Raw genomic sequence first — 72,089 nt, 5'->3', positions numbered from 1 at the left:
TACAATGCAGAATATAAATTTAATTACCAATACAACTGAATCTTAGGGCTGTCAGTTTGACTTAATCTTGTTATAGTACAAGCATGTCTTGCACAACAAGACATGCTTTTTAGGAATGTGTTAATAAACCGACTAAACGAATTATAATAGCATAGTGTAGGTTAAAGGTTAACATGGTTATGCAGTAGCCCTTCATCACATCATGGTTTGTAAAAGAAATTAGTTGTGCAAATTTAAGAAGTTGTATGTTGTTCCAAAATCTAAATGCTTAAACCTAATGCATTGACAATTGACTGAGTACTCTAATATTATTTATTTTTAATATAAAGTATATTTTTAAATATATTATTATATTATATAAGTTCTGGTCGAATTATTAACGGATCAGACCATATCAAATTCATATCCGATATTTATCGGATCGGATTTTTCTCGAATCGAATTTATTTTTAGTAATTCATATCCACTCTATTATATTTCAGATCGGACTGGACCGCATTTCCACACCATTGACATCCCTATACTAGATTTACCAGTACTAGGACTAGCTTAGGGTATGTGATGCACGATTTTATTTCATATTTATATAGTTTTATTTTTATTTTATATAATTTTATTAGAATTGAAAATAAATAAATATTAAAATAATAATTATATACTTATAATTATAATTTGATTGTGTATAATTTCAAGTTAGGATTAAATAGTATGGATTATATATGATTGGTGAGATTTGAATCATTATTAAATAAATGTTTGTTATTGATGAGATTCGAACCTGAAAAATTAAATGTATTTTTATAAATAATAATATTTATGTTTATTATAAGCTGGATTCGAAACTGACAACTTATATGTATCTTAATAAATAATAATATAAATATTTGTTGTTGGCGGGATTGGTTTCTGAAAACTTGAATAGTGTACTAATTTGATATTTAGATTTGACGACTCTGATTATTTGATAAAAAAATCTGACATGCATGATGAAATAGGATAACCAAACTACAAATTATACATCATTCTGATTATTATAGTTTAGTAAAGATTTTATCAAAATCGTAATATTCAAAGTTTTATAAACTATTTAATCTTTTAAGTCGAAAAATGATGGATATTATAAAAAAAAAATTATAATAATCAAAATTAATTAGTACTAAACAATATTCATCTATAAAATGCAAATCAAAATTTAATACATAAATTTGTGCTTTATACATAATTTTAAAATGATAAATTTAACTCGGTGTCAATATATTAGCTCTATTTAAAAAAACAAAGAGTGTCTAATGATCAAAAGATTATCAATGCCACCGAATGTTACTGTTCAACTTTTATTTTCCTTCCCACATTATTGTGAATAGTTTTTTAAAAAAATTATTAACTAAAAATTTAGAACACATAATAAGACTGTTAGCTGTAAAAGATGTTTTTACGTGAGATATTTAATCCCGAGCTTTGTCGTTTAGGCTTTGCTCCCAAATTTTTATAATGGGAAAAAAATAGGGAATTTATTAAAAATACCAAAAAGTAGGTATCTATTTGCAAAAATACCCCCTGTCTTAGTTATTGCAAAATTACCGTTATTTTAAAAAGTTGAGAATTTAATTTGCAACTGTACCTTGCAATAAACCCATCCCACTTCTTTTACACCCACCTTTGTATCTCTGTTGTTTCTTCTCCATTTTCTTCATCTCTTTCTTCTTTTTCTCTTCAATTTTTTACCTCTCTCCGTTTTTGTTACTCGCTCCGTTGGATTTGTAAGTCTCTCTCTTTCTCTCTCCTGTTTCTCCCTCTCTCTCTCTCTTTCTCCCTCTCTCTGTTTCTCCCTTTCTTTGTAACATATATTTTACCTCTTTTTTTTGTTTTAGATCCGGTTTTAGTTGTTGTTTAAGCTTCATATGTTTGGTTGCTTTTGATTATGTTTTTTTAGTTGCATGTTTATATGATCTTTCTCTGATTTTGTGATTTTGTTGTTTTATTTGTTGTTATTTTTGACATAACATACTATATGTTGTGTTTAACTCTATGAATCATTGTTCATTGTGTTTTTAAAGTTTATAATTAGGTTTTTTTAGCTTCCTTTGTAGCCATGGTTAAAACTAGGTTGTCTCTTGTTGCCTCTGAAGCATCTCCTTCGCAATCGAGGTCAAAATTTAAATTGAGAGCAGAAAAAAAGAAAGGGGAAAAAAGGGTTTCAACCCCTGTTAAGAAGAAAAAAATGTAAAATCCTTGTTGTAAAAAGTCTTATTCCACCACCTAAGGTACATTTTATTATTATTTTGTGATTGTTATGTTTTCTTTCTATGTGTATGTATTTTATTTATTAATTTTTTTGCAACTTTTTGTGTTATTTTCCAATTTTTTGTTTAATTTGTAGGGTATGCAGTATGAGTTAAATGTTGAGTATAAGGGCGCGAAACTTGTTACTGCTAACAAATACGATCCCATGACTGAGTTGCGTACTATTCTTTCTGATGATCAACTTGTTGATTTTAGTGGTTCCTGCTTTGGGTATTTCTTGAATTTGCCTAACTTTAGACTTCAGAATCAGCTTATTCACCATTTGTTAGTTAGGCAATTGGTTCAACCAAACAGTGATGAGATTTGGATAGGTGTAGCCGGTGTTACGTTGAAGTTTGGGATTTCAGAATTTTCTACTGTTACTGGGCTTAGGTGCTTTGGGAATTCGGATAAAAAGAGTTGTGTTAAGGTGAATAACAATTTTATAAGTAGTTTCTTTGATGGCGTGAATCCAATTTTTAAAAGTTATGTTAAGGAATCGTTTTTTGCTAAAAAATGGACGTGTAATGGAGATGCTGTAAAAATGGCTAAGTTGTATTTGTTGCATCATTTTCTTTTTGACTTCTACGACAAATTCCCAAATTCCTAAAGGTGATTTAGATTTACTGGATGCTAATAAGTTTGATGAGTTTCCTTGGGGAAAGGAGGTTTTTATTATGACTTTAGAGTCCCTTAAAAATGCTCCAAATACAAATTCGAAAGACAGTTACTATAGGCTATGTGGTTTCCCATATGCTTTTCATCTATGGTTTTATTAGTGTTGTCCTTATCTCAACGGAAAGTATTATACTAGTAGTGGTGCTAGCATTCCACGTTGCCTTAATTGGGGTAATGATTACTTGGGGAATTTTAAAGAATGTTCCAGACTATTGTCACTTGGATCAGATGAGGTATATATATGTCTTTATATACTTACCTTTCTCCTTTATTTATTATTTTTTGCGATATAATTAATTTTTTCTTCATTCACAATTGCAACTTAGACATTTGTCTCCAAGTTGAAGAGAGACTGAAGAGTTGCATTTGCATAATTTAGTTGTGCAAACTGATGTTCATGTTAGCTTGAATGCAACTGCTGCTAACATTTCTGATGACGATTTTATACAACCTGTTGCAAGACCCGTGAATCATGTTTCTTCTTCATCAGACAAATCCGTGAAGAAAATGCAAAAGCAGCTAAAAAGACTTGAGGCTAGTCATAAGAAATTGTATTCTGAAGTTGATCAAGTTAAAGTTATTGTTGCTGAACAACGCTCGTACTTTGATTCTCAAATTTTAAAGCCCCGTGCTCTTTTATTGAGTAAGGTATGTAGACATTTTTTATTTGCATATTTAGTTACATTTTACTGTTCAATTATTGTAATATAGGTGCATATTTAATTTAATATGTGACTATATATATATATATATATATAGATTTGTAATTTACAGGTTTGGGTAGATGATGATGACTGTGATCAAGATTCTATTGATGATGATAATGATCCTTTTATATCAGAAGTTAATATCCGGAATGAGGTTGTTATTTGTTAGTTTTAAGTTGTTATTGTAGATTAATTGTAACTTATAGTTTGCTTATTTTAAATTTATTTTTTATTGTATTTTCTCTTTTTCCTACAGGTTCCTATTGATAATGATGCTGGTGCTAAAGATACTCCCGCTGAAAAAATTGATATCCCTGTAGATGGAGTTAATGCTCAGAATGAGGTTGACACTTTATTTATTAATTTTTATTTTATTTTTATTTTATTTTTTTGTTATTTGTAGATTGGAATAAATTTTAATTTGCATTTGAAATTTAAAAATTAGGTTTCAGATAATGAAGTTGTTCGAGCAAGTAGTGGAAGAATTGATGGTTTTTTTATTAGAAATGTGATAAGGTCGAACATATAACGAATGACAGAAATAAAATTTCACGTGACGATAAAAATGCTGACATTTCCATTGGTGTTGGGGTTGAAGGTGGTGTTGATGAAATGTCTCCCAATACGTTGAATGAAATTTAATTGGAGATGACAAAGTTTGATAATAGGTTCTCAGAAGCAAAAGTTAATCCGGGTGCTCCTATTAGCTATGTAGATGGAGTTAATGTTGCAGGGGAAGTTGCAAATGATGTGGAGGCTGTTGATAAAAATGGAAGCAAATTTGAACAAGTTGCGAAAAATGTTGATTTTATTGTTGTATAGTTGTCATTAGTTGCAGATGAAGTTAAATAAGATGTTGTTTCAGTTATTTCACATGTGCCACGAGCTGAAGTTGAAGCTGTAACATTATGTAATATTCTGTCGCGTTCAAAATTGTCAGTAGTAGAACATGACAATGTTGATGATAAAATTCTTGTAGTTAGAAGAGAGGCTTTGGATAATGCCATATGTGATGAGGGGATGGATGATTTGGCAAGTTGTTTCAATAAATCTAGTCACGATGATATGAAAGATGCAGGAGTGGTAAATTTATATATTTTCAAAGTTTTTCTTAGAATGTTTTAATTTTGGCTTGGCTTTTTATGTTATTCCGTTTTAATGAACTTTTGTATATTTTGTGATTTATTGTTCTGTTTGTAGGTTGCATCTAAAGTTGTTGTGTTGCGGAATCCTATTTTTTCCACTCCTCTGCCTAAATGACAGATTAGGCTTCCTACCTTTCTGAGATCTCCATTTTTGTAACATTTTGGATCAAGCTCAAAGAAAATGGCTTGTAATTTGAAAGTTGAAAACAAGGTTTCAATTTTTCCATTTGATGAAGATATTAGGAAGCTTCCTGAGTTAGAGTTAAGTGCAGAGTATTATGAGTAGCTGGATACTGGACTGCTTGCGAAGAATAGGTTTGAATTTTATTTACATATTTATTTTTGTATTTTTTTGTTGTGTATTTAGTACTTATATATTTGTTTTTATTTTTTTGAAGTGTAAGTTTTTATCGCAAAAAAGATAATGATATTACTCCTCCTTTTAAGTTGGGAGGGAAGTTTATTGGTGAGAAGATTTGGTTTCACGCCACTGAGTATGGAAGTTTCAATCTTTCAACCTCTGTAAGTTTTATCATTTTTTTAAGTTTATTAATGTTGTATCGTCAATGTGCAGTTTAATGATTATTTTAATTCTGTGTTTTATAGCATGTTGATGTTTTTATGTACTATCTGAGGAAGAAATTCAAGTATAATGCAAATTCTACGAAGATGATGACTACTACAGACACCAAGTATCAGAAAATAATTCTATCACTTTATTCTGATATTCCTGATTGTGACAATATTGATGAGTCAAAAATCCGTTTGAGAAAGGATATTCTAGATGTTATTAATGGATCTTCGTTGCCGTATGGTACTTCTTGGTCATATGTGGAGTCTGTATTGATACCACTATGGTTGCATGAGCATAATCATTGGGTTGTTGCTGTTTTGAACCTCGTCACGCGTGAATTTCGTATGTGCAATACTTTTGAGAAAGATTCAGCTAAAGATTTCTACAAGCAAACTATGCTCCCTTCCTCTAAGTTGCTTCCTCACTTTCTTCTCCTTACTGATTTCTACTCAAGGAGTGACATTGATTTTTCTGCTAATCTGTATTCAGTTAAGGGAAGAACTGATTGTTTGACATCAATGTATACACGTCTTGCTTATCCTCAGTGCACAGAATTGTGAGTTTTTACTGAATACCTAAATTATATTGTATATTTGTTTGAATATTTTTAACTGCTTTGTTTTATTGTTTTCTACATAATTTTTTTTGTATTTTGCAGTGAAAGCGGAATCTATATGATATGTATTGCAGAGTACTTGGCTATGAAAATGGATTTTCCTAAAGATAGTTTTGATATTGAAACTCATCGATCTAGAATTGGTTTTTCATTGTACTCGTATGCCATTGGAAAACAGGTTTATGAATATGACAGTGACACTGAATATATGGCTGATGTTAATGAAGATGCTGAGGATTATGTTCAAAATGTGAAACCGAAGAAAAGAAAGGCGTTAGGGAAGAAAAAGGTGGATAGGCGTGAGAAGAAAACCAAGGAAACAAAAGACTATATTAATATCTTGTAATTTAACATTTAATATTAGTACTCTGTTTATTTTGAGATTGTCGATTCTGAACTGGTGACCAACAAACTTGGCGAAATGTTCGTTTTGTATCGTATTGATCGATTTAATCAATGTTACATTTGAAGTATCAATATTATGTTACATTTCTTGCACTTTAGATTGTGTTTAACTAGTTTTGTTTCTTTAAAATTTGTTGTATAATTTTAGAAAAGTTAATCTTTAAGTAACAAAAAGGTTCATAACAGGTTGCAAGATGTTATAAAACAAAATTTTTGAATTTTATGTTGCTTATGGGGTTGCATATCTGGATTCATAATATGTTTTAAATAGTGTTCTGTAACTTACATTTTGATGTTCCGGTTGCATATTAAGTTTTATAATGGGTTTACAATAATTTTCAAATTGCATATGAAACCCCATATGCATAGTATAATATGTTTGAAATGGACCCAGAACATATGAACTTTTGTATGAACCATAAATTATCAAAATAATGCTTTTAAATCTAACATTATCAAAACAATTATTAAATTTAGGATATAAGGTTTAGATCAGATACATCAAGCCATGTTGGTAACATTTGATCAAGGTTTTTATCGATGTGAAGAAATTGTTTGATGCACAAGCTAGTAACAATATTTCTGTTATCAATCTTGAACGCATCAATGGCCGCAACAACCCGTAATTTTATTTTTATTTTTAGTTGATTTCATTGTTGTTTTTGTGATATTCAAATTGGCCCCGCAGGGGTACTCATTTTTATCCTCACTTGCAACTTATTTTGCAACTAAATGTAATTTCCAGCACATTTTTTCAAATTTGCATTTGTGGTTGCATATATGGTTGCTAGAAGTTGCATATATATGGTTGAAGTAGCTCTTTCTAGTTGTTTTATAGATGATTTTAGTGTCATATATGTAGTTGAACCAAATTTTAATTGTTTTAACCATTAAGGGTTCATTAATCCCCTAAATGGGTTTTAGAAATATACGATGACCTTTAATAAACTTTGTAACAGTTTAGGGTTTAGATTTTAGAGTTTAGGGCCTTTAGGCCCTAAACTCTAGAGCCTAAACCCTAATTAAAGCTAGGGTTTAGGGCTGCTAGGCCCTAAACCCTAGGAACCGGTAGTTTTATCCGAATATTTGACCAAAAAATTAAGTTTTTAACCATTTAGGGTTCATTAATCCCCTAATTGGGTTTTAGAAAGATACGATGACCTTTAATAAACTTCGTAACGGTTTAGGGTTTAGGTTTTAGAAAGATACTCATAAAGATCCATGTTTGCTTGTTTTAAAACAACAATTGCATGAGAGCATGGCATATTATCCATTTGGAATCTGAAAAAGTAAATAAAAGAAAAATCAACATCTATATTATAATTTCATGCTTCAAAAAAAAAACTTTGAGTTTGCACCTACCTGTTACAGCTGCAAGTTCTTTTACTAAGGTCAACCACATACTTTTTCTCCTTATTATGCACTTCAAAGAATATTTCATTTGTTGGATGCACCTAGTAAGTTATTTAAAGGAAATGTTAAATGTACTAATTTATTTAACTAAAAAGCATAGGTTCATATAGTTTACCGTTAAATCCATAGAGTAGTTGTAATTTATTTTCAACAGTTCTTCATACTTCCTAGTCAAATGTGTTGTTGTTGAAGTTGCTTCATGGCGATTTTTCCAACTCCATTGTTGTATTAAACCTCGCAAACTTTCCAACATTGTGCAGATTGGTAGCTCTCTTATTGAAGTGATCACGAAATTTAGAGATTCTGCAACATTTGATGTCATGTTTGAATATCTATTATTTGTGGAGTAGACCTTTGCCCATTTTTTATAGCCAATTTCTTGCAAATAGAGTTGCACTCTTTTGTCGACTTTCTCAAGTTCTTCCATGTGATAGTTGAATTTTTTGACACTATAGGCATTAGCAGCAGATAGGAATTCTTCCTTTCTCCTCTTCAAATTTTTCTTGAATTTTGTTTTAATGTTCCCTAGTAGATGAAAGATGCAAAAGACATTTGGTACTTCAGGGTACACCTTACTGGCTCCTTTAATAATACTTTCATGTCTGTCCGACACGAATAACATGTCTTCCCTTCCTCCGTAAGCTTTTCTGAATTTGGTGAAGAACCATTCTCATGACAAATCATTCTCCGAATCCACCACTGCAAAAGCAAGTGGTACTATTCTGCCTCCTGCGTCTTGAGTTGCAGCCACCAATAAAGTTCCTCCATATGCTGATTTAAGAAAGGTGCCATCAACCACGACAACTGGTAAGCAATAATTCTAACCTTTTATTGATGTGTGCAACGCAATGAACACATACATGAAACAACTATTTGTTGTCAATTGTAGTTCAATTATTGATCCAACATTTATGTTATGCAACATGAACAAATAAGTATATAATTCAGCATATGAAGCAATTGCATTTCCTCTCATATTTTTCAGAGCTTTTTCCTTTGATCTCCATGCTTTGTTGTAATTGACGTTTATATTATGATCATTCCTCATATCACGTATAATATCTGCAACTGTGTAAGTTGTTTTGATATTTATAAACTTTGATTTTATTGTATCTGTAATAATTGATGTGATTGCTTGTCGCTGTCCTTTAAACCTCACATCAAGAGCACAACTGTGGTTGTTGACAAATCTCCGAATTATGAACTGATTTGTGTTTCCATTCCTTGAAGCACACAATATCCATTTGCAATTGTTGTCAATACATTCAACTAAAAATACTCTTTTGAAAGACTTTTTCACTTTGAACTGGAAATTATTATTGATTGCGTAGTGGTTGAGGACTAGGTTGAAGGTTTCCTTATATTTATAAATCTGAAACTCTGATATTTGGGGATGGTGTTTGTCTGTGATCACCTCATCCTTCCTTTCATGTATAATCTCTTGATCAACTTCTGTTTCGATTGGTATGTCTACCATTTGTTCTGAAATTATCTTCGCATAATCCACATAATCCGTAACAGTATTCATATTTAATCCAACTGTGATATCTTTTGCCTTGTTTGATGATTCAGCTTCTGTAATTTGAAACCCAACTTGTCCAATTTCAACTGTCGTTTCACTATGATTATTGAATGTAGATGAAACTTGAACATCTGATGATTCAGTTGTGATACACAAAGGGTATTTGCTGAAGTCAATTTCTCTTTTCTTTAGCTCTTTATAAAATAGCAGATGTGTATCATCAAAAATTGAAAATGGAGGATATCCATCTTTAGCTTGATAATGAATTAATATTGAAGTTGCTTCTCAATTTCAACTTCAACTGATTGTATACCATTCCGACTAAGTTAGCATAATCAGCACCTGTTGGGAGAAGCAATCCAAAGACCTTAAAGCCTATGTAACTTATATTTTCTTCCCAATGTCCACCATGTTGCACAATAATAGGTATATTTTCCATTCCTACAAACAAAATATAAATGTGCACATTTAGATTGCAAACAGAAAGTACCAATTATAAAAATAGAGTAAATTTAACAAGGCCATGTTATGCAACTGCATTCGCTAACGATTACTCAAAATTGTGCAACCTACCAAGTTAATATACGATTTTTTTGCAACTTTTTATGCAACCTGAAAGTAACCAAATAAAATAAGCTTTTTTTGACTCCTTTTTAAAGCACATCATACGCAACTGCTTTCGCTCGTGATTACTCAAAATTCCGCAACCTACCAAACTAATATACAATTCTTTTACAACAGTTTACGCAACATCAACGTAACCAAATAAAATAAGCTTTTGTTGACTCCTTTTTAAAGCACATCATACGCAACTGCTTTCGCTCGTGATTACTCAAAATTTCAAAACCTACCAAACTAATATACGATTCTTTTGCAACAGTTTACGCAACGTCAACGTAACCAAATAAAATAAGCTTTTGTTGACTCCTTTTTAAAGCACATCATACGTAACTGTTATCGCTCCTGGTTTCACAAAATTCCAAAACCTATCAAACTAATATACGATTCAATTGCAATAGTTTACGCAACATCAATGTAACCAAATAAAATCAGCTTTTGTTGACTCCTTTTTCAAGCACAGGATACGCAACTGCTTTCGCTCATGATTACTCAAAATTCTGCAACCTACTAAGCTACTCTACCATTCATTTGCAACAGTTTACGCAATCTCAACGTAACAAAATACAATCAGCTTTTGTTGACTTCTTTTTCAAGCACACACTACGCAACTCTTTTCGCTTATTATTACTCATAATTCTGCAACCTACGAAGCTAGTATACCATTTATTTGCTACATTTTACGCAACCTCAACGTAATCAAATAGAACCAGTTATTGTTGATTTTTTTTTCAAGCACATTCTGCGCAACTGCTTTTGCTTTTTTTACTACAAATTTTGCAACCTATCAATCTAAAATACCATTATTTTGCAACAGTTTACGCAACCTCAACGTTATACAATAGAATCAGTTATTATTTACAGCTTTTTCAAGCATAAACTAAGCAACTATTTTGTTTAATTTTTTACTCAAACTAACACTGTAATATAGTTTTCATTTGCCACAATATATGCAACCTCTACTTTTCCAAATTGAATTAGTTCTAAGTGATTGTTTTCAAATCATATCAATTTGAATTCAGATTGGAGAATATCATTATGTTCATATACATATATATAATTTCAGTAACCTGCAATTCAACTAATTAAGCAACATACTTTAAAATTCGTAATCAAACTTTAATAAGACAAATCTAATAGATCTAGTGAATTATATGTAATTACCTGACACTTGACCTGAACCAAATTTGTAGCAGTATTTTAATCTTCGTGATTTGGATTGAAGAACAGATTAATCACGAATTATCAATTGATGTGTGAGTATTGAGTTTTGCGATGAAAGGAATTGAAGTTATGTAATCGATTTCGTTGATTTCGTTTGTTGCCGTTGCCGTTGCAGTTGTTTTTGTTTTCTGTGTTTCAGTTGTTGCAATTAATACCTAACTAAAATCGGTTTTGTAACAGTTAAACATAATTACAAGTTATGAAGGTATATTTGCAATTAATATGTCCGAGATAGGTATAAATGCAATTAGTTTTAAAAACTACAATCAATTTTGCAAAAAATTTCTTTTTTTGGTATATTTATGCAAAAACCCCAAAAAAATAAGTGACAGAAGTTAAAATACTTTAATCCTATTTTTGGGATGAAAGTTTCGAGGTGAGAGTGTGTAAAATTTACATTCACTTTTGTTCTTTTTAAAAATCCGTAAATATAATTATAAATGAAAGTAAAATTATTTTATTTGTTTTTCACTCACTTTTCGTCATTTTTAAAACTCGAGAACTCATTACTAACCGTTACGGTTGTTCATAAAACTCCCAGGTACCCGGGACCGGGGACAGGGGTCCTTTCAGTAATTATGAAAACGTGACTTCTTCTTCTTCTTCCGTCCCGGCCTCATCATTTGCGCTCTCTATTATTGCAAGCATCATCATAATTCACAGCTTATCAATTTGATAAAACAAAAGGGTCTATAAGCTGTCTAGAAGCAGCTAGCCAGTCCAAAGTTTACTACTTGATCGCAGGCCACTGCACTTTGAAGTAAAATCATTACTAATTGTGGTTTCAAATTAATTTTTGATAATGATCTCAATGGAACAAATTCAAATATTTGATATTAGTTTGTTAAACTTACAGAAAAAGATGTGAGCTGTTCTGTGAGGGGGACTCCTGATTCAATGACATACTTTATTAAAAAAAAATTAAGAATCAAATGGTGAAATAAGTGCTGTGCATTAAAATTAGGGAAATTATTAATAGTAATATCTTAGTATTGGCTTTTCTAAGTGATATCATCAAATATTTTCGGCTTCCAAGTGGTAGCAGTGTATATATAACTTCATCTATGTAATATTATTTTGTCAAATAAATGTTAGTTGGTTGTATTTATTTCGTATTTTTTTAAAAAAGAATTGAAATTCGTATTTTTCCGTATTATTTTGTAAACTACATGCTCTTCTTAAATATTAAAAATTAAAAATAAAATAAAATAAAAAATCAATTTAAAATCCTCTGAAATGATGTTTGAGTTCTTCAACTAATCTGAAAATCAAAATTCTAATTGAAGGGGTTAGCGAATTCCAAATCACAAGTTCTATTCTACACATGTGATTTTTTTATTGTCCGGTTGTGATTTTGTTCTGGTCCGGAAAATGGGTTTTCATTGGTGTTGTTCAATTTTTTCCGATTGTATTGCTAATACAGTAAATTTAAGTTATTAGGTTAGCTTGATATGGAAACAGTAACGGACTTGTTTTAAATTTGATTGAGTTTTGTAATTTTTTTAATAATACCTTTATTAGTTAATAAAATTGTTCGACTTTTTACCGGAATCGAAGCTTAGATCGTTGTTTTGGTTATGGTTTTAAAATTCAAATTATCTATAGGGTGCTGAATGAAAACAAAGTAAAAATCCCGTGAAACGGCTAGGTTTTGACCAATTTAGGTGACCTCGCCAAAAAAAATTCCTGTAACCGGATTTTACTATGCATGGTATTTTCATATTTTTAACGTTTATTTAACTTTTGGTCGACAGAATACTATATTTGGTGGGTATACAAATACACGGTGTTACCATATATCAGTTAAAAATATGTAATGACACCATTCATAAAAGTCAAAATCAGAGGGGTACCATATATCACATGTTCATTATATATTTCTTTTAGATGTGTAACTTTTTTTCTCTCCGACGTTCTACACTAATATAGGCCTCTTGTTATTTAGATTAATCTCAGATTATTCTCACATGGGATGTCCGCCAAAAACTTAGATTAATCAATTATTTTGATTGGTGTAATATTTGTAAATATAGGGATGTATCACTATTATAACAAGGAACAAATCAAAATATATTAAATTTATATACTTTGTGTTTATTGTGTAACCGTGAACTTATAATAGAAAAATCGGACGTAAAAAGCAACAGAAGAAAAGAATAGAAAAACAAGAACAGCTCAAAAAGCAGCAACAACAATATTGAAAGAGAAGCCCAAGGCCAAAGTGCATGCCTGTCTCTTATTGATCACCACCACTCCACTCCACTAAAGAAGAGAATTACACACACACGCAGAATAAAGAATAAATACGCATGAGCACGATCGGATAGCTCCAGCTATCCGGTGGTAAGGAACTCATGCTCTGTCGTCTCAGATCCAGGATTCGACTCTGGCTCATCCAAGAATTATTGAGAACATATATTTATTTGTTTGTAAGACTATAAGTCATATTAGTAAAAAAAAACAAGAATAAATACGCATAAGCAAAATACATGAAATTCCCAGACACCTAATCATAGAAAATCAAAAGCAATGTTTAGACACACCAAGTGCTAAAGTCCTCTCCTTTAACTTTTGCTTCATTTGTCTGTACATTTATAAACAAGACATGGTATATCTGGACAGAAGCTTCATCATGATCATTCCACTCTGTAATATCACCCTTCTAGTGGTTCCCTTGATGCTTGACACTGAAGCTCCATTCCATCATTCACAGCTATTTGGTATTCATATTTAAAGTGACAAAGTGAAGGTCTTTAACAAAACTCTTTATATAGTTGTTGATCAACTGTCTTTTCTTTGGTGATCTGCATGATTCTTGCAGTTAGGTAGATAATTTCTATTTGATGGCTTCTTGTTATATATTTTTTTATCATGTGTAGTGTTTCTTGAGGTGTTAGGTATTTGTACTTGATATTATACAATTTTCTTGCCTTATTGTCAAGTAAAGATTGCTTTTTGGTTAGTTGAAAAGTGTCCAACTAAAATTTGGTATTAGGTAATGTTGTTGTTTGGGTTTTGAGTATTAGGGGAAGTGTTAATATACTTATTGTGATCTCTTGAAGATCAGATTCTTTGTTTTTGTGTTAAAGACCACATGCAGTTTTGATTCAATTACATAGTTAGATAATATGTCTGAAACCAAAGTTGCTAAGGTAGAGAAGGGTCAAACAAAGATTAGAAATGTTCCGATTGCTGTCACTCCAGAAGGTTTCTGGTGTTGTCCTGCTCCAGTTATGTTTCCGAAGACCCTTAAAGCCTCGAGTCCCTTAAACAGACCTAAATTAACTAATCCAGCACCTAAAAACCCTGTTCAAAAGAAACAGGCTCAAGAACCTGAGAAAAAGCAAGCACCTGCTGTGTCAAGGTCCGGAATTGGTCCCGATGATCAAATTAAACTAGCTCATGATGAACCTGTTCTTAGTTCTACATTGATCCCCCAGAGTGCAATAAAACCCAAGGTGGAAAATATTCAGAGGAAGGTGTCAATTGAATTTGGTGAACCAGGTACCAGTGACCTTAAGGTAGTCTTGTTTGGGAAGCAGGGATTTACTGTGAAGTTGAGTACTCATAAAAATGTCCTTGTGGCAAGTAGCAGTTACTTTGCTGATAAATTCACAGAAAATCATCCTCTTTTACCAATTCTTGAAATCGATGATTGTGAAGATGTTGAAATTTATGTGGAAACAGTGGGACTGATGTATTGTAAAGAGATAAAGCAACGATTGATCAAGCAAAGCGTCTCTCGTGTTTTACGAATCCTTAAGGTAATTTCTAGAACTAAACATGTTGTTTCTTTCTCTAACCACTTCATTGCTGCAATTAATTTTGTTAATGTTCTTTAACTTGCTTCTTTAGAAAATTCTTTGGGAGACTATACTGTGTACTTCTACATACACAGACCACCAACCAGACCCAAATCGCTTATGTTCGAATTAGGAGAAGATTTTGTAGATTTTTCTTTTCTTCCGTAATGGACATTAAGCTTGAGCCAAACAAGATATGAACGACATAATCACCTTCCTGAATTTCTTTTCATTTTCTTAAAACATTCTAAAGACTCGATAGGTAAGTTTAAGGCGCAATTTTTTATTTACAGACAACCAAACAGAATGTTTAAGTGAGGGGAATGGTTTGTAGAGTTTCTTTTCTTTGCTGATGGACAGTCTTCAGTTGAATACAAGACATGAACAACATAATTAATCTACAACTGTCGTTTCAATTTTTATAGAACATGTTAAAAATTTACAATTTTTGTATTGTATATGCCCTTAATGTTTATGAAATACCTTGACTAGAATGTGAAAGATATTTGCTGCAAAAATGACTGTCTGGATAAATTTTGGAATGCCAAGGTTTAAGATTGTGCACTAATTCTAGCAAATCTATTTTCCTACTTTATTTTAGTTTCCCCGCTTCTGCATTTGTTATTATGACCTCTCCGCTCCCTTTAATTGTCATCATGCGGTAGCTCCTGTACTGATGGTCATTTAAATGTGTAATCGTCATGCTGCATAGTGCGGATTTATCCAATAAGCAAATAAAGTTCAGTTTGACCTTTCATGTTGAAGAAGAAGTTCACTTGAAATTTTTTATATTTTTAAATGATTTTTGCTTTGTATGTGCTAGTACCCTGCCTATTGTTTTGCTACTGACATAAAAAATGAAGTCCTTTAACTATATAATGGATGTGGCCTGTACTTATCTGATGCCTGTATACAATATATAATTTACTGTATTATATTTTGAGCAATAGTTTTGACATTTAACTTGCTCATGTGAATTCCTGTAAGAACATGTCTACTCATGAACATCTTTATACAAGAAGATGCTTGTGCATTCTTATCAAATTTCTTATCAAGTTTTGAATAAAAGTTTGTGCGTAGAAAGTACACAGATCTTCCATTCGTTGGACGACGCCTTCTCTTTTATGAACAGAGAACACCCTAGGTGTACACGACCTAGACTCAAGGAACTCCAAACTTTAATAAAAATTCATTTAGATGGACGGATACATTGTTAATACCTCGTTTTTTGTTTCAGTGTGTTGTACAGTCTGTGCAAATTGTGTATATTAATTTCTCCAGCATTCTAATATCGTTTTCAGTCACTTGAAACTCAGTAAACTGTTTACATTTTTCAATTTTATGTTCTTATTATTGGTAGGTTGCTCAGCAAATGCAGTTCAGTTTCTGCATACAATCATGTTTAGAATATTTGGAAGCAGTCCCTTGGGTCGGGGAAGAAGAAGAAGAGAAAGTCCTTTCCTCAGTCTTGCATCTTCAAGGAGAAGGAATTGGTATCACCCCAGTTCTGAAACGAGTGTCATCTGGTGTATCAAAACCACCTAAGGACACCATTTCAAACATACTTGAACTAGTGCTAAAAAGTAATGAAGAGAGAGGTCGTCGAGAAATGAAAAACATTGTCTTGAAGCTCCTTAAAGAGAATAACAATCTTCCTACCAGTTCGGATTCAGTTGACAATGAAGCAATATATAATTCTTGCAAAAGCTGCTTGGACTCTTTATTGTCTATGTTCAGATTAGCTGCTGAGCCTGATTTTACCAACAAACCCATGAATATAAAGGAACCAGTGGTAAAGCAGCTCGCGTTGGACGCTGATAATCTCTCATGGTTGCTTGAAATACTTACTGACAGACAAGCAGCAGACGAGTTTGCAGTAATATGGGCTAACCAGCAGGAGCTGGCATCGCTTCATACAAGTATTCCTATTGTGTCTCGCCACCATGTTAGCTGCATCTCTGCAAGGCTATTTGTCGGTATGGGAAAAGGGGAGCTTCTACCGTCCAAGGACACTCGTCATTTGTTGTTACAAACTTGGTTACAGCCTTTGATCAATGATTATAGCTGGTTGCAACATGGGTGCAGGTCATTTGATAAGAAGGTTGTTGAGGAAGGAATTGGCAGGACAATCCTCACTCTGCCTTTAGAAGACCAGCAGAGTATTTTGCTAGCTTGGTTAGGGAATTTCTTGAAAACTGGTGACAATTGCCCCAATCTTCAGCGAGCTTTTGAAGTCTGGTGGCGGAGATCTTTCATAAGACCCCATGTAGAATCTGCAAATGTCGTCCAGTCAGATAAGTGATAACTGATTCACATTAAGGACGATTCAAATAAATTGCAACTGTAATTTATATAAAAAGGATATTGTCTGGATTAGCAAAAAAAGATGAAGAAAAGAAGAATGAAGAAGAAGAGGATAACGTCTGCATTATCTGAAACTGATTAAAGAAAGCAATGCTCGCGAGGCTATCTGATGAGCTAAACACAGAACATGTGTTTTTTTAATTAAATCTGCAATCATTATCAAATATCACGTGTTCCGTAACATTAAATTATTATATTTCTGTAGGCTGCAAATTGCAATGCTATTGATTTCAATAGCAGAGATTTGTCGAAGAGATTTATATGATGAGTGAGAGTTGCACATTTACTGTACACATGAAATCAACATTTTAAACCTTCTGACTGGGAAAGATGGGGAGGGGACTGTTTGCATATTTCATTAAGTTGTGCAGGGTGACCAAATATATGAACTTTTGATTTGTCAGATTCGAGTTCCACTTTCTGGTACATCGAATCGCGTAGTTGCTAAGCCAAGGAGAGGAGATTTTTTGTGTAAGAAGAGATGACTTCATTTTAGCAAGCAATCAGGCCCTCCCAGAGAAAAGTATGACTGAAAGCTAATGTACCAGCTGTGAGAACTCCTTTCTTTTTTTTATCAAGTGACCGGGGAGTCCGCGGCAGAAGGGCTCTCACTCTACGGATCAAAGGTATGCACATGCAACAACAGAAGGACTCTCGCTAAACAAATCAAAGGAACGCGCAAAGTGCAGGTAACAGCAGCACCGGCTCTAGAAGTAAGCACATCAAGAAATACCGTGACAAGCACGCACACGTCAGGAGTCGAACTATTGACCTCCCATAAGGGGTACAAAAACTCAACCACTGCACATACACTTTGTTGGCAATTTGTTTAACCTTTTATTTATGAGTAATGTTGTAGGCAAACAAAAGTGACAAAAAATTTATAATAAAATGACATGTATAGGTGATGTGACAGTATAAAATAATTTAATTAATGCTATTAATATGAATGCAGAAGTCCATTTACGTTCAACCTATACAAATCTGACACCAAAAGTCAGGAACTAATTTTGTGCCCCTAGTATCCTTATACTGTTTATAATATAGAAGTTAGATGGGCTATTTACAGTGTCCAACAATACACTAGTGGTCCATTGAGCCTTCATTAGGCCCAGCCCTTTAGTATATTTCTGTCAATTTTGTAATCTTTCAACTTTTCACATACAATACTTACTACTTGCCGTTCACAATTATGTTTCCAAACTAGTATGTTTGTAATTTGTATACAACTAGTATGTTTGTAATTTTTACATTAATATTTTTTGTATTTAAATACATATATTTATATGTATTGAAGTGTAACATTAAATCACTCGGCCACTTATTACAGATTGTTGTTATATATGCATTTATAATGTGGGATAATATATGTCGATTGGGTGCGTGGTCCCAAACAGACTCAGACGGTGTGGTGTGCCTAGTTTCCAAGAATTGGAATGGCTGTCATAGTAGCCTTATGATATTGTATTACTCAAAACTCAAAAGTCAAAAATGAAAGAAAAAATGAAAAGAGACTGTTTTCTCGTAAGACCCAGATTTGTGTGTCCATAAATATGTGTGTTTTAGTTATAAAATAATATATAATAATACATAAAAATACGTAAAAGTAAGCGGGATAATACATTGGCCAATATCTTAGTTCATGTTTTTTTTCAAATAAGACTTACATATGACGTAAGAACCATCTTACTCGTTAATTTTTAATGTTCCGGTTAAAAAGTCACACTCGTTGTCACATCAATATTTAGCCGCGATCTTTTCTCTTGATTATAATTAACATATCAGACACATGAATTAAAGATTCACTTGTTTCTTATCATCCAATTTTTTTTTAATCTAAACTAAATAAGATAAACGTGATGGAATAATTTGATAGTGATGGAATCATTTAATAACAAGGGGATGAGGTACTAATTCTCGCTCGTTCGGAATTTTTTAAAATCCCGAAAATTGGTATATTAGTGAGAGTATGTACGACAGTGCGGTAAAATTTTGGTGATATATCTATGTTATAACACTACAATTAAAAATATTAATCGAATTATTAGTAAAGATTGAGCTAAAATAATATAATATTATAATTTGTGCTATGTATGAAGTAAACTGTTATGTCCAAAAATTGGTATAAATAATATTCAGATTAAGATCAATAAAATGAGCAGAATCAAAGGGGAAGCGCCTGAAATCTAGGGAAAAGATGAGATTGAGGGGTCATTTGTTAACTTCTGGACCATACCAAAAGTACTCAATCATCTGTTCTGATTGTTTGATAATTTTTTTGTTAGCTGGACCGGTGAAGAATTTAGGTGGACGACTCCTTTAACAAAATATAGTTGGATGGTTCATGTAACCTCAGGATATAACAAGTTTTCTCAAGTGATATCAAGCACTAGACCATGATGCAAAAGTATAATATATTTATTTATAATACTGATTTTCTTAAAAAAAGTATAAAATTAAAATTTCATGCCATATATTAATTTTATTTAACATTTATACTTATACTTTTAGTTTGTAAATATGTTTATATTCAAATATTCATGTGAATTTTAATATGAATACATTTGTCTTAAATTTGTTTAATAATTTTAAATTAAACTTACAATTATATATTTTTTATGTTTAAAACTGAAAAATATTATTTACTCTTCAAATGGATAATATTTATTAAAAATATATGTATATTTTTATCATTAATTTTTCAAAATACGTGTAAATTGTTATATGATTATTAGGATTAAAATAAAAATTAATTTTTACATATATGTAAGGATATGATCAACAAATATTATCATTCAGAAATTTTGATATTTATTTACCACACAGGATTAACAGTCCATCATTCAGATTATCGATCGTTCAGAATTTTAATCGTCCAGAAAAAATTATTCAGATTTAACAAATGGCCCCTGACTTTCCATAAATAGAAGGCGCGCCCAAAGATTGCGCCCCGTTGACTAAGTAGCTGATTAACGGTTGTGATTATCATGTATTAAAGGCGCGCCCTCAAACAGGTGGAGGAGGCGCGCCCAGTTATCGAGAAGGAGGAGAAAAATTTCTTAATTGAAACATGTAGTGTAGTAAGCCTTAGGGCGCGCCTTGGGTAAGGAAGGCTTCTTGGACGGATTGTTTGGACATGATTGTTTTGATAGACTTGCTCGTTGGCTTGGACAGAATTAGAGCGAGCCCTAAAGATGAATAGTTTAGGGCGCGCCCTATGGTGTATAATGATATAAGAAGAGACCAAAGGCTGGTGACACAGGGCGGCGCCAACATACAGAGATGTCAGGGCGCGCCCTCAACTTCTACTTGACATATAAATGCAACTTTTATGTGCTGCTTGGATGGGTTCTCTGGAAGACTCAAGGAAGATGGAGAATGTTATTACTAACCTATTTGATGCAGGTACTCTATTGAAGAGCTCTTTCATGTAGCATATCTACATGAAAGGCGGTGTCCGTGGTCAGAGACCTCCAGGGGTATGCCTGGACTGAAGACCTCCTCCTGTAGTTAATGGGTGTCCTAATTGGGGATGTGGGGTGAAATCTGGTGTGTGCTTTGTGAGTTTTGTCTCTGTAGTCAACGGGTGTCCTCGTTGGGAGATTTTGGAGTATCCTGCATTTTGCACCCAAAAGCTTGGGATCACTTGTCTTGTAATCTGGTAGGGGCTCCTTATCGGGGGACAAGGATGCGTCCAACATTTGGGGTGAACCACGGCTATACCTGCATCCACGAACTAGAGAAACAGTTGGTAGCGGAGGGTTATCCTTGGCCAGGGAGATGCCTCATCCGTGAAGTCTCGAAGCCGCGGACGAGCATTGGGCCTTTGTGGTTGGGCCTCATCGGCGGACATTCCTAAAGCCAGTAGAAGACGGTTTCCAGTGGGTTTCCCATTGGGCCTTGGGATAAGAAATTTAAGCCCATTAGGTTTCTTGTTCCCCAAGAACTACGTGGACTTGATCCCCTATAAATAGGGGTACGTAGGCACATTGTAAAGGGTCAGAAGCGAGAGCGCAAAGGAGCCACCACTAACCCTAAGCAATCTCAGCCCCCAATAATCATCACCACCAAATATTGTTCATCTTTTCCGACGAATATTGTTCATCGGATTCATCGGTTACTGTTCACGTTTCCGACGAAGAACTGCCATCACGGATCTTGTTTCCGGCTACTAACCTCAAGTTTTGTTGTTCCCAAATTCCTCCGTCAACATAAACCATAATATTATCTTATATTCGATACGAAGTGAAAAAGTAGACAATTATAATTTGTGCTATGTATGAAGTAAAACATAACATTGTCTTATATTCGACACGAATTGAAAAAGTGGAGAAATAGATAAATAAGGTAGTTGTGTGATATCTAAAAATTAGTTAACTTGTGTTTCGAAAGTGTAAATTATTTGAAAGTTAGTTAATTTAAACATGGTAAGACATTAGACATAATAATATTATTTTAACATTAATATATACTTATTGATGCCAAATTATATCAATACTTATGTTTATATTTAGTATACTACTCATTTCGTCTCATTATAATAGTTTTTTTTTAGAAAAAAAAATTCTCCAAAAATTATGTCTACTTCTATAAATTTGTTGACATTTTTCCACAATTAATCTTCTTGAAAATTATATAGTAATTAATGAGTCATAAGTAAAAATGTATTATATTAAATTAATACTTTTTGGCCGGAGGTAGGGGTGAGCATTCGGATATTTGGAGTTCGAACCAAAATTATTTTGGATATCCAAATATCCCAATAAATAAATTTTATTTCCAAATACCGAACCGAATTAAATTTAGTCGGTTACCAAACATATTTTAAATTCCTATTCGATTACCAAAATAACAAAAAATTCAAAGTTTACAACTGTTTAATTAGCTAAAAATTACATAATTATTGTACTAAAACATCTAAACCGGACATTTAATAACATATCAAATCAAAATTCAATTTTGCAAACATAGAATTTGTTTCATGTAACTAGCTCGAGAGTTTTATAGTTTTTTCTCGAAAAATTAAAATAAACATGAAAATGATCAAGTAAAATGTTGCCAATATATCTAAATTTTCAATAAACAGTAAACATTATAAAATAAGTCAAAAATAGAATAATAAAATTAAATTATATAGAATCGCGTAACGTGCATATCGCTTCCATCTCTTCGTCTCGTGCTAATCTGTAACCATTTCCTCGTTTATACTTTTACTCATTTATCATTCTTACTATCAACTTTTCTTAATTATAAATTTATTATTTTAATTTTCAATATCAATATAAGTACACATGACACTCAATAAAATAGATTAATAATTATGTACTGAGTGAGTAACAAATTAATAATTGTACACATTAATATGATATAATAGTTACATATATTTATATACAGTACATGTAATTCTAAAATAATAAATAATTTGGATATTTTAAATTATCCGAAAATCCAAAAAAAAAATCAAAATTTGAAAAATACTTTCCAAATATGAAAAAATGATCCAAATACCACTTTGTAGATGTTCATTTGCCCAAAATACCCATTCTGAAAAAAAGTGCCAGAAATACCCATCAGATATTCCACTAATTCTTGAGTATCAAGATGATACGCCGCTTTCAATGAAGTATCAGGATGATACCCCTTTGTCAGCAGAGTATAATGGCGGATACTCCTCTGTCAGTGGAGTATCAGTCCTGATACTCCTTTCTCAGTGAAGTATCACTTTTAATTTTTTAAAAAAAATTATTTAAAAAAAAATTAAAATTTTAGATGATACTCCACTGACAAAGGAATATCTCACATGTTAATCCACTGACAAATGAGTATATGAGTCGATACTCCACTGACAAATGAGTATCATCCTGATACTCCACTAAAAATAAAGTACCTGGTGGGTATTTTGGATAGCTTAAAATTCTGGTAGATATTTTGGACGATTGTTATTTAAAAATGGTTATTTAGGATTTTCACCCTCTAAATATCAAACCATATTTTATAAATTTACCGGGAAACAGGAAAATGGTTGGCAATAATAAGGCCGAAGCCCACAAAAACAGCATCCAAGTGGACCCGGAAGAGAAAGGTACAGGTATTATCTGAATGGCAACTGTCTTAAAGGGACAGTGATAACTCATAAATGGGCCTACTGACAATAGTTGTCGCTTACTCCTCAAGCCCATTATTTAGGTTTCATTTATTGTGATTGTTTAAGACAAGATACAAACTCCGACCATTGTCATTTGTCTGTATCTCTTTAATTTCCTTCACCTTGATTTTCAGACCAGTAGATCTCTTCATTTATGGTGTCTAGAGCAAGACAAGAAAACCATATTATTTCTGAACCAAGTAATCGGACAGCCAAGCTCACTGTATCCTTTCACATATATCATCACATCAAACTTTTTTTCTTTGCATTTATGTTTATAGATATAAAAACACTCAATAATTATTTTTTCAGTAATGAATATTTATTAATTTATACTGCAAAACATTATGTAAATATGACAATTTTCAATTAAATAAGTTATTTACTATAGTCTATAATAAGTAGGGAAGTTTTTTTTTATCGTTATACATTTATATGGATGTTTTATTTTTTATTGGTTTCTTTATCTCCCTTCACAAAAATTGATTATATTTCTATTTAGTTATTTTTGATGATAAAAAATAATAAAAATTTTAATATTTTTTAAAGGATATAAGAGTTTGAGTAAATAATGAGTTCTGGTGTGTTTTCAATAAATTTATAAATAATAAGATTTTTAATAATTTGGTTTTATCAACTTTATCAATAATATATATACTTATTCCAAATTTTTTAAACTTCATTTATGAAAATAAGTGTGACAAAGGGAGAAATGTTTATTTTATTAAAAAAATAGAATTATGCGCAAAAATAAGAAATGTGATCAAGCTAAATTTTGATATATAATTAATAAGTATTTTAATTTGAATAAATATTAATCAAACAAATATTAGACATGACAAAAAATTATTAGTAGGTGACACAACATCCCTCCATTTCTAAATCCGCAACTGCTCGTGGTACAGGCGATCTGATTTTTCTCTAATACTCCCTCCGTCCCTAAAAACGTTTCCTATTTGTGTTGGACATATTTGTCAATACACACCTTTAATTGTTAATATCTTTAATTTCGTATTAATATTAAATATAAAAACTTTATTGTATTAAATTACTTATAAATACGAATCTAACAAGATCACTCATGACTATATTTAATCTTATAGATTAGACGTAAATTAGTAATCAATCGATTACCCTAAATAATGTAAAAAGTTAAAATGGGAAATATAATATGGGACGAAGGGAATATCACATAACAACTCACACCTGTGGTTTGAATAAATTTTCAAACGTATAAAAAAACTTAAAGTTATAATAATTGTAAAATTGATAGTTAATATAGTATTTCAAATACACTAATAATACCACCATTATTTTATAATTTGTATATATATCAATAGTCACATTATTAAAGTGGTAATTAAATAAAATTATACAAATTAATATTTATAAATACGTAATATAAATATAAAAAATAAATTTTATATATAATATCATATGCAATATTGTTTAAACCACACTACTTTAAATTTAAAAGCACAACACACATCGCATGTTTTACAAAAATTCTAACTTGCAACCGCATCACGAGAATTAAGAACCACATTTTGCAATGTTATTTGATTTGATACAGACGGTTTGATAAGTACCCCTAATTATAAGTAATATAGTCAAATTGGCCAATTCGATTACTTTACCTCATTTTTTTTGTTAAGCATGCTTGGGTAGCTTATCGATTACGCGCTTCTTAGTTAATTACAAAGAGGATTAGCGCAATATCACATAGTTAACTATTTAATTAAATGTGTGGGCATAAAATTCCTTTAAATCGTGAAAGTAAAAGTTTGAAATATACGAATAATAATAGTACGAATGAAAGTGACCAAACATAACCTTATCTTATGCCGTATTCACAAACATAAATTGACATACAAGATACTCGTAGAGATAGTTGGATATTACTAAATAAATACCCACGGCTAGCTAGAGACCTATCTAAATGTACAGGAAAGTAAAATAGATCATAGGGTCACGTTGAGTGATAATAATTGAAATAATTGCTTTTTCTTTTGCAGCTCCAAATGCATTTGACTGCCCTTGTATAGGAGCATTTTAATGTGCAGTATCATTGTCACATATCAGAACAACATTGTCAAACAACCATCCTTGTTGTGACGTTTCTGTTACTGCCCCATAGTTTTTTTTTTACTAATTTAGCTTGTATGCCTTACAATTGAGTATCTATTCTAATAAATCTCGGGGGTGAACGAGAATCGAACCCAGAACCTGGACGACAAGAGATAAGCCCTTAACAACTTGAGTTATCTCATCGCGCTCCGCCAGGTAGTTTTAGTTTTTCTTTTAAAGCAATTTTTTCAAATTATTTTGATCTCTGTTAAATTTAAGCATTAGTTCTGATTACTATGTATTGTACTAATATAAAATCATTTAATATTTGTTAAATTTAAGCATTAATTCTGGTTATAACTATTTATATCTGAATTGATTTTTATGAAACTCAATCCTATATATAAGATGTCATTGCCCCACTGGAACGAAATTGGCAAACGCGCTTGATAGTTATAAAATATGAGCACGGTTGGATAATTCAAGTATTTAAGAATTTATCATTTGTTATCCCACTTCGTGGATCCGGCCCTTGGTCAGTCCGAGAATTTCACAGAACATATACTCATTTTTTAAAAAATTTAAGTCATATTTATCCAAAAAAATATTCTCCGCAAGTTTACATTTACTACTTTTTTCCTTGTTTTCATAGTACAAAGATACTACAAATCCTAAATAAAAAAGTAAAATAATTATCAAACATGGGTTGCATTTCGCAAGGAATCACCTTATTATATAAAGGACATCAAGATATTTTATTTTTCGTAATTTTTTTTGCTAAGATTAAAATCACAATCTTTCAAAAAAAAGATTAAAATCACAATATTTAACGTTGATTAAGTTTAACATGTCGAATAAAACGTAGAATCTCATTCAAATTGAAAATAAAGTGTAACGTAGATTAGACCTGGCAATTCGTTCGTGTCGTATAATTTTGTGTCGTGTATTTTCGTGTTTCGTGTACTTCAAGGCTAAACACAAAACCGACATGTTTAGCGTTCGTGTACATTCGTGTTCGTGTACTTTCATTTCGTGTCGTGTATGTCGTGTTAATTGAATATTAATATATATTAAATATAATATTAATATAAATTAAAATATAAGATTTTTAGGTAAAAAAATTATAAAATATATGAAAAATATATATTTAGATCTCATATTTATACAATATAATGAAATTAAATAATATTTTAAAAATAAATATGCATAAATTTATTATAATTCTACATATATTCATAAAAAATATTAAAATTTAATTATAATATTTATTTATGTCGTATACTTCGTGTCGTGTACTTGAAGGTTAAACACAAAACCGACACTAAATCTCGATCGTGTACTTTCGTATCGTGTACTAAAAATGCAAACACAAATACTAAATTTTCGTGTCGTTTCGTGTCTTGTAAGTCATGTCGTGTCCAAAATTGCCGGGTCTAACGTAGATAGAATACAATGCAGAATACTGTATATAATCTTCTATATATTTCTTATAACAGTGAAATCATGTGTAGTGATTTTATATTTGATCCATTTTTTTTAAAATTCTAATTTTATTCATAAAAAACTTTTTAGTGTGAAAATTAAAATTGAAATATATATTTATGTATGATCTACGGGGTTCTTTTTTTTTTGCTAAATAATCTACGATGTTCTTTACTGTTTGGGTGTTAAAAGGAGCTATCAAACATTATGTATCACATTCAGATTGATCACATTGCAATTAAATAGGATTAATAGGATGTGGTGGCAAATGAATTCACATCGATACATATAATTAATAAATATATTATTCTGATCACACTATCCAGTATATTTCACAGAGATTAATGTTTTAATTTCTTAATTTAATTCGAGATTAATATTCTAGACATGCATGTCTAGAACAAATTAAATAAATTACAGGATCTTTTCTAACTCCATTACAATCCAGTGTCCAGTGTACAATTATATAAAATACAAGTCTAAGGGGTTATTTGACAAAAATCATTTTTATCTGAATAATTAATATTTCTGAATAAATTGAACAATCCAAAATCTGAATGTTAAATGAATAATTTTATTTGGCCTATAACTTCTTTCTGAATGATATATTTTTTCTGATAATTATAAAAAATAAAATATTAAACATTACGAATCTAAATATGTTGATAACAATGTATTAAAAATAACAATGTATGTTGATATAGATACATGTATTTTAAATTTTATTAAATAAAATATAGATGCGAGTAAAAAAAGATATGAAGTATATTAAATATGTATTAAATTCATTTTTCGAGATAAAAATGATCTATCATGAAACGGTTTTTTAATGTGTGTTAAGGGCACACAATAAGCACTAAGCATGGTGCATTTTAATTGGTAATGATCTAATCATAAATATTGATACCCTATATTTACAACTCCACCAATAAAATATATCAAACTCCTAAAATTTAGCTATTATTAACACACATTAAAAAGACCGATTATGAATCAGAAAGTGCATGTTACAAACAAATATACATTCAGTTACAACTTACAAGTAGGCAACAATATATAAGACCAAAATAATGTACTATACAATTTCAACACTTTACCAACATAAAATTATTGTATAACGTAAATAGTTTATTGATCAATTGCACTACAACTACAATCCTCCAATTATCTAACGTAAATCGGAATTATTCTCCGGCATGTTCCCGGCGTGACGTAACCCTAAAGTCAAGGATACATCACCTGCAGTACTAGTGGTCCCGAATTTTGCAGACCCTGATCCGATACCAGCACTCGCGGTGGCTGTTCTGATGAATCGCTGTTGTTGTGTATTGATTGCGAGGTGTGAGAAGTCGTTATCAGCATTGCTCATAATTATTTCTGATCTTGATGCTGCTGGTGGTGCTGTTGTTGTACGAGTCGCAGTTGTAGTATGCGTCGTTGTGGTGGTGATGTTGGTATAAGGCGTTGGGGTTTGGGCATGAAAGGCCTCTCTTTCTTCTGTTTCTTCTTGCTGGTACATGTCTTCTACCATGGGTTTCCACAGTCTCACCCTTGCATTTATGAACCAGTTCGATACCTGCAAAATATTATGAAACATTACTTTAATAACGAAATTAATTAATGTTTTATAATCTACATTTTCATAATCTTTTATCATGTAAGAAAGTCACGTGTTGTAGCAAGTTTTTTATAACTTAAAACTTATAAGTAACTTTTTGTTCGGAAAAAAAAATGGGTAACTTATTATAAAATGTATGTATTTCTGAGTTATAAGGATCTTTAAGTTATTTCTAAACAGACATATATAGTATTATGCATGGTAACAAAAATCGGTCAATTTTTCAAAATTTGTCGATAAATCGCTCAAAAATCAGTCAAAAATATTTGTCCGATTTGACCGATTGCCGATAAATCATCCAATTTTTTAAAAATCGTTCGATAAATCGTGAATCGATACCTCAATCGAATGATTCCGATTTCCAAAATCTGTAAGCGTGATATTATGTATTAATGCGGTATATGATGTATTAATGTTGGAATGTGAATGTATATAGATAAACTCATATAGCATAGAGGTAGAATTTTGAGTTTTTTAATTAAAAGACTTGACTAACTACATGCAAGTGTATATATGCTGCAACTAGGCTTCTTTAAATAGTTGTTGTCACCTGCATATATATTTATAGTTGCCAGTAATCTCATGAGTCATGATCATATACAAAAGTTACTTTCACGCTCAAAAGACTTGAGTCATTGAAACACATGAATAAACCATTTAATACGAATTATAGAGATTTCAGCATTATTTACTATTACCTAGTACCTGTGCTATAACTAATGCATTCTCTTAATTTTAATATGTTTGAAACCTAATTGGCACAGTAATAGCTGGGAAGTGTAAGTAATTAGATCAGTCACATTTATAATTAATTACCCGTGTGGTGTTTCTTCAGGTACAATACAATTAGCTAGATAGTGAAACATGCTGAAATGGTCAAGATTGCTTCAGAGTACAGGGAGTCCAATTAGTGTAGAAATAGGCAAGTTTTGTTTGGTGTTACTCCAAAACGAAAAAGATGAGAAAAGAAGAGCAAACAGTTGTGATATCTGATCAAGGGGCAGTAAAGTTGCTTAGAAACATGGCATTGCATGAGGAGTCTCTCTCTCGCTGGGGTACACACTTTACTTAACCTATTTATTGATTCTCGTCGTGTGGTTGGATACTGCAGATGAGAGAGAGAGAGAGACTGAGAGAGAGAGAGGGAGAGAGAATGATGCTGAGAGAGAGAGAGAGATTGAAGCAGAGAGAGAGATTCGTATATATGAAAGTGTTTATATGTACACACGGTATTTATCAGCAGCAAACTCTCCTATGTGTTGTCTCTACTTTACTTGTCTTCACTGCTCTAAGCCTCTAACACTATTCCCAAAGTTATTTCACTGTTTCAGAAATTGTCTTTGATTGCTATGCAATCATAGTCCATCCAGACAACTTACCAAAATCAATATTGGTAATATAATTACAATATGTTAATATAACCTAAAATCCATGCAACTCTGCTTAAACGATTCATCACTCATATTTTCATTTATATTTTGATCATGTTAATTTCAGTTCCAGGTCATTAGATATATTTAAATGTGTTATATTATACTTTTTTTGGTATTATAAGATCACGTTGGAGTATTACTCTGATATTTTAAAATTTTAGACGGAGTTAGGTATTCGACAACCGGTTACCTAACAAAATTATCATAATTCTATTAATCCTGATTTCAAGTATACGAGTCAGATATTTATCCTTATTCCATGATTTCTATCTCTCTTCTGTTAACTTGTATAGGCATAATTAAGTATATAATTAGTAATAATAAGAAAGATGATGATCAGTATATAGCAGCAACATATATACGTTATATACATTATATGCTCGTGTATGTTATATGTGTGTGATTGTGAGAATGACAAGAGCTGCAAGAATGGAGAAAGTAGAACCTGGTTTCTTGAAAGACCAGTCTGCCGCGACAGCAGCTGTTTATCTGCGTCGCTTGGATACCTGTTAAAGTTACCAAAAAATACTGGCACATCACATACTACACTTTAAAACATCAATTACAGAGTCACGCTGCAGCTAGACATGATATACTCACTCACACACGTATTTACGGGCAGATGATTGTTGCACCACATTTTTTCAATCTTATAATTTTGCCCTAATTAAGCACGGTAAGAATAAGTGAGGTCCTCCGCATTCACATCGAAAAAACAGTGTTACTCATTACCGTTCTTAATAAGCGCAACTATGGTTTACATGCATGTATTGGTGTTGGTATATGAAAAAGATCATTTATAAGCTTTCAAATTATTATAGATTTCGGAAATCAGAATTAATCGATTGAACTATCGATTTGTGATTTATGGAGACATTTTTGAATATCAGATGATTTTTCGATAATAATATAATTTATCACCGATTTTACAAATCAGTCAAATATTTTTGATAAATTTATCGATAATTTTAAAAAAACGCCCGAGTTCTACAACATAGGCTTCCATTAATAAATTATTATTATTTTCTCGTAGGTAACCCGCAACCGCTACCCTTCGGGTGCGTACGGGATAAACTCTACGGACTCACACAATAGCCTGCAAATCACGTGAACCAGACTCTGGCCCAAGAGACATCATCATAAATTCTCCTCCCGTGGGATTCGAACATGTGACCAAAAGGATAGTTGTCCTCTCTTTAACCAGAGAGCCAACCCTTGCGAGCGGCTTCTTTAACCAACTGAGACAACTTGCAGTTGGCTTCCATTAATAAATTGAAAAACAGCTGACAAAATTCTCATACAAATCCTCACCTAGATCCACCAAATTAATGAATACTACCATGTTTGTGCATTTAGTTAAGAGGTATGATTATATAGCAGAAAAGACAAATTGTACAGTACTGCAAACACACATGGTGTACATGGTATGTGCATATGTAGTACTCGTCCTTACCCAGAAATCGAAAAGAAACAGTGATTAAATTGAACAAGAAAAAACTTTTATCAACATTAAAGGGAAGATGGTACATAATGTACCGCTTATCCGTTCGCTAGATCAGTGCTGAACCATATCTACACACACCCCTGACATTTCAATTTGGTATTACCATGTGATCTCATTGTACTTTTGCTTCACATTTCACTTTTTTAACTACTGTACTTAATTGGCAGCAGACTTCATTACTACTCCCTCCGTCCCGTTGAGGTTTGATTTGGACATGTAGATTAAGAAAATATGGAATGTAGTGGGAAAAAGTAAGAAAAATGGGAAAGTGGTGATATCTGTCAATATATAATACTCCTTCCGTCCCGGTTAAGAAATCTGTATAAGTAGTGAAAAGGAGAATGAAGAGTGGATGAAGTGATGAGTCTCATTGATTTTTAATATATAAAAGAGAGATATTGGCGTAAAAGTAGTGTGAAAAGGGAGAAAAGTGGTGGAACGCATTGACTATTTTTGATAAGTTTTGAAATGTAAAGAATTGGATGGTACATCCTTAAACTTAAAAGAAAAGTGTAAAGAAATGGTTGAGACAGAGGGAGTATATAAAGTTAGTGTAGTTAAAAAAGCAATTAATGTAAGTTGTTGTAGTTAATTTTTATATTATATATTTTTTACTATTTTTGGTAAGTTTTGAAATATATAGAAATAAATAAGACGTTCAAAAAAGAAAGTGTATAAGAATGAATGGACAGAGAGTATAAGATATACATTGTTTCATCTCATAAATAAGAACCCGAACCTGGAACGGAAGTTCCGGAACTAAGAGAGCTAACCTAGGCTGTATACTCGGTGGAACCACAAATTTTTAGAGTTGATGAAAAAAAATCATGTATAAATTAGCTAGCAAAAGTAATTTTTAAGCTGACTGCATTTTTCAGAATCCTAATTCAGGTTCAAGTTTACTGTTACAACCGTTTTTCACGTAATAAATACTCATGCATGCAATGCAACTATGCATACTAACTTTAAGGATATTAATTTTCCAGATTTGCTCCTAGACCAGAAATACACACGCATGGAGCTGGAGCTGATCAGTCATGACAGCAGAGAGAGCAAATATTTATTGTGTGTAGAAAGGGGATAGTTCGGGGATAAATGTATGTTATAAAATATTTTAAGTGATATATGAAAATGGAAAGTGCTTAATGACATGTGTTGGATTTTAATTGGAATGATCCGCTGCATTCACATCAACAACACCACTTAAAACACCCGACATCAAGTGTCATGTCATTAAGTACAATTTTTTTGTACAAAATTCTGTACACCTAGCACTATTCTATGAAAATATGTCACTCATGCATTTACATCAAAACCCCCTAATTTATACGTATTACGAAATTATTTTGTTCTGTATTATAACTACATGAAAAACAATCATTTTCTATCATGCGTTTGGAAAGAAATAACCATAATCCCGTAGGAAATAACCATTTACATATATGTTATAATATACTCATGCTTTAGACCAGTCCCGAGAAAAGAATAGATAATAAAGGATTATATTAAAAGATAAAAATAATCAACTTACGGGTGAAGAAACCGCTCAAAAACGGCCATTTTCTATCATGCATTTGGAAGGAAATGGCCATAATCCCGTAGGAAATAACCATTTACATATATGTTATAATATACTCATGCTTTAGACCTGTCCCAAGAAAAGAATAGATCAATAATAACGGATAATATTAAAGATAAAAATAATCAACTTACGGGTGAAGAAAATGCTCGAAAAGCCAAGCACGCAAAATGTTGACAGAGCGTTCAGGCAAGCCTCTTTGAGGTCTCCAAGCTTCTTGTTCCATCATGCCCATCTGATGAAAAGCTCTTTGGTGTCTGAGACTTTGTTCAAGCAGCTTAAGCCTTGGAGTCTCTCCTTTAGTGACACCAGATGTACCAGCTGCTCCATCTTTCTCTCCCAAAAGCTCACAACTTATCTTTATTTGTGCCCCTATCGCATCCTTTAAGCATCTAAAGTGTCGTGACATCGCTTTCTGCGCCAGCGTCGTGTACGGGACCGCTGATCCATATCCCATCACCATGTCATATGAGTTTACCACCATTTGCATTTGTTCGCAGTAGTGATTGTATCTTCGCTCTACCTGCAATAGTACTAGCGTTAATTCTATTCTTTTTTTTTATCGTAGGTAACCGCTGCTGCTACGCTTCGGGTGCGTACCGAATAAACTCTACTGGTTCACGCAACTATTCTCTCTTTTCACTAGCTAAATACACTTTAATTAAATGAGTAAATTAATTTTTTTTTAAAATTTCATTAAATTAGGAAACTTTAGTTAATAGGAGCCTTAAAATACGTGCCGAACCCCCGTCTCCGATGTAAAGAACCTAGAAGTACATAGAGAGTATTAAAGATTGTAAACTACTCATATTTGTAAATGTTTATCCTCTATTGTGTCAACATCATATGTTTAATTCCTACTCACTCGAAATCTGTTCGAACATATACTCGTTTGTAAGTCATAAAAGGCGAATTATTCAAAAAAGAAGAAGAGAAGAAGGTAAGATGCCTATTTTTATATTGTTCGTTAGAATTAAAGAATATCCTCGTGTTTCTTGCCTTTAATTTGTATATATATATTTCACCAAATTGTATAATAGTTTAGAATTGTTGATGATATAGTCGTACAACTGTACCTGTAATTTCTTATATCAACTCACTTGCCGGCGCCATGCAATTTCTTGATCTAAATTAATTATGCCAAGTTATGATTAACTAATTAGTATTACCCAAGATTTCTTTGCACGGGACCAGCAAAGCTGATTATATTAATACTATCAAACCTTAATTAATCAGAGTGTAGTAGACAAGTAATTGCAGATTGATGACATGATGAGATGAAAAGAAAACTAAAGAGATGGAGTGGGAGAATGGAGGATAGGATACGTGCCTCATCGAGCATCGATAAAAGCTTGACCTTACGCCTCTGGTGATCGATTCGTTCACTAGCTGACAGTGGTGGAGGAGGAGGATCCTTTGAAGAAGAAGCTGCAGAACCATTAGCACCGGTACCTGCAGAAGTACTAGAGGTTGAATTAGGGTTTATTGAATTTTGCCTCCCGAGTTGCTTATTCGTCGTCTTGAATTGACCTCTACCAACGCTACAAAACTCTTCCAACAGTTCTTGAGCGGCCTTCAAGTACTTAGAACCTCTCAACACATTCACCACTCCTAACGTCGAATTAGACCCGAACCCAAACTGATTCTGACCCCCAACCACTTCACCTTGTAAATGCATTCCTTGATTATGACTTATCCCCAAATTTTGCGTATTGTTCTTGTACGGATAATGTACATTTGAAGCATTTTGTCCTCGGCTGCTCATTTGATTGAAGTATATTATTCCACTACTATCGCCCATCCTAAATTCCTCAGCTTTTGCAACTTCCAAATGCTGTAGAGAAGAAGACAGTGATAACGAAAGACCTTGGCCATGGCCATGGCCACGGCCAAGGCCGTGATCAACTACATGACCAGTAAGATGAGACATGTTATTATCAGTTTGATTGACATGAATAGTGGCTGCGGCATTTCCAGGTGGAAGCCAAGTGAATTGTTGAGACGATGGCTCGAAATTGGCTCCAACCGACGGAGGCCCTTGAAAGACTTGATGATGAAGTGTAGAATTAGCAACAGAAGGAGAAGGTGAATGTGACCTTGCTGATGAAGGATTCATTAGAAAAAGTTGCATGGCAGCGTCTGATGAAGCATTTAAATTATTTCTCGATATCTCTCTTCCTTGTTCTTGAAGATGATTATGATGATGAGATGAATTAATAGCACTACTACTACTGTCTCGATCATTTATATTCCCGTACCAATCTTGTGTCGGTGGCCTTGTCATATTCCGGTGATGATGATGAAAATTAGCAGCCAACATCTGATGCTCTAATAATTCAGTAGCCGATGAAGCTGCAGGACCAGACGAATAATTAAACATTTCAGATAACATCCCCGCTGTTTCAAAATTATTCCCGGTAGAATCTTGTTCCATTGTCACTAACATCGGCGCCTCGAGACCTTGTAATCTAACTTTATCCTTCCGGATCTGCTGCTCTATTAGTTGTGATCTGTCCATCCCATTAGAGAAGCTGAAAATTCCACTACCCGAGCCTTGGTGTTGACGATACTCTTCAGACATCGAAAAATCAAAAGAATTCACACTATGAATACTCCTTCCAAATTTCGAAGCAAATCTTTGTGCTAATAATTCCATCTCTCCTTTATCTTCATAATCATCACCTAATTCTACTTTAGCCGGCTCAAAATTGAGATCGCGAACACGCACAATGGATCCGTGCCGTAGCTAGCAAGCTGGTTCAAACAAATCAAGAATTATTCGCAAGAAAACTAACATATGGTAGTAGTAGGGTTGTTTTTACAATAAAGTATTGTTAGAGAAGAAAAATTGATTATAGTAAGGTATGGCAAGCTAGTGGATGAAAATCATATAAATGTAAAGAAACTACTTTTTTCTAAGCTTTTAGAAATCAATAATCACGTAACGTTATCCTCAGTATAACGTATGGTCTTTCTAATGTGTGCTCATGGGCACACACAGTAACACACCTAGCCGGAACACGAATTGAAACATCGTTTTCTAGCTGGTGAAAACAATTGAAAGTAAAGTGAGTAAAAGTAGACCTTCTCTCACCTTCAAATCTGCCTTTTAATGTGTTTGATGATCATGAGTTGATTAGCCTCTTGTTCATCTATATATGTATCTTCTTGGCTTTTTGATGGTGCAGCTGCAGTCGACTTCTGAAAGAGAGATGAACAACAAATAATACAATAATATTCTACACACTCCACTATATTAAGAACATGGAGTTAAAAGAATATATATGTTTGTGTAAATAAATGTGTGTGTATAAATCTCTCTCTCTCTTCCTTTTGGAACACATAATGTCCAGGAGAGAGAAGACGAAAATGAAGTCGTTGTTCATCCACACCTCCTCTTCCTTCACTCATTATTTTATCTTTTATTCCTTCCTTGAATTTAAATTGTAATGGTTAAATTATACTAGAATAATAGGTGATAACAATACTCTAGTGACTTACTATTCTTAGTCATGTTTTTTAAAAGAAGATGATAATTAACGCCAACGAAAGAAAAAATAATGAGGTTCCATATCGTAATATATTATCTTCATCTCAAATTAATTACTTGTATATTTTGATTTTTATTCGTACTTTAAGTTACATTGACGGCATAACTTAAATTACGATCACTGCTCCAACAAATTCGACAAGATTAACAAGATTAACTACAATCACTTCTCCAAAAAAATTGTTTTATGAAACCTGCTCAACTACGATCACTTCTCTAACAAATTCGACACGCTATTCCCAACAAAAATCTATACTGTATACTTTTATACTAAACAATAATAATCACAATGTGATATATTTTGGTTAAACTGGTTATCCCCTTATTTGGCTATTAAAAATAAAAATAAATAGTGTTATGTATCTACTAAACTATTAAATTTCTAAACTACTATACATAGTATTCTTATTTCTGCTAAATTACAATCACATACTATATATTCTATCATAAATCTTTAATTATAGTGTACATTTATATAACTATATAAAAATTATTATATGATTGAATAAATAAAATTTTAAAAATAATTTAAATATTAATAAGTTTGTAATTATAGTGGAGAATTTTTTTTAAAACGACAGAAGAGAAGAGAAAAAGAAAATTATTCAATAAATGACAACCATTTTGCACTATTTATTCTTCACTCTCGTTCAGTCTGTTGTATCTGGTTCAGTCTTTTGTACCAAAAAATTCGGGATCATTTTGAGTAATTGAACATACATTTTTAAGGAACAAAAAGCTTATAAATAAATATAACTACTGAAAATACAATCTGAAATCTGAATGACAGGAATGGCCTCGGTTGAGATGGCTCTGTTTACAGCCGTGTAAGATGTTGACACAATTAATATTTAGGCAGAGCAAGACGATTGGCGAGAGAGATACATTTTTATTTACTGCTAGTTTTGTATCACTCATTTGCAATAGTACTTTTGGAAATTAGTGTCTTTGTCTTGGGCTTAGCTAATAAATTAGTGTCTTCTTCATTGACCTACGTTAACAAACCAATTAAACAAATAAAAACCCTAGTAATCGATGACGTATGTGCATGAAGCCATCATATGTATCACTAAAAGGATTTGCGTCATCAAATCAAGTTAAAAAGGATTTCTAGTTATAAATATGTGTAACTTTTTTTTGACTAATTGCCTTACATGCCTTACAATTGAGTATCTGTCCTAACAAATTTCGGGGTGAGCCGTAGGGGTGGCAAAATCGGACACGACTCGAAACCCGACACGAACCCAACCCGTAAAAGTACGAATTAGGGTTGAGGATTTTGACTTTCGGGTTGGGTAAAAATTTACCCCAGAAAATCGGGTCATTTTCGAGTTGATCCGAAATACCCGAATCCGACCTGTTTATTTAAATAATTAATATATGTATTATATATGTATATAAATGGTAGGTTATATTTTATAAATCATTTTTAATATTGTGTTTTATTATATTTCTATTATTTCTATTAATTTTGGCATAACATTTTAATTTTGTAATGATAATTATTTTTTTTAATTTTAATTTTATTAATTTTTTTTAAATTTTGGGTTATTTCGGGTCAAACAGGTCAATTTCGGGTTACTCGGATACCTACCAGACCGGGTTCGTATCACAATTTTTGAACCCGTTTCGGGTCGGGTCGGGTTCGGGTCAAACAAAAAAAATCAGGTACATCCAACCCGACACGAACCCGACCCAAAACCCGAAATTGCCACCCCTAGGTGACCGAGAATCAAACCCAAAATCTAAGACGATAAAAAATAAGTTATTAACCACTTGAGTTATCTCATCGCGCTCAATATATGTAAGTTTAAAACTGCTAAATCACCCCAATAATGTTGTAACAAGAATGGAATATAAGATATTTTTCACAAATATTTTTAGAAAATAAAAAAGAGAAACATGATATAAACTTAGGTTGGGTTTGTGGGGTAGTTGATACCGAAAGTTTGAAAATCACGCATAACCGATTACAGTTAAGAAATGTCAAGAAGATATATGTAGGTGTGCATGTGTATATCTATCTACATATATATTGATTTAAATTTTTAACAAAAAGTGGAGGTCGGAGTTATTTTTCGGTTCACTTAATGCAACTTTAGAGTTGCGCATAACTTGCGGGTAATATTTGTGCACAGCTAATATTTTACAAAAATTTCAGGATTAAGACATGTCAATAAAATTATGGTTAAATATAATGTCTCGTTTATTATATGGTCAAATTCTAGCTCATTTATTATATGATCAAATTTATGCAATTTATTGTTATATATCATTATCTATGATCAAATGTATTCGCTTAATGATAAGTCTCATGTGAATAAAATTACGGATTAAGTATCTTTACGTAATTATTATCCGCACTATTTTATGTATTATGTACTAAGTCGAGGATTTTCATAAAAACAATCTCCCTACTTTTAAGACAGGGCAAGGGCTGCCTATAGTTTACCTCCCCGACCCCGCTTTGATCGAATTATACCGAGTACGTTTGATTTGATTTGATTTATTAAAGATGGTGAAAGACGTGAGTATTGTTCAAAAATATTAATAAATGAATGCAAAACCATGAACAGTGCAAAAAATTATATTAAGGTGATTACTTTCAGAAGATTACAATGAATAATTATTCTTTTTACAAATAAAATAGAATACAATCATTAAAATATCGGAAAATAATCGGAACAAATCTCCTAACTAATGATACAACATAATTGTAATACAAATAAACAAATAATTATCTTATTTTCAGACTGCTTTACAAATAAAATAAGATTCTTTTAAATAAATTATAATAATTTTCCCGCCAATCTACCCAACACCAGCCCCGAAGTTAGTAGCATTTTTAATGTGGGGAGTCCCGGTCTCTAAGTGTTACTACTTTACTTTTTTTACTTGAAATAACTAAAACAAATTGTAAGATTATACAAACGTGATTCGTCCAACGTAATTGCAAGAAATAATACTACTCTTTGTACTTAATAATTAATTCAAACATTTGTAATATTTTCTCCGCAACAATATATTACGATTTAATTTATTCTGTGCATGGGACCTTACTAGATTATATTTTATTATATATTAGATTTTGATGATGCCTCAAAATTTGTCTTCTTATTGAGAATAAGGTCCTCCAATCATACACTTGACCTCGTAAAAGATGCTGCCCTTTTAAATTCCTTCCTGTTAATTTATTTTCGTGTACCCTAAATGTTTTAAACATAATAAATAAATATGATCCTGTATAATATCTATTTTAGTTAACTAGATTTTATTTCTTAGGATATTTATATATGCATGAAACGTACGGAAATACATACAATATATTGAGTAAATTTTTATGGAGTACACCTTTTTGTCAGAGTATAATGACTCCATCTATATTCTGCAAATAAAATATGTTGTAAAGCGTGTTATTTTGTTAAACATGTTATACAAATAGCATAACTTTAACAAAATCATGCAAATCTCATATATTTACGGTACAATATGTATGTTCAGCAAGCAATATGTTCTGCAACATGAACATTTATGTTCTGCAAACTAAACATGTTTTGTAGAATAATATATTTTGCAATGTTCTGCTTGTAAAATGTATGCTATCTACAAGATTTATTATCACTACAAGAAATCTGGCCATTTACGACGGTTTTTTTGAACTGAAATCGTCGTAATTGAGCCATTTACGACGGAAAAAATTCGTCGTTTTTGGTCGAGTAGTAAGTTCGTTTTTTCGTCACAAGATAAAATTGCGTCGCAAGTTAGGAAGTAGGGGCCCACATACTCAATAAAATAATAAATCAACTTACGACGGAATTTATTGTCGTAAAATACCAAAATACGACGAACAATAACGTCGTAAGTTATGTACTTACGACGGAAGAATGCGTCGTAAGTTAGAAATTTCCGACAGAAAAAACGTCGTATTTTATAAGATGGGGCCTACAAGCTGGGAAAATGAAAATTCAAAAAAAAAATTAAATATGAAAATGGATACATTACGACGAAATATATGAAAAACAACCGTCGTAAGTTCATTTTACCAGAATAATTACGACGGAATGTTTGAAGAACAACCGTCGTAAGTTTGTTTTTCCAGAATAACCAAAAACTAAATTTTCAGTATCCGGCCATTTTCGGCTTCCAATTTAAATTCTTAACCTGCTAAAATCTTAAGCAATCGCAAACTCAAAACAAACTCTAAACCTCGCAATCAAGTCACAATAAATAATTTACATTAGTTATACCGTAAATCCATACTAATTCACAATCAAAAGTAGAAATCAAATTAAAATTCAGTTTACAAACACCCACAACCTAAATTCAGTTTACAAGCACAACTTGGTTATCTTACAAATCAGGTTTCCTGATTAACACAGTAGATATAACTAATTAAAATAAAATTACTATAGTTAATGAAGGGAGTAACGATCAACATCTTTATCTTCATCTTCATCATTGTTGCTTCGGAAGTCATTGCCATTCAATGGTGCGTTGTCAATTCTAGTACCCTGCATTAAAAAATATATAATATCTGCAAAGTGCAATTAACTTGATACCAAATAACAGAAACTTTTACCAAATTGCAGCATTTGCATGACATGAGTAACTGTAAAGCCACATATACCCACATATACAAAAAAAATTGCTTAAAATAGTAAATCTTATTAGAACATAGGCTGATCAGGAGTTGTTCAATGTTGCTATTAATACAATGATAAATGGATTTAAAACAAACCTTCTTAGCTCGGCCTTTGGTAGTCTGAAATTGTTGCCATGCATTCTGCCTCTTGAAAACATGTATCTTCTTACGTTTATCGGCTTTCTATCGACAATAAAACACTTTATCAATAAAATAATAAGCGAAAATTGTGCAGGACTCAAGTAAAGCACGACAATGAAAGTAAAGAAAAGAGGGGAACTTCAGTGTTAATAGACAGAAATATAGGCAACAGCTGCCTAGGTGAACAAGACCCCTTCAACTTGACATAGCAGTTCCAACAATGTACAATGAGTGATACATAAGCATGAAACGGAGCACTATGAATACCTCAGTTATCATTTGAGCTTGCTTAGCTAGTCCTCACTAAAAGAATAATGATTTGCTCCAAAAGCTTCACATATTTTTAGGATTTTATTCTTTGCTTTTCCTCGGAGACGAAGACCGCAAATATATTTTTCTCCAACCTGTATGATATTTCACCATCAGGAAGTCAATATTATCATATACGACTCGTATGTATATAAAAAACGATGCAAGCAATAACAATTATAGGTAAAAAAAACTGAATAGGTAATGAAAGGACTACATATACGTTACGCAATTTCTCTACGAAATAAACTTTTCAGTTTTCACTACATCATCTCAAGTGAATATAATCAACCAAATCCAGAGGTATCAACCTTTTCCCCAAAAACAGGATCAATGACTGGGTGCCCGACAACAGCCTGCTTCAAGTACACATTACCCCCGGTAGCACGAAATAAAATCCTTTCAAATGACATAGATTTCGCTTTAGGGACAAGACCGCTTATAAAACCCAATTTAACTTTTTGCAGAGTACGATGATGCAAGGTATGATAGAAAATGGGGCAAGACAAGGTGTAAGAGAAAGTTTTGAGCAGCATGCTACTTTGTTGGCTCAAAATGTACGCCTAGTTGATCCTATGGACATTGCTTCCGACAAGGAACAAGTTTTAGCATCAGTACAGGTGGAGCCACAGTCGGACTCTGGAAACTGGGTATCCAGTATTTTGCTAATTTTACGACAACATCTACCATTTTTATGGGGTTTTATCTGCTTTTGCACCTCTGCTTAACCATGTCTAAAACAGTTCAAGGGCTTGAATTTGTTGGGTTGGACTTGCCAGATTCTGTTGGGGAAGTTATTGCATGTTTTATATTAGTTCTTCAAGGTCAACAAGTGCTGGCACTTGTATCACGTTTTATGCATGCCAGGGTTAAGAGAGGTATTTATCTAAAGTATGTATGTTCTTCAAGTCAATTTTGCAATTAATTTGAAGTAAAATGTTTACTCTCCTGCTAAGAACCAGGTGATTTAGTAAGTACAGTCTCGTATATATTTAACTGTGGTATGATACTGATAATTTGAGTTTGGTACTGCCAACATGCTATACATATCTAGATTTTGCGTTTCTAACCTAAATTAAATCAAGAGATACATATCTAGATCAATTGCACGAAATCAATGGAGCTGGACGATCTGCTCCAGCAGCAGCACCAATAGGAACAAACGGATGGGGAAAAGCTGGAGTCAGAATCTCTGTTTATACCAAAAAGGAATCAACCCATTAGTTAAAATCACCAAACAAACAAAACCAAGAAACAAAAAATCAATCAAGAACCAAACTGTGAGACTAATATTTACCAAAAATAGAGTGCAAAAGAGCAGTCATCTTGGAAGAATAGGGTGTTTAGTTAAAGCCCAGATGAAGAGAAAGATTTTATCAAGAAGTTGAAACCAAAACCTATAGCAAAGCCTCTTTAATTACAAAAGCTTTCAAAATCAAAACTAAAGAAAACAGATTGAAAATGGGGGTTTCGGGGTCATAATAAATAAAAATACCTGAGTAGCAAGGACAAAGAGAATACCTGAGTATCTATTCATTTTAATCCATCTAGTTGAGCAGCAACACCTTGACTTCTCCGAAGAGAATAGTCGAGATAATCACTAATAACACTAATAGGAAAATCTAAAAGACTGATTAGTTGATTTTAACAGAGGGAAGGGGAAGGAAGCAGAGGTTAAAGAGAGATGAGGAAGAGGCTATCAATTAGGTTTGTGTTTTATTGAAGAGGGAAGTGAAATTGAAAGGGGGGTAAACGGGGGGAATGAATGGGATGAAGTGAACATGGATTAGAAATTTGCAATCGATCTAATTTACAGAAATTCAATAAAAAATTTATAACAATTAAATTATATAATAATTAAAATTTTTTATTTCCTATATTTTTTAACTAAGTATCATTATAATAATATTTAAAATAAATATCATTATAAGTCATGTAAGATAAATTTGAAAATATTTGATACTTTCAAATGATTAATAATCAATCTGTTTTAATATCTCATACAATTATATTCTTCAATTGATGGAGTTGTATATTTACTAGATTTTTTTTGTTAATAGGATTATAAATTAATACCGTTATAATTTTGATAAACACATTGTTAGCAAGCTTGTAGCTGATTATAATTTACCGATATATTAGTGACATTGTTATAATTTATTATCTTAATGATATAACCAAAATTTCGTATCAAAATAATTTTTCCAATACTATCTTAACAATATTACTGACATTGTTATAATTAATACAATTACAATTTTGATAAATACACTATCTTAGCTGATTATAATTTTATTATAATCCTGAATTGGTGTTTCAATATTTTAATTATTTTTCAACGATATCACCAAAATTTCATTTCAAAATATTTTTTTTTTCATTTTAACATTCAACATCAGTTTGACCAATACAACTAACTAGTGTTTAATTATGAATTGGTGTTTCTGTTATTTCTAGAGAACTAACAATGAGATTTACAGAAGGGGGGTTGAATGTAAATCTCAAAACTTTTTTTGAGTTTTGAGCAGTTTCAAAGGCTGTGGGTTTAAGATAACCAAGTGTATAAATTGCTTTAAGCTAATACCGACAGATATATATATTCAAACACTAATATAAAAGAACACAACAGACCTTAAAAACTTTTCTGGTGGATTGTTGTTCCACCAGAGATGGTATTCCAGAAAATCTGTGATTCAAGAAGTTGATCACAGCTGCGTCCTAGTACAAACTAGATAATTTTTCTCTCAAGATTTTTCTAAACAGCTCTGGAAAAATTCTTATCTAATTACTAGCTACTGCTTGGTTTATATATCACCAAGTTTACAAGTGAAGACAAAGATAAAAATACAATAAAAAAATAAGTTCTCCACTTGTTTCTTTTCCATTTTTCTCCAGTGCATTGTTGACTATTGCCTCTTTATACTAGAGTATAACGGCTGCTTTTTCTGATGTTCCTGAAATAGGCTACCACATCTCAGTTATCTCTGTCAACCCATGTGCCTCTGTTTGTAGGTACAACTACCACTTGTCAACTGCTATTCAACAGAACATCCGTTGAAGCCTTCATCCGTTGATGGCTTTATCCGTTGATGTGTTAGCAGTTGAAGCTCTATCCGTTGATGCACTCATCCTTTGATGCACTCATCCGTTGAAGCTTTAGAGACATCCGTTGAAGCTTTGTTTCTCATCCGTTGAAGGTCTTTAAGTTATCCGTTGACACCATTTCATTTATACAAAATTACAAGGCATGAAATATTTACAATTGGCCTTCATATCTGCATATCCTCTAGTAGTCAACATGACTTATAATATCCCTCAACATTTAAGAATTATATCTCAAATTCAGAGACTGAAATGTGCTACAACACTAGACTTATTTCTAAGTAAAGCTACACCATCAACGGATAGCCAAAATGGTCTTATCCGTTGAGACTACAAACACTAGATTTCTACTTAAGTGTTTTGTTAAACATATCATCAAACTAATGCACATATATTCCTAACAATCTCCCCCTATTTATGTCTATAAGAATTGTAGATATAAATTCAAGGTTAACTTGATGATAACAAAACACTTAACAAATATGTGAACTGAAACTAAGTAGAAATTTAAAAGTGCTGCAAAAGTGTATGTACTAGAAGGTAATTGAAGATTTACAGTATTTCCAAGGGTGCTCCTCTAGCCTGAGCAAATCATCTTTTTCTTCTTTGTTCCCTGGTTTTCTTTCCTAGCCCTTTGTCATTTTCCTCAATTTGGAGTTGGAGTTGTCTGAAGAATTCAGCTTCATCTTCATCACTGATATCCAACTTAGGTTGCATTTCTTTGAGAGTTTCATTGCTGGCAATCTTGAGTTGGTCTTCAAGTCTGAAAAATCTTCTGACTCCTTTATCATCTCTGAATTCCATCAACCAATGAGGTGATTTGTGAATTGTAGTTCCCCTTTCTTGAATGAGTAAGGTTCTGGGCAAAGCATTGGGCTCCCTCCAAGTTTTCCTTATGTTGGCAATCTTGTTGAGAATTTCAGTTTTGGCAGTCCTGGTAAAGCCAGAATCCTTTTGTATGGCTGAAAAGACTCTGATCAAGGTAGAGTAGCCTTCATTCATAATCCTGTAGAGAGGCCATGTTCTTTCCCCAGCTCCTTTGTATTTGAACACCAATCTCTCTAGTAGCTGTCTGTAGGCAGCAATTCCCCTTACATCCTCCAGCTCATCCAGATAGAGTTCAATGTCTGAAATTTCTTTTATGTCACAGATGTGAACATAATCATCTTTAGAAATGGGTGGCTTAGGGTTAGGTTTATGTTTTTGAGTGAATTTCTTAGAGTTTAGAGGAGGTGTAGATTTGGATTTTCTTTTCTGTTTCTTTGGTAGTGGAAGAGTGGTTAAAAAAGTAGGCAAATTGATGGTGTCCCAATCAATAGGTTCCTCTTTTGGGATGATTGGTTCACCATGGATGTTTATAGTGGGATCAGCAACAAAGGGTTCAGGTATGGAAGGTAGAGATTTTGTTTCTTCAGTGTTGTCTTCACTCCTTCTATGTGCCTTGGCCTTTCTTCTGTTTCCCTTCTGTCATTCCTCTTTTTCCTCCATACTTTCACCAAATATACTCCCAAGAACCTCATCTAAGTTTGCAATCTTGTCTTCACCCCTGACTTCAATTCCTTTCTCATTTTCAACTAGACTTGACTTTAGCTTTTGTTCAAGCTTTGCTTGTGCTCTTTTGTCAGCCTTGAGTTTTTCAGCTTCTTTCTTTAACCTTTTGGTTTCTTCCCTCTTGGCTATTGAGAATTTGGGATGTCCTTGCATCACACAAATGCTCTTTCCCTCTCTAAAGATAATAGCCATGTTTCTCCTTACTGCCTCATCCATGGTCTCCTTGTGTTTCATGATGCTAGTACCCAGAACTTTGTCTTTATCAGGCTTTGGAAGAGGAAAGTCCACTTCTTTCATCTGAGCAAAGTCTAGAGGGTTCTTTGTGGAGTCCTTGCTGGATCTAGTGTTGGGCTTGAGAACCATAGGTTTTAGATTCTTGAAAGAAGTCTCTCCAACCTTATTTCTCCTTTCTGGCTTGTGCTCCATATTGATTGGTTCAACCTTTGTGCTATGTTTCACAGATATTGATTTATCTTGTGTAGAGCCAAACAACTGTTGCACCCTTTCATCAATTCTCCTCCTTTGCTCTTTCACATGAATTTCAGCTGCTGCTAGCTGGATTAAATCAATTCCATCAGGCTTTCCTTTGATTTGAATGATTGGAGAAGTAGTGATGGCAGGAACTAGCACTTTTGATATTTGGATTTTTGTAGATGGCTCTCCTTCCCCTTCCCTTTTACTCTCCCCCTTTTTGTTATCATCAAGGAGAGGGGTCAAGCCCTGTGCTTTTGCCAGCTGCATAAGTAGATTAGTTTGAGATTGTTGGTTGTGAAGAATGGTGGCCACAGAATTTTCAATAACTTGAACTTTGTCTTCCAATTTGGCCAGCCTCTTTTCAGTATGTGATTCCTTTTTCAATCTCAACAAAATGTCCTGCATTGTACTATAGGGCATGACTGAATCCAATTTTTCATAATTGTAGGATTTCAAGTCAGCAATATCCTTTCTGAGTTCATTCACACTCAGATTCTGACTTACTTGCTGCAACTTCATGAGATGCAGTGAGTCCAAGTGAGCTGTAAGGATAGCCTTTGTACCAGCATGAGAAGTTTTCTGAATGGCCTGTTGGATAGTATTGATTTGTTTGACTAAGGAGACATTGAATTGCCCTGTTGTAGACTCCTTTGTTAAGACCCATTCAGGTAGATTTGGAATAGAACTAGGGCCTTCATCTCCCCCTAAGTTCATGCTTCCATCAGAAGAAACAAAGTCATCATCATCAGAATTTACTCCAAATTCTTCAAATGACTCACCAGCTGTTGAAGGCATCTTTTTAATAGCAGCTTTGTGAAAGGAATATGTCCTAAGTCCAATCATGTATTAGGATTTAGGAATAACTTTTATGTAATCTGTTTTGATTTCATTGATATTAATAAAGACTTGTTTTGTTTTTATTACGGGCTTTATCTATTTAAGTGTTTAAATAAGATATACCATAGTTTAGAGTAAAGCTTTTTATGGATTATGATGAGATCATAATAGTGAGACCTAAAAAGATGATAACTCTAAACTTAAATAGTTCCTGGTCATAGGATTACTAACTGGTAATTAATAATCCGCAAAGATCGGTACATACTATGCTTGCTTCATTATGAAGGATGTCTGTTCTCATAGACATTTGTGTGGTGACACTATAGCTAGTATGTAGGTGCTTATTATGGAATAAGTTCACTGAACATGACCCGCCCAGCTGAACAACTGATGGAGTTCACTCACGTGTCAGCAGTTGTTCGCTTAGTGATAGTTGTACAAGTATCCTTAGACTTGAGGTCATCATAGTCATCTTGTGTACATTGAACTATGCTTTGGTTTAGTTCTTAGTCTCCAGGGACAATTATTAGGGCTCTTCTGGGTATAGGAATTTGTACACGAAGATAGTGTATGATCAATAAAGGATCTACCTCTTCCAGTGAAGGAAGCGAATGTTCAAGGCTGATCCACTTATGCTAGTTCAGGAATCTCTGGCCAGAGTAAATGAAATTAGAAAGGAGTTTCTAATTTGCATAGAACTACGCATAATAGATGGTAAGCAAGTGATTGAATTAGATAGGCTTGACACGAGATCCATGCCTTGTATTTAATCGGGACATTGTAGGGTAGAAGGAGTTTATTGTACGGTAACTATTCACTGACAGGTTCTTGGTATTCTAAGCAGTGAATTCATATTATCCGGATAGTCGCGATATGTTGAGAAGCATCACTCACGATGTAGAATAAATGTGATTAATTAATTAATCATATTTAATAAATTAGAGAATTTATATAAATAATGATAAAATAGTTTTATTATTATTTATTTCTACTACCGGCTTAATATTGAACCTACAGGGTCACACCATAAAAAGAGAATGATTTTTTGGTGGAGGAATTAATTAATGGTTAATAATTATTTATTTGTGAAATAAATAATTAATTGGCAAATTTAATAATTGATTAAATGAGATTTAATTGATTATAAATTAATTAAGAAAAGTTCTTAATATTATTAATTAAGGATTTAATTTTTGGAAATTAAATCAAGAGAGAGAATTATTTCTAAAGTGTTTAGAAAAAGGATTAATAATTAAAAGGTGTTTTAATTATTAATGAGAATAATAAATGGGATAATAATAATATTATTTATGGGAAAATTTCAGCTGAAAATTTTGCCTATAAATACACTATTATAGACCCTATTTTATTCTAAATCCCAGAAACCCAAAAGTTTCAGAAAACCAAATTCTCTCCACCTCCTCCTCCTCCTAAAAGTCGTTTTCTTGGTGGATACCGGTGGAGTGCTTCACACTTGAGGAGCAACTGCTAAGGATCTCTGATCGTTGTCTCCGAATTATTTTTAAAGGTTAGATTCGATCCCTCGAATTTTTATTCACGATTTATATGCTTTTATTTGGATTTTGTGTGTGTAAAAGTGTTTTGCCATCCCCCCGCTGCGATTAAAAATCCAACAATGGTATCAGAGCATAGGTTGTATGCATATAGATCTGTGGTAAAAATTTCAGAATTTTATGTGCTTGTATGAATTAATTATGATTTTTACAAGTTATATTATGGATTAATTTTGTCTGATGAGAAATCGTTTCTCAGAATAATTTTGAATGTTGATCTGGGTTCTACAAGTGTTGTAGATCGTCTGGGTATTTTTTCCATAATTTTAGGATGTATAGATTTTTTATTATGAATTTTTGAAGTTCTAACAATTAAATTCGTAATTAAATAAATCTTTTATATATATATATTTGAATTGTATGTATATATGTTTGTATATACATCTGTGTCTGCTGCTTGTCTGTTGTTTGTTTTTGTGTTTGCTGCGCGAAAAGAAAGAGACAGACACAGACAAGGACGGCTGACAGCACGCAGATCGAGAAAAACGGCGACAATTCACAAACAGACTAAAGGACCGCGCGACTGGCGCGCGCGCGTGGGGCACACGCGCTCGTGTGTCACGCGCGGCGCGTGTCAGACACGCGCGGGTCAAAGGTCAGACGGATGCTGACGTCATGCTGACGGCATCAGATGACGTCATGCTGACGTCAGCACAGGGGTTCGGGCGCGTGGAGCGCGTGGGGCGCGTGAAGCGCGTGGGAAGAGGTCTGACACGCGCCTGATAGCGCGTGTGCGCGTGGCGGCGCGTGGGACAACTTCTCGGGGCGCGTGCGGGTGCGTGCAAGCTCAGAATGGGGTGATTTTGGTGCCGTTGGATTCGTATTTTCGAGACGCTTCTAATGGTATATTATATTATATGATATGAAATTGTTTTGAACTGTTTATAGCTAACAGAAGTGTTTTTTAGCTATTTTTAACTGTTTAAATTGCTTTTAAATACTTCATGTGATACATAGAGATGTATATTGCTTAGTTCTATGTGCTAGATGATATAACATGCCTACCTTGATGTTTATTCATGTTGATATATGTGATATATGCTTAGTTTATCATGCGATGATAGATTTAGGTGAACTTAAATGAACATAAGGCGTTTGTTAGACAACCTAGTATAGTGAAATTGTTTCATAACCTTAAGAATAATATTATGAATACAATCATGAGATTCTTGTGTTTGTGAAACACGTAATTGAATATGAATTTTCGATATGAGAGAAAGGATGATTCTGTCAACAACAGATTTCTATCTGTAAGAAAGGGTTATTAAGTGACGCCTCTTGACAATGCTCCACCCGATCTGGGAATCGTCTGATTATTGATTATTGATTTGAAATATTTAATTTAAAAGGAAGAAACTCTTTATAATATGATTATGATTGTAACGTAATATAATCCCTCTAAAATTAAATAATATCAAGTAGTAATTGGCCAATGATACAACGGGCTTGTGTCGGTCATAGCCTTCCAACATGATAGAAAAGTAGTTCTTATTTTTGAATCATTGTCGGTTCGTGCTACAGCCGAGGGCTTTGATTTAGAAATAAGAAATACTTGTCTATTACATAGAGATGTGTACATTGAATAAGAATCTAAAGGTCGGTACGTGCTACAGCCGTGGGCCTTTGGGGACTGATTCAACTGTACGGAATGTTGGGTTAGACTTGACTTAGAATATTGAGTTTGTCGTGCTACAGCCGAGACTCAATTATTCAAGAGGCTAAAGTTTGATTAGGGAATAACATGAGATGTAATTGACAAGAGTTGTCTGCCTATTGAACATTGCATGGCGGTTCGTGCTACAGCCGGGGTCGTGTAATGGAATGTAGGATCCCTATTCCCACTAGCATTATGAATGCTTAATTTTTCATGTAGGGGGTTGAATAAATTAGGAAAACTAGTGGGAGCCACTTATGAATAAAGACCCGATTCATATAGTGTTTTGATATGAAATCGAATATTTGCTAAGTGTTGTTATGTGTTTATCATTTACAGATTTACTTTGTACGTTATGTCTTCTGCACTATCACTCATGAGCATACTGGATGCTCACAAATTGACTGGTCCTAATTATGCTGACTGGCTTCGAAACTTGAGAATTGTTCTCAGGATTGAGAAGCTGGAATACGTGATTGACTCACCTAAGCCTACTGAACCTGCTAATGATGCACATAATGATGAACACGTTGTGTATCGTAAGTGGATAGATGATGCGAATGTTGCTCAATGCATCATGCTAGCTTCCATGAACATTGAGCTACAGAAGCAACATGAGCATATGGATGCTCACACTATCCTCATGCATCTACAAGAGTTGTATGATGTGGCAGGGAGGACAGCTCGATATGAGATATCGAAGGAGTTGTTCGGTTGTAGGATGTATGAGGGATCATCTGTGAATGACCATGTGCTTAAGATGATCAATTTGATTGAACGTCTTGGACAACTTGGTTTTGCCATGGATGGGGAGCTGAGCCAAGACCTGGTCTTGCAATCGCTTCCGAGTTCGTTCTCGCAGTTTGTTGTGAACTTTCACATGAATAAGTTGGATGTCAGCCTGCCTGAACTCCACAACATGTTGAAGACTGCGGAATCGAATTTTTCCCCTAAGAAGAGTTCTGTTCTTCTAATTGGTGAAGGTTCCAATCCTAAGAAAAGGAAGAGGAACTCTTCCAAGAAGAAGAAAGTGGGTGAGAAAACGCCGGTTCCACCAAAAGCTGAAGACCCCAAGAGCAAAGTTGTTTGCTTTCACTGTAATAAGGTGGGGCACTGGAAGAGGAACTGCAAGGTTTACCTTGCAGAATTGAAGAAGAAGGGTAGTGAGACTACCGCTTCTGATTCAGGTATGTTCATGATAGAAGTGAATATGTCATTTCTACTTGGGTATTAGATACCGCCTGTGGTTCTCATATCTGCAATTGTTGCAGGGACCAAGGAGAAGTAGGACTCTTGAGGAAGAGGAGGTGATTCTACTGATGGGAAATGGAGCAAGAGTTGCTGCTGAAGATGTAGAATCATTTCATTTACATAGGCCTACGGGCAAGACTATTGTTTGAAATAATTGTTATTTTGTTCCCTCGATTGTGAGGAATATTATTCCCATGTTAGACTTGGCTGGATTTTCATTTATTATTGAGAATAATGAATGTTCTATTCTTAGAGATAATATTCTTTATGGACGTGGTACTTTAAATAATGGTCTGTATATATGTGACATAATTTACTTCAGATTGAACAAACTAGTAAAAGAAATGGGATGATGAAAATCTCACTTCATAGTGGCACTGCAGTCTCCATTTAGTGGACATGGAGATAGGACTGCAAATTTGCTAGGAATGGTACACACAGATGTATGTGCACCAATGTCTAAGCAAGCCATAAGTGGATTTTCATACTTCATTACTCTCATAGATAATAGATCTAGATTCGGATATGTGTTTGATGAAACACAAGTCTGAGGCCTTTGAAATGTTCAAAGAATATAAGTATGAAGTGGAGAAACAACCAAACATAGTATCATAACTCTTCGATCAGATCGAGGTGGTGAATACTTTGATGGAGTGTTTCTAGATTATCTCAAAGTAAATGGTATAGTCTCCCAGTGGACTCCTACAGATTGGTATCTGAAAAGAGAAATCGAACTTTGTTAGACATAGTTCGGTCCATGATGAGCTATGCAAATCTTCCAGTATTCCTATGGGGTTATGCATTGGAAACCTCAGCATATTTACTGAATAAGGTGCTTTCTAAATCTATTCCTCAAACTCCGTATGAGATATGGAAAGAAAGGGAACCGAGTCTTAAACACGTTAAGATTTGGGGATGTCCAGCTTATGTCAAGTAAGTTGACCCAGATAAGCTGGAATATCGATCCGTAAAATGTAGTTTTGTGGGATATCCTAAAGAGACTTTAGGGTATTACTTTTGCACCGATCATCGGGTGTTTGTATCAAGACATGCTACCTTCTTGGAAAAGGAGTTTATCCTTGAAGGAAACAGTGGGAGCAAAATTGAACTTAATGAAGTTCAAGAAGCACAAACTACTACAGATCGAGTGGAAACACCTGTTCTGACTGAACAACCTTTTGTGGAACAGCCCATTCATAGGTCAGGGAGAGTGTCTCGCCAACCTGAGAGGTAATATGGCCTTGTCATTGAGAATGACAATGAGTTGTCAATCATTTGATGATGACGACCCTGTGACCTATAATGAGGCTATGAGTAGTGTTGACTCAGAGAAATGGCATAGTGCCATGAAATCCAGAATGGAATCTATGTATACGGTATACAAAAGATAGATTATAGCAGATGGCCAGGTGGAGACCTAAAAGGCCAGGCTTGTGGCAAAAGCATTCAAACAAAGGCAATGGATTGACTTTGATGAAACTTTTTACATGAAGCCCTGTTAAAATCAGTTCGGATTTTGCTTGCGATTAATGTGGTTTAAAGCAAGCTTCTCGAAAGATGGAACATTCGTTTTGATGAGATAATCAAAGAGTTTGATTTTATCGAAAGCGTAGATGAACCATGCGTCTACAAAAGGGTTAGTGAAAGCGCGGTAACATTTCTTATATTGTATTGAATTAGAGTTGACACACACAACAACATAGCAGACCCACTCACAAAGCTACTTTTTGAAAGTCACTTTGATCGTCATAAAGATGAGATGGGTATTAGATACCAGAGTGATTGGCTTTAGTACAAGTGGGAGATTGAAAGGAATATGTCCTAAGTCCAATCATGTATTAGGATTTAGGAATAACTTTTATGTAATCTGTTTTGATTTCATTGATATTAATAAAGACTTGTTTTGTTTTTATTACGGGCTTTATCTATTTAAGTGTTTAAATAAGATATACCATAGTTTAGAGTAAAGCTTTTTATGGATTATGATGAGATCATAATAGTGAGACCTAAAAAGATGATAACTCTAAACTTAAATAGTTCCTGGTCATAGGATTACTAACTGGTAATTAATAATCCGCAAAGATCGGTACATACTATGCTTGCTTCATTATGAAGGATGTCTGTTCTCATAGACATTTGTGTGGTGACACTATAGCTAGTATGTAGGTGCTTATTATGGAATAAGTTCACTGAACATGACCCGCCCAGCTGAACAACTGATGGAGTTCACTCACGTGTCAGCAGTTGTTCGCTTAGTGATAGTTGTACAAGTATCCTTAGACTTGAGGTCATCATAGTCATCTTGTGTACATTGAACTATGCTTTGGTTTAGTTCTTAGTCTCCAGGGACAATTATTAGGGCTCTTCTGGGTATAGGAATTTGTACACGAAGATAGTGTATGATCAATAAAGGATCTACCCCTTCCAGTGAAGGAAGCGAATGTTCAAGGCTGATCCACTTATGCTAGTTCAGGAATCTCTGGCCAGAGTAAATGAAATTAGAAAGGAGTTTCTAATTTGCATAGAACTACGCATAATAGATGGTAAGCAAGTGATTGAATTAGATAGGCTTGACACGAGATCCATGCCTTGTATTTAATCGGGACATTGTAGGGTAGAAGGAGTTTATTGTACGGTAACTATTCACTGACAGGTTCTTGGTATTCTAAGCAGTGAATTCATATTATCCGGATAGTCGCGATATGTTGAGAAGCATCACTCACGATGTAGAATAAATGTGATTAATTAATTAATCATATTTAATAAATTAGAGAATTTATATAAATAATGATAAAATAGTTTTATTATTATTTATTTCTACTACCGGCTTAATATTGAACCTACAGGGTCACACCATAAAAAGAGAATGATTTTTTGGTGGAGGAATTAATTAATGGTTAATAATTATTTATTTGTGAAATAAATAATTAATTGGCAAATTTAATAATTGATTAAATGAGATTTAATTGATTATAAATTAATTAAGAAAAGTTCTTAATATTATTAATTAAGGATTTAATTTTTGGAAATTAAATCAAGAGAGAGAATTATTTCTAAAGTGTTTAGAAAAAGGATTAATAATTAAAAGGTGTTTTAATTATTAATGAGAATAATAAATGGGATAATAATAATATTATTTATGGGAAAATTTCAGCTGAAAATTTTGCCTATAAATACACTATTATAGACCCTATTTTATTCTAAATCCCAGAAACCCAAAAGTTTCAGAAAACCAAATTCTCTCCACCTCCTCCTCCTCCTAAAAGTCGTTTTCTTGGTGGATACCGGTGGAGTGCTTCACACTTGAGGAGCAACTGCTAAGGATCTCTGATCGTTGTCTCCGAATTATTTTTAAAGGTTAGATTCGATCCCTCGAATTTTTATTCACGATTTATATGCTTTTATTTGGATTTTGTGTGTGTAAAAGTGTTTTGCCATGCCCCCGCTGCGATTAAAAATCCAACACTTTGTCCCTTTGAAGAGATGCTGTTGTATGTACTAGATGTAGTGTCTTTTCTGCCTCCACATTGCCCTGTGCAGCCAATAATTGATAGGCTGAAACAGGATGAGTAAAAGTGTCAGCATCCAAGGAAATGTTATCAATTACAGCTTTGTAATGTTGCTGAAATTGTCTTTCCTTTTCAGCATCATTCACAATCATTGACTCACTAGCAATGGCTGGATCCATCCTTATATCTGTTGTACCTGCCTTTCTCTCATTTTCTCTATGTTCTTGCATCAGGGGCTCCCCCTGTCTCACACAACTCACTCCCTCACCTTCACCTACTAAGGTGGTACTCCTCTCACTTACTTTTGCCATACTGGAAGAAATAGCATGCATATTTGAGCTCTCAATCTCTCCTTTTGCCTGGGAGCAACCCAGCCTCTCACTCAAATTGTCACTCCCTTCCCTCAGTCCTAGAAGTGATTGTACAGTAATCAAGTCTTCTACACTTGGAATTGTTTCATTTGTGTGTGTAGAGACTCTCAACGGATGCGGAATAGCCGTTGAAGGTGAAACTGATGGTATCAACGGATAACTGCTGTTAAGCTTATCCGTTGAAGAACAACCACTTGTCAACGAATGAGTGATATCCGTTGAAGAGGGAAAAGAAGTAGAAATTGAAAGTGATATAACTGTTGAATCTGTGTAGATTGATATGAGTTTTGGTGACACAGATCCTTCAATTACATCTGAAAGAATTTGTGGGTGATCCAACAAATCATCTAAAAGATGATGATCACCTGTATTTGAGTGGGGCTCCTCCCTGAGTTGTAAAGAGGGAGAATCAGGAATTGATGGGAATAACATATCCACATCTTGAGATGGTGATGAAGTGTGTGGTGATTGATGTGTGTTAATTGTGAGAGAATGGGGCTGTGACTCCACATTTGTTGGAGCCACATCAAACTGAGTTTGAGAAGGCATAGATACAGATGGATGTATTTGTGCAGTGTGTGCACCCTGTGTAGAAGATTGGGTTCTGGCTCTCTTTCTTCTAATAAAGGCTTTTGTTGGTGAGTGTTTGGCTTTATTGTCCCTCCCTCATTTGTTCTGTGTTCCTGGTTGGGAACTATTTTCAATAGTTACATCCTTTTGGGAGGATGCAGCTAGGGATATGCTAGTGAACTTTTTAACCACCACAGCTTTTTGAGAAACTGTGGCTTGGCTAGCTTGGGAAGCACTTATCTCTCCTTCCTTATCCTGGGGGTTTCTTTGATGTTCCCCCTCCCATCACCACTCACACCCTGTTCACTCCCCTCAGGGTTAATGGTAGATGTTACAACTGTTGTCTTTTGAGAAACAACAGAGGTGGTTTTCTTTGTCTTTGATTTTGAAAGTTTAGTTTTGGTGACCTTGGTAGGAATCTGTTGGGGCATTGTCACAGATTCCATGGTCACACTAGAAGATAAAAAAATAGAGGGGTTGGAAGAAGTAGGAGTTGTAGAAACAATTACCTCACCTACCTGAGGTGCATTCATGATTGGTAAATATACCAATTGCACACTGCTGTTGAGATCCATTCTCAATAAATCTGCAAGAACTCTTTTCTCTTGTGCCCAGCACTTGAGTTTATTATTCTCATTGGTTATGACCAAACCTTCAGCAACATGGTTAGCCAATAACATAAAGAATCTAGCATAATAGATGTTATTAGGTCTATTAGCTTTGTTACCTAATCTAGTACCCAATTCTAGCATAACATAGTTGCTAAAATTAAAATACCTATCAGAAACAAGCATATAGAGCATATTAACAAGAGATGAAGTTATGGCATCAAAATTGCTAATTTTCCCAGAGAAAACCTTGATAAAGGCATCCCCAAGAAAACTCCATTCTTTCCTAAGGCCTTTTCTTTTAATACTCCCTAAACTAGCAGAGTTAAGAGAATAACCTATGGAATCTAACATGCTGGATACATCATTATCAGTGTGTGGTGTCATGGCATTGTTCTCAGGTAATTTGAAACATGCTAGTAGATCATCACAGTTAACACAGTGATTTTTACCTTTAAGGGTGAAGGAGATAGTCATATCTATTGAGTTGAACTCAGCAGTTGTCCAAATCTCCTCAACTACTTCACAGTAAATCGTTGGGGCTTCCAGCATCGCATAGCTAAGTTTACAGTTTTTGATGAAGTCCATCATTTTGTGATAATCGGAGTGGGCTTCATTCTTTTCTACCAAAGCTATGAAATTGTTCTTCTCATAGATGAATCCAGATTGAGACATAATCTTTACTACTGGTGCCATTGTTGTGAGTAGAAATCGCAGAGAATAACTTGAAGATTTTGCAGAGAGAGAATGGTAAAAGCTTTGAAATTTCAAGAAAGCGTAAAGTAAAAATGAAAAATCAGAAGGACTTATATACTTTCTCAAATTAAAAGGCATAAATAAAAGATTAAACAATAAGTGAATTTCAGCCGTTTAAGAATAAACTGTAAGTATTCTAAAGACTACCTTTAAAACAAATACATACAGCTGTATGTATGAGTATCAACGGTTAAGAAAATAGAATCAACGGCTGTGAAACACCTGAATCGACTGATGTGATATTTCAACGGATAAAGTAAACTGTCATCCGTTGAAGAGCACTTCAGTTTTATCCGTTGACGAGGAAAAAAAAATTCCATAAATGTATATGTCTTTCAACGGATAATGGACATCCGTTGACAGAACAATTTTGACTTTCAACGGATAGGGAACATCCGTTGATGGAATAATTTGTATTAAAAATCAAATTTGTTCTAGCAGCTAATACATTTCAGGCTTCAATCCAAATTGCAACAAGGACATGAATTTTAAGAGTAATTAAGCATACCTAGCTCACTTACCAATCTTGTGAATGTTGATTCATCAAGTGGCTTGGTAAATATATCTGCAATTTGTTGTTCACTTGGAACAAAATGTAGTTCCACTGTACCATTCATGACATGCTCCCTAATGAAGTGGTACTTGATATCAATGTGCTTGGTTCTTGAGTGCTACACAGGATTCTCTGTTATGGCTATGGCACTTGTGTTGTCACAAAAAATAGGAATTCTATCAACATGTAGTCCATAATCAAGGAGTTGATTCCTCATCCATAACACTTGAGAGCAGCAACTTCCAGCAGCAATGTATTCAGCCTCAGATGTAGAAGTAGAGACTGAATTTTGCTTTTTGCTAAACCATGATACAAGCTTGTTTCCCAGGAATTGGCAGGAGCCTGTTGTACTTTTCCTGTCTATTTTGCAACCTGCATAGTCTGCATCTGAGTAGCCAATTAGATCAAAACCAGACTCTCTAGGGTACCAAATTCCTAGATTTGGAGTCCCCTTGAGATATCTGAAAATTCTTTTAATAGCTACTAAATGAGATTCTTTAGGGTCAGCTTGAAATCTAGCACAGAGACATGTAGAAAACATTATATCTGGTCTACTGGCAGTTAAATATAAAAGTGAATCAACCATGCCTCTATAACTTGTAATGTCCACAGACCTTTCAGTCTTATTTAATTCAAGTTTGGTGGCAGTGGCCATGGGAGTTTTTGCAGATGAACATTCTATTAAGTCAAACTTCTTTAAAAGATCATAAATATATTTAGTTTGACTAATGAAAGTTCCACCACTAACTTGTTTAACTTGTAACCCAAGAAAGTAAGTTAGCTCTCCCATCATGCTCATTTCATATTTACTTTGCATTAATTTAGCAAACTTTTTACAAAGCTTATCATCTGTAGATCCAAATATAATATCATCTACATAAATTTGTACAAGTATCTTAGAGCCATTAAAATTTCTAAAGAAGAGAGTTTTGTCAACAGTACCTCTTGTGAAATGATTATCTAGAAGGAATTTTGACAAAGTCTCATACCAGGCTCTAGGTGCTTGCTTTAGTCCATAGAGTGCTTTCAACAGATAATACACATGGTCTGGAAAATTTTGATCTTCAAAACCTGGAGGTTGGCTTACATAAACTTCTTCCTCCAATTCCCCATTTAGAAATGCACTCTTGACATCCATTTGATAGACTTTGAAATTGGCATGGGCTGCATAGGCTAGAAAAATTCTGATGGCTTCAAGTCTTGCAACAGGAGCATATGTCTCATCAAAATCTATTCCCTCTTGTTGAGAATAGCCTTTAGCAACCAATCTGGCTTTATTCCTTATGACAATGCCATTTTCATCCATCTTGTTTCTGAATACCCATTTGGTGTCAATAGGACTCTTGTTCTTTGGTTTGGGTACCAGCTTCCAAACTTTGTTTCTCTCAAATTGGTTCAGCTCTTCCTGCATAACTAATATCCAATCTGGATCCATTAAGGCTTCTTCCACTTTCTTAGGTTCTTCCTGAGATAGAAAACTACTATACAGACATTCATCTTGAGTAGCTCTTCTTGTTTGCACTTTAGATGATGCATCACCAATGATCAGTTCAAAGGGATGATTCTTGGTCCATTTCCTTTGAGGTGGAAGATGTGCTCTAGATGAGGTGGCCTCAGTATTGTCGTGATGTGAGACAGAGTGTTGATCAGTTGAAACTCCCCCTGAGTTGTTGGTCCTTTGCAGGGAACTTGGAGTTCTATCAACTGATGATGTAAATCGATTATCCGTTGATGAACTATGATCAACGGATGCTTCATTATGTACTTCAACGGATGATGCACTATGTCTTTCAACGGATGCAGAATTCTGTGCATTATCCAAGGGCATATCTTGAATTCCTTTAGAAGTGTCATCTCCATCAATCTCCTCTTCACTATCATCACAATATATCTCAATGTTGTCAAATTTGAGTCTTTCATGGTGTCCCTCATCTGTTAGTCCATCAATCTTTTTATCATCAAACACAACATGCACAGATTCCATAACAATGTTGGTTCTTAGATTGTAGACCCTATAAGATTTTCCAGCTGAGTAACCAACAAATATCCCTTCATCAGCCTTTGCATCAAACTTCCCTTTATGGTCAGATTGATTCCTCAGTATAAAGCATTTACATCCAAAGACATGAAGAAAGTTTAGAGTTGGTTTTCTTCTCTTGAACAACTGATAAGGAGTCATGCCTTTAGCTTGATTGATCAAAGAAATATTCTGAGTGTAGCAGGCACAATTAACAGCTTCGGCCCAGAAATATGTTGGTAACTTTGATTCTTCAAGCATTGTTCTGGCAGCCTCAATTAAAGATCTGTTCTTTCTTTCAACTACCCCATTTTGCTGAGGTGTTCTTGGAGCTGAGAACTCATGCATGATTCCATTTTCTTCACAGAACAGCCTCATTGCCAAATTCTTGAACTCAGTTCCATTGTCACTCCTGATATTCCTAACCTTCAAGTCAGGATGATTATTGACTTGCCTGATGTGATTGATAATGATTTCACTTGCTTCATCCTTTGATCCAAGAAAATAGACCCATGAAAACTTTGAGAAATCATCTACAATCACCAAGCAATATCTTTTTCTTGCAATTGACAATACATTGACCGGTCCAAATAAATCCATATGTAGCAGCTGTAATGGTTCATCAATTGTTGTTTCAAGCTTCTTTTTGAATGATGCTTTCCTTTGTTTGCCTTTCTGACAAGCATCACACAAACCATCCCTTGAGAATTCAACAAGAGGAATTCCTCTTACTAAGTCCTTTTTGACTAGATCATTCATTGTCTTGAAATTCAAATGGGATAGCTTCTTGTGCCATAGCCAACTTTCAACTGAACTTGCTTTGCTGAAGAGACAAGTAATAGATTCTGCATCTGTAGAGTTGAAGTCAGCTAAGTACACATTTCCTTTTCTAACTCCAGTTAGAACCACTTTGTTGTCTTTCTTACTGGTGACAACACAGGCTTCTGAATTGAAGGAAATTGTATTCCCTCTATCACATAGTTGACTGATGCTCAGTAAGTTGTGCTTGAGACCATCAACTAATACAACTTCATCAATTATGACATTCCTTGTTGAAATCAAGCCATATCCCATAGTAAACCCTTTGCTGTCATCTCCAAAGGTTATGCTAGGGCCAGCTCTCTCCTTAAACTCTGTGAGCAGGGAGAAATCTCCTGTCAAGTGTCTTGAACAGCCACTGTCCAAGTACCATAGATTTCTTCTTTTTCCCTGCACACCATAAAATCAATCAAGTTGATTTTGGTACCCAAGTTTCCTTGGGTCCATTCTTGTTAGCCTTTCTCCTAGACTTCATTCCTCCTACATCTTTAGACTTAGGTAACTTTGAGTCAACCTTGATCTTAGATGTAGTTGGTTGAGGTGTAGGGTTAGTCACAGAATCATTTAGCACATTTGGAATTTGATAAGGCATGGATTGTGCAAACATGTTATTCCACATAGACATATTGTATGGCATTTGAGGCATACCAAATGCAGCAAGATAAGGATTGTTAAAATATGGCATGTTTGCAAAATGTGCATAAGGATTCTGTTGAGACATAACATGCATAGCATGCAGAGGTGATGCAGACATATTAGGCATGGAAGAAGGTACATGAATGGGAGTTTTCTTAATAGATTTGCAATTAGCAGATAGATGATTAACACTACTACAATGCACACAGCTTTTTCTAGGAGCATACTTATCAGGTGTGTAATTGTTATGTTTGTTAACCCCTACCTTCCCATTTCTATTAGATTTCCTTTTAGTTTCCTTTTTATCCTCAACCACTTTGAGCCTATTCTTTAACTGTTCTAAGGTCATGTGCCCTATATTCACCTTACCGACATCTTTGGAAGTGCTTGCTTCTCCTTTGACAAAGTTCTTGGAAATTGAACCAAACTTTTTGTTGAGTTTCTTTAGATTTTCACTTTTAGAAACATCTGCCTGTTTTAATTGAGGAACCTTCAACGGATGCTCCTTTTCTTCCTTCAACGGATAATTTTCATCATCCATTGATTCCACATCCGTTGACAGCCCATCAATTAATTCCAGTTTCTTTTTGTTTTTATCCCAGGCAGTCTCACAAAATGATTCAATTCCTTGGACCTTGGCAATTTGAGCACTAACATCCCTAGATGTCTTCCAGGCTTTAATCACCTCTTGCTCTCTCTCTAATTGATTAGAAAGTATTTCTACTTTCTTAACAGATTCAGCTAGTTCATTTTCAACAGATATACAATGTAGCTTAGTTTTCTCTAGGTCAATCAACTTATCTTCTAACACAGCATTTCTATCACTTAAAAACAAATTGTTCTCTTTAATTCTACTATTTTCTTTAGCAAGAGATTTAAGAGACACACGCAAATGATACAGTTCAGTAGACATGTCATTAAAAGCATCATTGCACTCTTCTTTAATAAGCTGTGTTAAATCAGTAGTGATTACCTGGTTGCTTGATGAACTAACTTCATTTTCCTCAGAATCAGCCATGAGAGCCAAGTTGACATATTCCACATCTTCATCCTCTTCTTCTCCATCAGCTGCCCAGTCTTTTTCTTGAGTAATGAAAGCCCTCTCCTTTTGCTTGAGCAGATCAAAATATTTCTTTTTGTAATCTACTTGGTCAAATTTCTTCTTTTCAGAAGTTGGCTTTCTGCACTCACTTGCAAAGTGTCCACTTGTACCACAATTGTAACACTTGAACTTGGATTTGTCCACCATGTTCTTATGAGGTTTAGTGGCTCTAGTGTTTTTCCTAAATTTCATCTTTGCAAATCTCCTGGACAGAAATGCAAGATGCTCATCAATACCATCAGAGTCATCTTGGCTGGAGTTGTCTTCATTCTCAACAACTTGCTCTTTACCCTTGCTTGATTATGATTTGCTTGTGCCAATTTTGAGACTTGGCATTGTCTTCTCCTCATTCCTGGTTTCCATCTTCTCACTATCATCTACAAGAGCAACTGTTCCTCCTTTTCTCTTTCCCTTTTCCAACAGCTCATCCTGCTCCATTTCAAGTTCATAAGTCTTCAAAATTCCATATAATCTTTCAAGAGTGAAGTTCTTATAATCTTGAGAGTTTCTCAAAGAAACAGTCATGGGCTTCCATTCCTTTGGCAGAGACCTAAGAAATTTTAAGTTGGAATCCTTGACTTGGTATACTCTACCATACAGCTTCAGTCCATTCAACAGCTTTTGGAATCTATTGAATGTGTCATTTAAAGATTCATTTTCTTCAAAATGAAAATACTCATACTGTTGAATGAGAAGCTGCATTTTGTTCTCTCTGACCTGCTCAGTTCCTTCACAGATAATTTGTACAGTATCCCAAACTTCCTTTGCAGTTTGGCAATTGATGACATTGTCAAACATATCTTGATCTAAGCCATTAAACAAAATGTTCATGGCTCTTTTATCCTTGCGGATTTCTTCCATGTCTTCAATAGTCCATTCTGCTTTTGGCTTGGGAATGGACTGTCCAACAGCAACTGTTGCAGTAGCAGCTGTGGCTACTTTGTGAGGGATGTGAGGACCATTTTCAATACAGTTAATGTAGCTATCATCTTGAGAAAGAAGATGTAAATGCATCTTTACTTTCCAGTGATGATAGTTATCCTTTTCCAGGACAGGGATCTTTACACCAATATCCTTCCTAATCATAATGGTAACAGGAGGATTCTTCTGTGCACTCATCTTTGTTAGTTTCCAAGATCTTTAAACTCTTTGTGTGTCAAGAGCTTGCTCTGATACCAATTGTTATTCCTAGAGAACTAACAATGAGATTTACAGAAGGGGGGTTGAATGTAAATCTCAAAACTTTTTTTGAGTTTTGAGCAGTTTCAAAGGCTGTGGGTTTAAGATAACCAAGTGTATGAATTGCTTTAAGCTAATACCGACAGATATATATTCAAACACTAATATAAAAGAACACAACAGACCTTAAAAACTTTTCTGGTGGATTGTTGTTCCACCAGAGATGGTATTCCAGAAAATCTGTGATTCAAGAAGTTGATCACAGCTGCGTCCTAGTACAAACTAGATAATTTTTCTCTCAAGATTTTTCTAAACAGCTCTGGAAAAATTCTTATCTAATTACTAGCTACTGCTTGGTTTATATATCACCAAGTTTACAAGTGAAGACAAAGATAAAAATACAATAAAAAAATAAGTTCTCCACTTGTTTCTTTTCCATTTTTCTCCAGTGAATTGTTGACTATTGCCTTTTTATACTAGAGTAGAACGGCTGCTTTTTCTGATGTTCCTGAAATAGGCTACCACATCTCAGTTGTCTCTGTCAACCCATGTGCCTCTGTTTGTAGGTACAACTACCACTTGTCAACTGCTATTCAACAGAACATCCGTTGAAGCCTTCATCCGTTGATGGCTTTATCCGTTGATGTGTTAGCAGTTGAAGCTCTATCCGTTGATGCACTCATCCTTTGATGCACTCATCCGTTGAAGCTTTAGAGACATCCGTTGAAGCTTTGTTTCTCATCCGTTGAAGGTCTTTAAGTTATCCGTTGACACCATTTCATTTATACAAAATTACAAGGCATGAAATATTTACAATTGGCCTTCCTATCTGCATATCCTCTAGTAGTCAACATGACTTATAATATCCCTCAACATTTAAGAATTATATCTCAAATTCAGAGACTGAAATGTGCTACAACACTAGACTTATTTCTAAGTAAAGCTACACCATCAACGGATAGCCAAAATGGTCTTATCCGTTGAGGCTACAAACACTAGATTTCTACTTAAGTGTTTTGTTAAACATATCATCAAACTAATGCACATATATTCCTAACAGTTTCGATTATTTAAAAAATATTTTTCAACGATTCAACCGTATGGATGTCAATATATATATATATATATATTAGTGATATAACCAAAATTTCATATCACGTCAAACATCAGTTTGAGTAGTACATCTAACTATTTTTCAATCATGAATTGGTGTTTCGATTATTTTAAAAATATTTTTCAACGATCCAACCGTATGGATGTCAAGAGATATATATATTAATGATATAACCAAAATTTCATATCAAAATAATTTTGTTTGGTTTGCCATTTTAACAGTCAACATCAATTTGGCCAGTACAACTAACTAGTGTTTAATCATGAATTGATGTTTCGATTATTTAAAAAATATTTTTCAACGATCCAACCGTATGGATGTCAATAGATATATATATTAGTGATAGAACCAAAATTTCATATCAAAATAATTTTGTTTTGTTTGCCGTTTTAATAGTCAAACATCAGTTTGACCAGTACAGTTAACTAGTGTTTAATCCTGAATTGATGTTTCGATTATTTTAAAATTATTTTCAACGATCCAACCGTATGGATGTCAACAGATATATATTAGTGATACAACCAAAATTTTATATCAAAATTTTTTTGTTTGGTTTGCCATTTTAAGAGTCAAACATCAGTTTGAGTAGTACATCTAACTACTGTTCAATCATGAATTGGTGTTTCGATTATTTTAAAAATATTTTTCAAAGATCCAACCGTATGGATGTCAACAGTTATATATATTAGTGATACCACCAAAATTTCATATCAAAATATTTTTACTTGGTTTGCCATTTTAACAGTCAAACATCAGTTTGACTAGTACATCTAAGTAGTGTTTAATCTTGAATTATTATTTCGATTATTTTAAAAATATTTTTCAACAATCCAACCATGTGGATGTCACCAGATATATATATTAGTGGTACAACTAAAATTTCATATCAACATAATTTTATTTGTTTTACCATTTTAACAGTCAACCCGATGTTTGACTACTACATCTAACTAGTATTCAATCATGATTGGTGTCTCCATTATTTTAAAAATATTTTTCAACGATCCAACCATATGGATGTCAATAGGTATATATATTAGTGATATAACCAAAATTTCATATGAAAATAAGTTTATTTGGTTTGCCATCTTAACAGTCAAACATCATTTTGACTAGTACAACTAACTAATGTTTAATCCTGAATCAGTGTTTCGATTATTTTAAAAATATTTTTCAACGATCCAACCATATAGATGTCAATAGATATATATATTAGTGATGTAACCAAAATTTCATATCAAAATAGTTTTATTTGGTTTGCCATTTTAACGGTCAAACATCATTTTGACTAGTACAGCTAACTAATGTTTAATCCTGAATTAGTGTTTCGATTATTTTAAAAATATTTTTCAACGATACAACCGTATGGATGTGCTAATTTACGAAGGAATCCGTCATAAATTATTATCTGCAAAAAAATTCAGAAAAGTCAAATTTACCGCCAAATTTTTGGGGAAAAAGTTAAATTTCCCTTTTTGATAACTTACGACGAATTTTAATTTCCGTCGTAAATTAGATGTTCCAATATTTTCCGTCACAAATATTTCGTCGCAACTTTAGATGAAATTTTATTTATTTAATTTCAAGTTAAATTTTTTTAAAAAAATATTTAACTTACGACGAAATGTTTAAATCGTCGCAATTTCAAATGATTTTTATTTTCCCGCCAAAAAATTGGGGAAAAAGTTAAATTTCCCTCTTTGATAACTTACGACGATTTTTAATTTCCGTCGTAAATTAGATGTTCCAATATTTTCCGTCGCAAATATTTCGTCGTAAATTTACATGAATTTTTTTGTTTATTTAATTTCAAGTTAAAATTTTAATAAAAATAATTAACTTACGACGAAATGTTTAAATCGTCGCAACTTCAAATAATTTTAATTTTTTTTAATCGTGTCGTGCATAATTTTATTAATAAAATACTAAACTTACGACGGTTTTGGATTTCGTCATAAATAAATACGACGTTTTACTTTTTTCCGTCGTAAGTTGGGCGCGCATTTTTTTCCGTCGTAAGTTGGCCGTCGTAATTGGCATATTTTGTTGTAGTGTATAGAATAGTGATGTTTGTCGAAAAATAATATATTTTGCATATTTTAAGCTATATTTTACTTGCAGAACATATATGAACTCTAAGGACTCCAATGAAATATAATACTCCATAGAATTTAACCCACGATATATAAATGTATATATATCAAGAATCAAACACTAACGTATGTTATGAAAATCAATCGATTTTTTGAAATTTGATGATAAATTGGTCAAAAATATTTGATCAATTCATTAAATTATCGATAAATTATCTAATTTTTTAAAATTTCACGATAGATTACAAATCGGTTCCAATTTCCGAAATTGACTATGGTTAACACTTAATAATATTTCCAATGAATTTAGAATAAAAAATTGATAAATCTGAGAAGGAATGGATGTAGCCTCACTCATGAGTAGCAGATGATGTGGTTTACGTCCAACTAAAAGCATCTCCAACCATCACTACCTGTTAGCTAAAAAGTCTATGTGACACATTTATATATATATTAGCTAAAAATGATACTTTTGTATTTAACTTTAATTTTCACATGATCAAATTGTCATCAGACCAGTTTGACTTTCAAACATTTCAACCTGATTATAAACTATATATCAACAAAATTTTGTTATATCTTATTTATAAAAGATACAAATTCCGAAATTCTTAGATATATTGTCAACCCTTAAATAACAACTAACACTCTAAATTACTGAACAAATTGAACAAATGTTTACTAGCTTGGGACCTTAAATATGTAAAAAATAATAATCATAAACTGCATATTTCCTCAGCTCTACATATCAATTTTGGCTGGCGTGGGAGGTGAAGTTCCTCCAGTAGTTGGCCTGCAAATAACAAGATGTTCTATTATTACAAGATTTTTATGATAATCAAACTAGTCCAGTGATGAGCATTTGTTAAGTAACCAAATCGTACGATACTTATTGGCCATTTTTATCATAATTTTAGAAAAAATGGCCCAAAATCTCACAATCCAGAAAATGGCCCTTTTTATCACTTGAAAACACATTTTTTATTTACGTTTTTTACAAAACGCATTTTTTATTTACATTAATTTTAATTTTAGAATATAAAATAAATTTAAAAAAAGTGAAATTTTGAAAACGCATCTAAAAGATGCGTTCATAGTGTAATCGTATGAAAAACATGCGTTTTCAAAATAAACAATGCATGAACAACATGCGTTATCTTCAAATTTTCTGCAAGCCCAGTTCGAGGCCCATTAAGAAAATCAACAATTTTAGTTATTTGATAAACGCAAGTTTTAGTTGCGTTTGTGTGTGATAGCAAGGGTCATTTGTTTAGTTTGTGAAATTTTGGACCATTTACTCCATAATTGTGAGATTAAGGGTCTTTTTTCCAAATATAATCAATACCAATATCAATACCGACAACAAATATTTAAATTAAACAAATGGGGTGGGAGGACTCGAACCCGAGTAACTCCCTAAACCGAACTCTGATATCATGTTAAGTAACCAACTCATCTAAAATTTTAAGGTAGGGGAAGACCCGAAACAGCATTATCTTTTTACTTGCAAATTGAGTACAGGTGAGAAGATATAAGCAAGCAAAACCAGAGTAAGGAACTTACAGGCCAACAAAGACTTTGAAAGAATCATAGATACTCCACTGCACTCCAGTAAGGCTTCCGATCATGAGTATACGCAGAGGAAGGCCACGAGTAAACAAACCCCATAATCCTAGCTTCTTTACGGCCTGTACAATGTCGTTTGTGCTGTTAGAGGAAGTCCTCAACGGGATCTTACATCATAGTTTAACAGGTAGTTTTATTACGTGCACAGAACAATATAGGAATGGCGCTTTCACATACAAACTACATGATATTTGTCTTGTTAGTTGATTTTTTGGTTTAAGAAGATGGTTTGAGGATATATATGAAACAATTAGAACAAACAGAATGTGCACAAGTAGGAATAATAACAGTTCACTCACATCACCAATTGTGACCCCTTGGGCATTATTGAGAAAAGACACCAGATTGTCAGCAGGGTGTGATACAACAGCACATAATACACCAGCTATATAACCACCGGCAAAGCTCACACCAAGCTGGAGAGGTTTGCTACACTGCTCCTTCGGTGTTGGGATTGCATGCTTGTACAGCAGCTCCACAATCGTCTCGTAAGATGTGAATTTCATCATGTTATCTGCAATATTTGGACAGGTTCTGATCATCAGCAATCATGTAGAGTTAACTATTGATGCAAAAATGTAGAGTTAAGTTAGTCAATCAGCTTACATGGAATTTGTCGTCCCCAAAGAGGACCAATGCCCTTGTAGAGCCTGAACAAGAAAAGACGTAAAATAAAAACATAAGAACACTTCAGAAGGTAAAGAAAAGAAACAGCAATCCGTAAGAATAGTGCTAGGTGTACAAAATTTTGAAAATGATGCCATACCCGCGAATGCCTTGAGATTTGACGATCTTTGGAAGACCATCAGACAAGCCCTTGGCAAAACTAGGTTGCGTCTGCACACGAACCTTAACAGCCTCAAAGGGACACAGAGCAATATCAGCAATAAATTCAGAAGATGCAGAGCCAGCCAGATAGATCAAAGTTTTGTACTTGGCAGCATACTCTGGACCAGCAATGTCTGAGTAGTATTTCTTGAAAAATTCATAAAATCCAAACTTGCAAGCACCCTGTGCACCATAACCTATCATGGTTGGCGCCCAACCCTTGTACAAGCCTTTGGCTCCTTGTTCCCTAAGCAAAACCGCGAAACCAGTTCTCGTGTTCTTGTACTTTGCAGGATCAACCTGAAGAATCGCAAGACTTTCAGATAAATAGAAACTAATATAAATCTTTAATAACTTAACAAATTTAAAAAAAAAATACAATTTTTCTTCGGAATTATGCAAAAGCCTCTCATTAGTCTTTAAGGTTAAAACCGAACGGCCAACAAAAAGTTGGTGCAGTGGTTGAACTCGTCCCCTTGTGAGAGATCAGGAGTTAAACTTAAACTCCCAGTCATTGCTAAAAAGCGAAAATCGGCATTATTCGGTAGAGTAACCTTTCAGCGATTAATCGGATAATCGGCGATTAATCGGATATTTTTAATAAAAGAGAGAAATAATTAATTTATTAATTAAATATATTCATTTAAGAAAAAATGTGCAATGATTAATCGGATTATAAAACGAATCGGCAGAGCATGTTGAAATGATTAATCGGGTAATTAACCGGTAAAATCGGTAATTTTTAGAACAGAGCTCCTGGTGTGTGAGTATGTAATTAATTAGAAAAAGAAAAGGTTAAAACCGAACCTGCATGTTGCACTTAACAACATCAATAGGAGTAATGGCGCCATGAGTAATAGAACAGCTTAAAATGCCTCCTGCTGCACCTACAGCATAAAAAGCAGGGGAGTACATCTCAATCTTACGTGCACCTTCGTGCGGAGATTGAACGAGGAACCTCCTCTTAGCACCTTCTCCATCATTATTAAACGAAACGAGCGGTGATGCTGCAGAACTAGCAGAATAATTCTGATTTTGATTTATGATCGAGTCTTTCAAATTATTAGACCCTGCACGTAACAAAGAAGACGAATATAGAAAACTGGGAATGATGTTATTCTGACGACTGCTATCCGAAAACGCCATTGAAATGCAATGCGCGCGTGTGTGTGTGTGTTTTGAAGCAGGGAAGTTCAATAAGGAATTCTTATATATATGAAGAAATCAAATATTTTGAACAAGCTGGTTCGAAAGAAAGAAGATGGTAATAACATGAGGTAGATAAGTCAAAAACAACATTGGACCGTGTACTAATCTATAACAACATATTTTTGGTACAGATGTCAACTGATTACGTGAGTTTGACTGGCGTGACTATGAAGGTTCTTGTAATGAAATTGCATTTGTTCTTTGAACTCGAATTAGAAAGTTCAGCAATCAGCACCTTCTAACATGTTTCTTATATGGTCAACTGGTCAACAGCCCCCCTCACCCAGAAAAGTAGCCTCCCATTTGGATCCAGTGCTATGTCAAAACAAATCTCAGTTCTTGTACAATTAGTTGAAAAGTACTTGTTTTGAAGTGGGCTAGCCCACAAAAGAAGGAACAAAAAGAAATGAACTTATGAGAAGTTGTAGATGGGCTGAATTATCACTTATTGATCCAAGCGCCAAGTGGTTAATGCAGTTTGCAGTTTTGTTACGCGGGACATGTCCAACAGTCGAGTGTCGGATTCAACAATATTTATTATTTTTACATGTTATTGGCCTAAAATAAATGACGGAGTGTTTCTAAATTCTAACCATGTACTAGTGTCATTCTGCTACATGTATTCGGGACAAAATAAAGAGTCTAATAGCATTTTCACAGAGATCTACTACACAAGGCTCTTTTCTAACTCTGCATTACTCTGAGCAACTCAGTCTAACTATATAGAACTTCACTTTGAATTAAAATTAATTTGTATGGTCAATAAAATTCATGGTTAAATATACTGCCCTTACTCCTTAATTTACTTACTAGTCCATTAAAAAATTTAATATG

The 72,089-nt window shown here is 33.6% G+C and overlaps 4 protein-coding genes and 2 long non-coding RNA genes across 6 annotated transcripts; 1 reads left to right on the top strand and 5 right to left on the bottom strand.

The window, feature by feature from the left end:
* Positions 1 to 7,598: 7,598 nt before the first annotated feature.
* On the bottom strand, positions 7,599 to 11,671 carry LOC141659199 (uncharacterized). The gene is made up of 6 exons (XM_074465975.1): positions 11,662 to 11,671; positions 9,686 to 9,784; positions 8,682 to 9,537; positions 7,937 to 8,468; positions 7,771 to 7,862; positions 7,599 to 7,689 (listed from the first exon to the last, which is right to left on the bottom strand). Exons 1-6 carry the CDS (start codon positions 11,669 to 11,671, stop codon positions 7,599 to 7,601), a joined length of 1,680 nt encoding a protein of 559 aa, XP_074322076.1.
* A 1,849-nt stretch (positions 11,672 to 13,520) lies between these two features.
* On the top strand, positions 13,521 to 18,302 carry LOC141662011 (BTB/POZ domain-containing protein At3g50780-like). The gene is made up of 2 exons (XM_074469059.1): positions 13,521 to 14,949; positions 16,349 to 18,302. Exons 1-2 carry the CDS (start codon positions 14,314 to 14,316, stop codon positions 17,288 to 17,290), a joined length of 1,578 nt encoding a protein of 525 aa, XP_074325160.1. The 5' UTR covers positions 13,521 to 14,313; the 3' UTR covers positions 17,291 to 18,302.
* Positions 18,303 to 28,075: 9,773 nt separating this feature from the next.
* LOC141662010 (BEL1-like homeodomain protein 2) lies at positions 28,076 to 36,539 on the bottom strand. The gene is made up of 5 exons (XM_074469058.1): positions 36,275 to 36,539; positions 34,507 to 35,934; positions 33,315 to 33,699; positions 30,543 to 30,603; positions 28,076 to 28,622 (listed from the first exon to the last, which is right to left on the bottom strand). The coding sequence occupies exons 2-5, from the start codon at positions 35,834 to 35,836 to the stop codon at positions 28,215 to 28,217; spliced, it is 2,184 nt and encodes a 727-aa protein (XP_074325159.1). The 5' UTR covers positions 35,837 to 35,934; positions 36,275 to 36,539; the 3' UTR covers positions 28,076 to 28,214.
* Positions 36,540 to 41,034: 4,495 nt separating this feature from the next.
* On the bottom strand, positions 41,035 to 42,864 carry LOC141661439 (uncharacterized). The gene is made up of 3 exons (XR_012549943.1): positions 41,781 to 42,864; positions 41,469 to 41,555; positions 41,035 to 41,241 (listed from the first exon to the last, which is right to left on the bottom strand). It is a non-coding gene; the product is annotated as an uncharacterized LOC141661439 (long non-coding RNA).
* Positions 42,865 to 42,925: 61 nt separating this feature from the next.
* On the bottom strand, positions 42,926 to 43,388 carry LOC141659635 (uncharacterized). Its single transcript, XR_012549835.1, has 3 exons — positions 43,318 to 43,388; positions 43,120 to 43,219; positions 42,926 to 43,014 (listed from the first exon to the last, which is right to left on the bottom strand). It is a non-coding gene; the product is annotated as an uncharacterized LOC141659635 (long non-coding RNA).
* A 24,763-nt stretch (positions 43,389 to 68,151) lies between these two features.
* LOC141723413 (mitochondrial phosphate carrier protein 3, mitochondrial-like) lies at positions 68,152 to 71,274 on the bottom strand. The gene is made up of 6 exons (XM_074525206.1): positions 70,854 to 71,274; positions 69,985 to 70,346; positions 69,825 to 69,868; positions 69,518 to 69,732; positions 69,156 to 69,280; positions 68,152 to 68,385 (listed from the first exon to the last, which is right to left on the bottom strand). Exons 1-6 carry the CDS (start codon positions 71,190 to 71,192, stop codon positions 68,334 to 68,336), a joined length of 1,137 nt encoding a protein of 378 aa, XP_074381307.1. The 5' UTR covers positions 71,193 to 71,274; the 3' UTR covers positions 68,152 to 68,333.
* Positions 71,275 to 72,089: the final 815 nt, after the last annotated feature.

Source organism: Apium graveolens, chromosome 5 (genome assembly GCF_009905375.1).
Source record: "Apium graveolens cultivar Ventura chromosome 5, ASM990537v1, whole genome shotgun sequence".
Lineage (NCBI taxonomy): Eukaryota > Viridiplantae > Streptophyta > Magnoliopsida > Apiales > Apiaceae > Apium > Apium graveolens.
This window is presented reverse-complemented; position numbering and strand designations above follow the sequence as displayed.

What these genes read in the sequence shown, in the direction of transcription:
- LOC141662011 (XM_074469059.1), top strand. Translation starts at nt 14,314, where the DNA reads ATGTCTGAAACCAAAGTTGCTAAGGTAGAGAAGGGTCAAACAAAGATT. An exon ending in GTGTTTTACGAATCCTTAAG is followed by an intron (nt 14,950 to 16,348) that starts GTAATTTCTAGA and finishes TATTATTGGTAG; the next exon opens with GTTGCTCAGCAAATGCAGTT.
- LOC141662010 (XM_074469058.1), bottom strand. Translation starts at nt 35,836, where the DNA reads ATGGAATTATTAGCACAAAGATTTGCTTCGAAATTTGGAAGGAGTATT. An exon ending in ATCGATGCTCGATGAGGCAC is followed by an intron (nt 33,700 to 34,506) that starts GTATCCTATCCT and finishes TATTGCAGGTAG; the next exon opens with AGCGAAGATACAATCACTAC. An exon ending in TTCGAGCATTTTCTTCACCC is followed by an intron (nt 30,604 to 33,314) that starts GTAAGTTGATTA and finishes TAACTTTAACAG; the next exon opens with GTATCCAAGCGACGCAGATA.
- LOC141659199 (XM_074465975.1), bottom strand. An exon ending in TGGATTGCTTCTCCCAACAG is followed by an intron (nt 9,538 to 9,685) that starts GTGCTGATTATG and finishes TATTTTATAAAG; the next exon opens with AGCTAAAGAAAAGAGAAATT. An exon ending in ACAACAAATAGTTGTTTCAT is followed by an intron (nt 8,469 to 8,681) that starts GTATGTGTTCAT and finishes CACCAAATTCAG; the next exon opens with AAAAGCTTACGGAGGAAGGG.
- LOC141723413 (XM_074525206.1), bottom strand. Translation starts at nt 71,192, where the DNA reads ATGGCGTTTTCGGATAGCAGTCGTCAGAATAACATCATTCCCAGTTTT. An exon ending in TTGTTAAGTGCAACATGCAG is followed by an intron (nt 70,347 to 70,853) that starts GTTCGGTTTTAA and finishes GCGATTCTTCAG; the next exon opens with GTTGATCCTGCAAAGTACAA. An exon ending in TTGGGGACGACAAATTCCAT is followed by an intron (nt 69,733 to 69,824) that starts GTAAGCTGATTG and finishes CAAATATTGCAG; the next exon opens with ATAACATGATGAAATTCACA.